Source organism: Bufo gargarizans, unplaced genomic scaffold (genome assembly GCF_014858855.1).
Source record: "Bufo gargarizans isolate SCDJY-AF-19 unplaced genomic scaffold, ASM1485885v1 original_scaffold_1771_pilon, whole genome shotgun sequence".
Taxonomy (NCBI): Eukaryota; Metazoa; Chordata; class Amphibia; order Anura; family Bufonidae; genus Bufo; species Bufo gargarizans.
In genome coordinates, this window is record NW_025334507.1 from 38,817 (window position 1) to 110,905 (window position 72,089).

The 72,089-nt window shown below is 50.5% G+C and overlaps 1 protein-coding gene across 1 annotated transcript; it reads right to left on the minus strand.

Moving 5' to 3' along the window:
- Positions 1 to 18,087: 18,087 nt before the first annotated feature.
- On the minus strand, positions 18,088 to 57,102 carry LOC122923596 (protein mono-ADP-ribosyltransferase PARP14-like). The gene is made up of 17 exons (XM_044274456.1): positions 56,866 to 57,102; positions 53,313 to 53,437; positions 51,066 to 51,099; positions 37,267 to 37,476; positions 34,868 to 35,104; positions 31,306 to 33,560; positions 30,060 to 30,290; positions 29,022 to 29,243; positions 28,225 to 28,333; positions 27,565 to 27,714; positions 26,801 to 26,863; positions 25,481 to 25,660; positions 25,091 to 25,300; positions 22,425 to 23,030; positions 20,916 to 21,052; positions 19,587 to 19,764; positions 18,088 to 19,023 (listed from the first exon to the last, which is right to left on the minus strand). Exons 1-17 carry the CDS (start codon positions 57,053 to 57,055, stop codon positions 18,734 to 18,736), a joined length of 5,427 nt encoding a protein of 1,808 aa, XP_044130391.1. The 5' UTR covers positions 57,056 to 57,102; the 3' UTR covers positions 18,088 to 18,733.
- Between the last annotated feature and the right edge of the window lie 14,987 nt (positions 57,103 to 72,089).

Consider the following 72,089-nt stretch of genomic DNA (forward strand, 5'->3'; position numbering starts at 1 on the left):
CCCACCTTGCCTGCGAACAAAACGCCCCACCTCCTTGTTCAATTTTGCCCGAGCCTTGTTAATCCGCTCCACAGACCTGGCAAACCTCCAACTACTTCTCGCCACCACCTCCAACCATACCAACAAAATATCAGGAAAATCCGCCAACAAACGCAACACATCCAGCTTAATATCCCGAATCACATCATGGGACCGACGGACCCCCAAATCATTTCCACCAACATGAAGAACCAAAATATCCGGTGGACGATCCAACCTAACATTCAAATGAAACTCAGGCAAAACCCGCCCCCAAAGAAGCCCCCTCAAACCAATCCACCTAATCTGCATCTCTTCTGCCGAGAAGCCCAATTGGCGTCCGTTCCGCCTGACGCTCGCAAGGCCTCCCAATGAACGTACGAGTGCCTGAATATCCATGCCAAACAAGGCGCCGACCCTGAAACAAAACAAACACAATTAAACCACATCCGCCAAATAACTCACACACACCCCCCTCAGCCCCTCCCCCCGCCATTCACCACAGATGAGGCCTAATATAAGATCGAAAACAATCCGACTCGCAGCGCCCGATACGCTGAATAACCTCCTCCCCTAGGCCCCACCTGGCCGAAACGAGTGAGAGGCATACTCCTTAGCGGGCAAACCCGCAGCCAACAAGCACTTCCTGAAAACAGAGACAAATTGAAAATGAGACCACCGCGAACCATCCTGATGAATCAGCAATGTCCCCACGCCACCGGGCCTCACCTTCAAGAACACAGCGCACAGGACACAGGACAAAGCACTGACCCCCCCCCCCCCCCCCCCCAACGGCCTCAACCACAAAACAACCCCCTTACCCTCCTGATCAGTCTTAGACCTGCGAATGAAACACCGCAAAACACCATCCACCAGTCCCACGTCTTCCCATAACAAACCCCCATCGCCCGTGCCATCGCTGCCACCAACTCTGATATGTGAAATGCTCCGAAAAAGGCCAGTGCAAACGCCGCCCTAAACAGACACACTTCAAATGCTGACACACAAACCGATCCCGCCTCTGTCCACAACATCTGCAAAACCGCAAACGAAACCGGCCTGCGAGTGTCCCTCCACAGCCCACAACGGCGGTAACCCTTCAATGCCTGCCGCATCATAAAACACCGAGACACATCGGCAAACCAAAAGGCGACCGCCGCTACTCTCTTTGACGCCACCGAAAAGGACAAACCTGCAGCATAAAACGTGCCCACCCAAAAAACCAATAACGTTCGAAAATCATCTAACGAGCTACAACCACCCACCTGCTCAATCAATCCTCCCACAAAGACCACACTGAAGAGTAAGCTGACCACGTACCGCTACTGAGCGACCGCCTAATCAGGTCCGCTGAAACCCCAAGGCCACGCTCCAGAGCCACTGGGGACAGGGCAACCCCCGGATTTCGGCTCCCGGCGCCAAGCCGTGGAAACGCTCCCACTGAAAACGAGAAAGGGAATCAGCAAGTGAGTTATCTACTCCCGGGACATGTACCGCAACAAAACATGCATTCAACCGCAACCCCCTCAATACCAGATGCCTCAGTAAATTCAACACCGGCGGCGAGTTGGCAGACTGGCTGTTAATCGCTTGAACAACACCCATATTATCGCAGTAAAAACGCACCCGCCGATTCCTAAGCCAGTCCCCCCACAACTCAGTAGCCAGAACACTAGGAAAAAGCTCCAACAACACCAAATTGGAAAGAAAACCAGCCTGTCTCCACTCCGCCGGCCATGCCTCCGCACTCCATTGCCCCCTACAAAAAACACCGTAACCACACGAACCAGACGCATCCGAAAACAATTCCAAATCCAAATTACTAACCACTGCGTCCATCCACACCGACCGCCCATTATAATCCAACAAAAAAGTCTCCCACACCGCCAAATCGTCCTTTACAGCTGCCGGCAACCGCAAGTAATGAAAAGGTGCAGTAATCCCCGCCGTCGGTAATGCCAAGTGACGACAAAAAGCCCGCCCCATCGGCAAGATGCGACAAGCAAAATTAAATTTACCCAAAACCGATTGAACCCGCTTGAGCTGAACCTTCTTAGCCTTCCTTAAAAACACCACCTCGTGCAAAAGATCAAACACTATCGCCAGGCAGATGACATTCCATAGCCAAACTGTCGATCTCAATACCTAAAAACTTGATGACAGTGGACGGACCTTCCGTCTTATCCACGGCCAACGGAATGCCAAAACGCGCCGCCGCCCTTTCCATCGTATGCAGAAAAACAGCACACACCCTGGATCCAGCGGGACCCAAAAACAAGAAATCATCCAGGTAGTGCAAAACCGAGCTCCATCCCGCCTCCTGCTTCACCACCCATTCGAGAAAACAACTAAACGATTCAAACAAAGAGCACAAGATCGCGCACCCCATAGGCAGACAACAATCAACATAGAAACAACCCTCCCACCGAAAACCAAGTAAATGCAAACTGTCAGGGTGAATGGGCAACAACCGAAAAGCAGCCTCGATATCAGTTTTAGCAAGCAGGGCGCCCTGCCCGAAACGCCGCACCCAACACAGTGCCTCATCAAAAGACGTGTATGACACAGAGCATAACTCGTCTGCTATGCCATCATTCACCGACCCACCCAGCGGATAAGACAAATGATGAATGAGCCTGAACTTATTGGGCTCCTTCTTAGGAACTAAACCCAACGGGGAGACCCACAAATCCGGCAAAGGAGACTCCGCAAAGGGGCCGACCACCCTACCAGCCGCAACTTCCTTCACAATCTTCTCCCTCACCACATCAGGATAGCGCAAAGCCGAAGACAAATTCCAGGACGCCACCCTCGTCCCGACCAAACCACAAGGAATAACAAACCCCACTGTAAACCCCTCTAACAACAACTGAGCCGCCTCCCTATTTGGGTACATCCTTAAATACGGCTCCATCTCCTCCACCCTCACCGGCGTCACCCCTTTTCTACATAACCTCTGGTCCCTTACCCTTCCCTCGCCGGAAGCACCGAGACAGGCTATGGGAACCGCCGCAACTGGAGCACTCATGCTTGTACCTGCAGTCGGACAAGAACGGCAATGTCCCTTGTTGTACTGCCAGCAACAACCTCTTCTGCCCCCCCCTTGAGACTCCGAAGCCGAGGCACCCCCGGCCGCTCCACGAAAGGGCTGAGACCCCCCCCGGGGTGCTGCCATCAACCGCATCCACAGACCAATATCCTTGTGGTCCCAACGAATGCTAGGCCTGACCACCTTCCGGTGCCGGAACTGCTCGTCGTACCTGAGCCACGCCACACCCCATACATCCGATGAGCCTCCCCTATAGCATCCATATAGCAAAAAAGAGCCGAGCAGTGCTCAGGCGCTTTTTCCCCAACAACGCTGGTCAAAATCGCAAAGGCCTGCAGCCAATTCTGAAAAGTGCGCGGAATCAACCTATACCGCCTCCTTTCTTCCTCCTCCTTCTTACTCTCGTCCGGCTTACCCCTATCCAAATTAAATTTCTCCAAAGGCAGCAACGAGAACATTTCCACATATTCATCCTTCAATATCTTCTCCCTGGCCTCCTGCTTCAAATGAGCCCCCAGCGGCCCCTCAAAACACGTAAATCTCACCTTTTGCTGCTTCGGCCAACCTAACACTATCACCCACATCACCTCTAGTCCCCGCTACCAGCCCCGATCCTAAAGCCTGCACACCAGCCACGGCGCCGTCGCCACCCGCCGTGAAACAAACCCTGCACCGCCCCCTGAACCAGCGTCAGCTCCGGAGCAGGAGATCATACAGCCGCCGGGGACCCGGCAGAACCCGAGCCCAACCGCGAGAGCAAAGTGAGCATACCAGACAAGACATCCCGCACCAAAGCCTCAGAACCCCCCCCACCTTGTACTACAGAACCCCCAACTCCCCCAACAGGGATCTGACACAACGTTCTCTCACCTGGCCATCCCCGGGCAGTGTCACCCGCAGCCGCAGGCCTCCCCTCGGGTATCACCAACGGGACGTCAATCCTGGATGGCACGGCGGCGTCCCCCCACGGAGACGTCCATTCCGCCAGCCGCTGTTTCCTCTCCTGGATCCACTTCACCGTTCTCCAGCTGCGACAACTCCCCCTCAGACTCCAGATGCAGAAGACGGACATCCACCGCTCCCCTTGCAGCAGGGGCCACCACACCTGGCCGCGAACTCCTCCTCACAGCAATCCAGGCTCCACAGCCGAGACACTGTGAGCCGCAGTCTCATGCAGCAGTTCAGGGGGCGCAACCACCGCCGCAGTCCCGGACAAGGTGCTATGCCGCTGACCCACCGCTAGGGGCCGCAACGCGCTCTCCCTGCTAGAAACGCCACTCCGCTCCTCAGGCCTAACGCAAAGAAGCCGCCGATCAGAGGAAACTGACCGCAGTGCAGGCAAAACCTCCTCCCCGCCATCCGGAAGTCCCAGGCCGACAAGCGACCCGGCCGCAACACTGCCACGATCCTCAGGTAAGGCGCCCCTGGCTCGCGCCCCCCGCAGAGCCTCCCGCGGGGAGTCAGCCGCACGCACATGATCTCTCCCTCTTGGAGACCGGGAGACGGGACCCGCACCAGACCGTCCCTCTCCCGCCGGCCTACCACGTCTCACTGATGTCCTCCTGCTGCGTCTGGGTGCCAAATCCGAAACGGACAGCGCAGACCGCAGCGGAGGGTGCCTGGGGGGGCTCCGAATTCGCCGGCGCACTCGCGGTGTAGCCTCAGGGCTCAGGAGGGACCGACCTTCTGGCCCTGCAAGGACGCGCAGCCACGGCAGACGCAGGGGGGGGGGGGGGGTTCAGGACTGACTGCATGGACTCCTGCAATCGTGCAGCACCGTGTACCTGCACAGCCGCCCTAACCGCCTCCAATAATTTCTCAAGCGACGACATCTTGGACCTAAACGCACTTGCCTTACTCTATCACTGCCCAAAGCCCCTCCTACTCACAATATATACTGCCCGCCAATCTGCTAATCCTCCCCTTCCCCCCTTAATCCAACCCCTAGCCATGCTTCCAGACATTAACCCTTACTATCCTGCGGTCTTCCCCCTAAGTCAATCCGCACTCCATTATGTCTGCACCTCATTCCGCCGCTTTCAATCTGCACAAAAATGAAACTATTTTAGATACATTCCCCCAAACGTCTGCAGATTCTTGCGCGCAACCACGTGTGCAGCATCAGCCCTTTCCACCGACATCTACTGCATATTGATTCTCAGTCCTTCTATGATAAAAAAAAATGGCGTCTCCCCGTAAGAACTCAGATATTGCTTAAGAGCTGACGCGTTACGTATCTGGGCATGGGATCCGCCACCCACTTCTGACCCTAGTGTATTGCAGTGATATCTGTCTCTGATCCTCGGCTTGTATTACTCTGCAGACTCTTTTACTCAGATCCGTTGTCAGCCGTTTACAAGATTCTTCCACGTGCCGGCCCCGTACCGTCCATATTAAACTCTTCCCACCTTTAATTATAAAACATGGGTGTGAAGTTCAAGGACTCTCCCGGCCGCCGTTTTCATGGTTTTCCTCCGTTATCTCTCCGCAGCGGCTGCGCTTCCAGTGCTGCAGCGATGCCCGTTACCCCTGAGGAAGCCAGAGATACTGGCGAAACATGTCAGGGGGCAGATTTAGGTTTTAACTAGCAGCCATGTTTCCCACTGTTAGAGAGAGACAGTAGCCCGGTTGATATACTGTGACCTGCCTGGCACCACCAGCAGGCCGCTCACTTAGGAGGACAGCAGTGTTACCAGTCCCGCTTGTACCACCGATACCTGCCTGGCACCACCAGCAGGCCGCTCATTTAGGAGGACAGCAGTGTTACCAGTCCCGCTTGTACCACCGATACCTGCCTGGCACCACCAGCAGGCCGCTCATTTAGGAGGACAGCAGTGTTACCAGTCCCGCTTGTACCACCGGTACCTGCCTGGCACCACAAGCAGGCTGTACCTTTAGGAGGTTAGCAGTGTTGCCAGCCCTGAATGCGCCACCACATTCAGGTGGATAACAGTGCAGCCATCGCCTGTATCCAAGTGCTAGTTGCTATTAAGCATTCCCAGTTGTGTAGAGGGTGATGCAACAAATCCCCCCCTTTTTACAAATAAAGGGCAGATACTTGTAAATCAGTTTTTTGCTGATGACCAGCTTGAGTAGGCACTAGTAGCTTCAGACGTGGCAATTCACCCTGATAGTAATAAACAGGGGTTGGGCTGTTTCACTGTCACCTGACTGGTACCATCAATAGTCCACACACTCCAGTCTGCTGCCTACCTGGCAAGTGCGTGGTGTGTCGGAAAACTGTAGGCTGTGAAACAGCTTTTCAATCCATATAGTGGGATGAAGGTATCAGTCTCCCACTATTGATATTGGATAATAATGGATGATAATTCCAGCTGGAATTAGTTGGAACAACACTTGCGGGACGTGGCAGCACAAATTTGTTGTTCTCACGTCTATTGGAGACTGTTGGTAGTCACTTTCAGGAAAGGAGAAGGGGGGTGAGGGAACCATCTAACCCTTGGCCCCAACATGCCCTCCCACCACAAATGACACAGACAACCTTGTCACGTTTATAACTTTTATTTAACAATTTTGTTGGGTGGTAGTCGGCCACAGCTAATTCTTTAAACGGCATAACCATAGCTGAGCCCATGCGATCCGCCAGCCGCTGGGCTCCCAGCGGGCGGATGACGCCAGTTCACCTGCTCAGTAACCAACTTCTGTTTACCAGCCGCCAGCTGTGACTTAATAGGATGCCCCAATTAACAAGACCTACATGACCAAAAACCCACCAACAGAAACCTCGTATCCAAACAATAGGAAGGGAGGGAGGGACACAGCGCTTCTGCAAAGAGGAAGAGGGAGGGGACGCAGAGCCTTATAAAGGGGCACTCAGCAGCACGCCCCTTCCTGCCGGCAGGATGCAACCATTAACCCCCAACGCCCCAGAACCTTAACCCAAACGAATGGGGCCCTATAACAAGGATAGGGGACCTAGGAAAAGGGGAAGGGGGACCCACAGTCCCTGTACACCCTCCCCATATGGTCAGGTGTCCACCAGGAAGCGATGAAGCACATCGCCTCCAACCGGCTATATCCACCATCTCTCACAGTGGGTCCCAGACTGTGTTTAACACCTTAGAAGGTTATTCTGTCTGTCTGTGTCCCATCACATGTGGATCACACCCATCAGTGACACTTTTTAATGAATAATATAATAAAAGTGAAGTATTATTTTGCACTTGGGCCAAGATAGGTTTCTATTGCCCTTATAGGCATTTGTGACTACAGTAGGTGGGCCCGACACGTATGTGCGCTAAGAGCTTCCATTACTCACGGTATTGTACCACTTTTATCTAGAATGACCCCCATTTCTTAGCTCTATTGTTTGTATATCTAATGGTGTGCAGCCCTTTTGTTTTGTAATTATATCTATATATATGTATATAAAGTCCTAACTACAATTTCTTCTTTTTGAACAAGAAAAATGAAAAATTAGCACAAAAATCAACACAGATGTGAAAAAAAAAAAGCGCAAAGAATAATCCCCAGGTGCTGATCAGGCAGGTACGCACTGAACAACACTTGGCGCACCCAGACAAAGTGGTGCGGAACCGGAAAAGGACGGGGCAGGAAGGGACAGGGACGGAGGGTGGTTTAGGGATCTGGAACAGTTTATAGTCAGTGCAGCAATGTCAGATGTTCTTCTTCTTTTCTTCTTTTACCAGGAAAGGGTTAAATGCGCAGTGGTGGTGCACCACAAGTCCCAGCAAGCCAACAGCAGCACAGAAACGCACAGAAGCTCTCTGCACGCAGTCACCAGCTAGAATGGCTGCATGCAGGGAAGTTCTGCCTCTTCCTGTGCAGCTATAGCGCTGCCATTGGCTGGAGCATTGTTCCAGCCATTCGCAGCCCTGCCTCGCCTCGGAGGAGACTGGTGCTGACCAGTTCAGCACTGGTCACCCCCACCCGACCCTCCCCACAGCTGTATACAGCTTCCGGCGCTGCGATGTGCTGGTCTTCATTGACCGGCCAATCGCAGCGCTTGGAGCTGCGGGGGGGGCGGGGGGTGCATGTCTGCTTGCCGGTAAGAGCAGCCATGGTGCCCCGATTCCCCAGCGCCCGGAGTACCTGGTCCTTAAGTCCATTACTGGGTTCATTCGTTCCTGCTCTTCTAACTCCTCTGCAGATCTATCCCAAATTAAGATATCATCTATGTAACGCTGCCAGAGCACCAGCCGTCCCCCAGCTTGGGAAGAAAGGTATATTGCTACCAACAGGCCATGAATAAGTATACCTGGGGTAACCCTCGTGCCCGTGGCGGTGCCTGACACTGTTCAGAATGGTTGTGGATCCAACTAAATTGTTTACTATCAAATATAGTTCTTGTAAATCCCCTTATAATTTATTGTTCGAGGCTGATGCAAATATATAAAAATCCCGAAAATCTAATTTCTCTGACACTTTTGTGTATTGTCCCTTGATTACATTGTCGTATGTTTCACGGATCATTGCAAGAATTTATCAGTGGGGCCTCCTGGATGGGGGTGTCTCCTCAGGATGCGGTAAAGGCCTGGTGTTCTTGCCTTGATACCAGGGCCCCCTTATAGAGGTCTGTGGGATCATGAAAGAGTTTTTGTCTCATTTTTGGTCAGGACTAACCGTCTGTGAAGGCATTTACTTCTGTTTGCTGTGATTTTCTGTAACGTCTTACACAAAAAACTCCATCACATGGTGAGATTCTGCCATTTCTCTTCTGATCTCTTGTCCAAGGAATTTTTACAACTTTATCTCAGGGTTTATAGACTGAAGCATTTCGTGTTCAATCAGATGTAATATGTTTTTCTATCCGCTCACTGGACGAGAGGTTTTGTTGGGGAGGGATTTGTGCTCCTGGGTGAATCGGAGGGATTTGTGCTCCTGGGTGAATCTGAGGGATTTGTGCTCCTGGGTGAATCGGAGGGATTTGTGCTCCTGGGTGAATCGGAGGGATTTGTGCTCCTGGGTGAATCGGAGGGATTTGTGCTCCTGGGTGAACCATTTGGCGCTTCTACCACTGATTGGTGGATTCCTGATTGAGCTGCTATCCCATCTTCTGTTACGTCTGACGTCTATTTTGTGTCTTTGTCATGGAACCATGAACCAGACGTACAACAAGAGATAAGTGGAAATAAGAAGGCTTTATTGAAAATCAAGCTGTAAGCAAAAGTCCAAACGGATGGCTAAACCGAAGCAGGGTCTTGCGTAGACAGAGGTCAGAAACCAGAAGGGTAGTCAGACGAAGCCTGGATCAGGAACCAGCAGGGTAGTCAGACGAAGCCAGGATCAGGAACCAGCAGGGTAGTCAGACGAAGCCAGGATCAGGAACCAGCGGGGTAGTCAGACGAGGCCAGGATCAGGAACCAGAAGCAGCAGCAGTCTTAGAAGCATGTGAACACAGGAGGACCAAGCAAGGAACTGAAGCCACAGACCTCCTATATATATGAGCTAGGCATCCAGCTCCTCCCAGTGGGAAGGAGAAGCCACAGGGTGGGAGGCTACAAGAAACCCAGAAACCAAGATGGCCGCCAGCACATGTCAAACGAAGGAGAACAGTAAGAAGGTAAGACCATGACAGTCTTTCTTAGTTTTTGGCTGTCGGGGGTCGGTTGGTGAATTCTTGGCGCTGTTGTCTTCCGTGGTGACTCTTCCTGTAATGGCGACATGTTGTCCCTATTGTGTTACACTTCATGGTTGTGTAGAGCGTCGTGTCCTGTGTCTTGCTCTTGTGGGCCATGGTCGTGTTGTGTGCATCCCGTGGGATGTCTTCATGTGAATCGGTCTTGTATGGTGTGTTAGGCAATTTAGACCCTTGCTTATGGTATTCCTAATACCAGATTTTCAGTGGTCAGCTTGAATTAAGTATTTTCTGGTACCAGGAGGGTGAATCAGATTTAACACCAAACACGTGCCTCGTTCCAATTCACTCTGTTTATTAAGCAGTTTGTAAGTGCTTGACATAGGGGGGGTTGAACTTCCTTGACATCCAATCATATGTCAGCATTTGTCTTAACCTATAGCATGAATAAGCTTTACATTAACATAATAGATGACTCATAGTAACAGCGATTAACCAGTCAGGTATAGACACATACATGCTGAGTATGCACTAAGCCAGGATGACCTTATAAGGTGTGACTGTGTAAACTAAACAACGTAAGGGTCTCTAGAAACTGTCCATACACAGGAAGTTTCTCAAATTCCACAAAGGGGGAACTTAAAACTTGTGCATAAACTAGATGTAATCGTAATACACATTGTTAAAACAGACAAAATGGAGTTACATGTGTCCCTTCAATCCCCTCTTAGAACCTTATATGTCTTATACTATATGGTTCTTTCTCTGTTCTCCCTTAGTCTGCTTGTAAGCCTTTAGGTATTCCATATACCCTTCAGGAGTATAATCCTCAGGCTTTGTTGAGGTTGTGTTTGCCTCTTCCACCTCTACCAGAGTATAGAGGAATGTTGAGTGTACCCCTCTTTCGGCCACTTTTTGACATATGGTAAGAAGGGAGGGCACACACTGTAGACAACCGCAGAGGCGCACTATTGCAGCGACCACGGCGAGTGCCACTCCTAGGACATACCTTATTTGACCAAAGTCAGGTATCCAGCCAAAAAGCCAGTCCCAACATCCTTGGTCAACATCTTGTTTTATATGTTTGATCATCTCTTCTAGTTGGCCTATTTTATATTTTATTCCACGGGAGTGATCTGATAAATTGAAACATCACATCCCTGCAAACGCTGAGCATCATACACCATGTTGGAGCAATAAATAGTCAATAGTTGCCCTATTCTGCAAGATAGCCTTTTTATATGATTGTATATCCAGCAGCATATCTTGCAAAATTGCACTAGTGGCATTTATCTGTTTTACCCTAAAACCGGCAAGTTTTGATATTGTCCTGAGGTTATATATGGCCAACCCCGGTACCCCTATCAAAGACATCCCTAAACTCATGTGTTCTGCTCTAGAGAGGAGATTCACATTATAGTCACAATTTTCCGGTAGCTGTAGGGAAGTGTCAGGGACTAGTGGTATCATTGCTAATGTCAGCCTAGCTATTGTACAGGGTCCCTCTGTAATATTGGCCGGTATGTACATGTAACTAGTATTTCCACAGGCCAATACCCATCCTGTTGGTAGAGGTACATGTTTATCTAGGGTACTGTTTTTTGTAATATTACATTGCATATTCTTTCCTGATACTATCCTTTTGCAGCTACCTAGATTTCTGTTGCAAATATTTGGCTTAGTCTTGTTCTGTATTTTTGCTTGTATGCAGGGGGGCAATAGTGTCTCATCGCAGGAGAACTTTTAACATATTTCTGCTGCTGTAACAAGACCTGTGAGTATTTCCTATCATATTACTTTGTAGAGTCTCATATGTAGGACAGTCATAAGAAGCATGATAAGGATTTACAAATCCATATTTAACATCATGATCCTCCAAATCTGTGTCATTCCATTGGGAACGTAGGAGCCCCGTCCATACAGCTACTGGGGTGGGGACTGCTACCAGACATGTCTCCAAAATGTTAGATGCAGATAAAGTGGTTCAGAGACAATAATCAGTTAAGTTCAGAGTTTTGGCCAGGTACAGCCAGAAGTTCTCCCTCGTCTTCCACAGATTGTCTTCCCCCCTGCATTCTGTTTTCAGGTATGTCTGAAAAATTATTTTTTTTGCATTAAAAAAATACCTAATTTACAAAAAATTTGGAAAAATTAGCAAATTTCAAAGTTTCAGTTTCTCTACTTCTGTAATACATAGTAATACCCCCAAAAATTGTGATGACTTTACATTCCCTATATGTCTACTTCAGGTTTGAATTATTTTGGGAATGATATTTTATTTTTTGGGGGTGTTACAAGGTTTAGAACTTTAGAAGCAAATATTGAAATTTTTCAGAAATTTACAAAAACCCAATTTTTAGGGACCACTACAGCTCTGAAGTCACTTTGCGAGGCTTATATAATAGAAACCGCCCAAAAATGACCCCATTCTATAAACTACACCCCTCAAGGTATTCAAAACTGATTTTACAAACTTTGTTAACACTTTAGGTGTTCCACAAGAATTATTGGCAAATGGGGATGAAATTTGAGAATTTCATTTTTTTGCCTAATTTTCCATTTTAACACATTTTTTTCCAATAACAAAGCAAGGGTTAACAGCCAAACAAGACTGTATCTTTATTGCCCTGACTCTGCCGTTTACAGAAACACCCCATATGTGGCCATAAACTACTGTACGGCCACACAGCGGGGCGTAGAGTGAAAGGTGCGCCGTTTGGTTTTTGGAAGCCAGATTTTGCTGGACTGTTTTTTTGACACCATGTCCCATTTGAAGCCCCCTGATGCACCCCTAGAGTAGAAACTCCAAAAAAGTGACCCCATTTTAGAAACTACGGGATAAGGTGGCAGTTTTGTTGGTACTAGTTTAGGGGACATATGATTTTTGGTTGCTCTATATTACACTTTTTGTAACAAGAAATAGCTTTTTTGGCACCGCTTATTTTTTTTGTTATTTACAACATTCATCTGAAAGGTTAGATCATGTGGTAATTTTATAGAGCAGGTTGTCACGGACGCGGCGATACCTAATATGTATACTTTTTTTTTTTTATGTAAGTTTTACACAATGATTTCATTTTTAAAACAAAAAAAGTTTTAGTGTCTCCATAGTCTAAGACTAGAGTTGAGCGGACACCTGGATGTTCGGGTTCGAGAAGTTCGGCCGAACTTCCCGAAAATGTTCGGGTTCGGGATCCGAACCCGATCCGAACTTCGTCCCGAACCCGAACCCCATTGAAGTCAATGGGGACCCGAACTTTTCGGCACTAAAAAGGCTGTAAAACAGCCCAGGAAAGGGCTAGAGGGCTGCAAAAGGCAGCAACATGTAGGTAAATCCCCTGCAAAACAAATGTGGATAGGGAAATGAATAAAAATAAAAATTAAATAAATAAAAATTAACCAAAATCAATTGGAGAGAGGTCCCATAGCAGAGAATCTGGCTTCATGTCAGCAGAGAATCAGTCTGCATGTCATAGCAGAGAATCAGGCTTCACGTCAGCCACCACTGCAACAGTCCATTGGCATATATTTAGGCCCAGCACCCAGGCAGAGGAGAGAGGTCCCGTAACAGACAATCTGGCTTCATGTCAGCAGAGAATCAGTCTGCATGTCATAGCAGAGAATGAGGCTTCACGTCACCCACCACTGCAACAGTCCATTGGCATATATTTAGGCCCAGCACCCAGGCAGAGGAGAGAGGTCCCGTAACAGACAATCTGGCTTCATGTCAGCAGAGAATCAGTCTGCATGTCATAGCAGAGAATGAGGCTTCACGTCACCCACCACTGCAACAGTCCATTGGCATATATTTAGGCCCAGCACCCAGGCAGAGGAGAGAGGTCCCGTAACAGAGAATCTGGCTTCATGTCAGCAGAGAATCAGTCTGCATGTCATAGCAGAGAATCAGGCTTCACGTCAGCCACCACTGCAACAGTCCATTGTCAGATATTTAGGCCCAGCACACAGGCAGAGGAGGGAGGTCCCGTAATAGACAATCTGGCTTCATGTCAGCAGAGAATCAGTCTGCATGTCATAGCAGAGAATCAGGCTTCACGTCACCCACCACTGCAACAGTCCATTGGCATATATTTAGGCCTAGCACACAGGCAGAGGAGGGAGGTCCCGTAATAGAGAATCTGGCTTCATGTCAGCAGAGAATTAGTCTGCATGTCATAGCAGAGAATGAGGCTTCACGTCAGCCACCACTGCAACAGTCCATTGTCAGATATTTAGGCCCAGCACCCAGGCAGAGGAGAGAGGTCCCGTAACAGAGACTCTGGCTTCATGTCAGCAGAGAATTAGTCTGCATGTCATAGCAGAGAATCAGGCTTCACGTCACCCAACATTGGAACAGTCCATTGGCATATATTTAGGCCCCGGCACCCAGACAGAGGAGAGGTTCATTCAACTTTGGGTAGCCCCGCAATATAATGGTAAAATGAAAATAAAAATAGGATTGAATGAGGAAGTGCCCTGGAGTCCAATAATATATGGTTATGGGGAGGTAGTTAATGTCTAATCTGGACAAGGGACGGACAGGTCCTGTGGGATCCATGCCTGGTTCATTTTTATGAACGTCAGCTTGTCCACATTGGCTGTAGACAGGCGGCTGCGTTTGTCTGTAATGACGCCCCCTGCCGTGCTGAATACACGTTCAGACAAAACGCTGGCCGCCGGGCAGGCCAGCACCTCCAAGGCATAAAAGGCTAGCTCTGGCCACGTGGACAATTTAGAGACCCAGAAGTTGAATGGGGCCGAACCATCAGTCAGTACGTGGAGGGGTGTGCACACGTACTGTTCCACCATGTTAGTGAAATGTTGCCTCCTGCTAACACGTTGCGTATCAGGTGGTGGTGCAGTTAGCTGTGGCGTGTTGACAAAAGTTTTCCACATCTCTGCCATGCTAACCCTGCCCTCAGAGGAGCTGGCCGTGACACAGCTGCCTTGGCGACCTCTTGCTCCTCCTCTGCCTTGGCCTTGGGCTTCCACTTGTTCCCCTGTGACATTTGGGAATGCTCTCAGTAGCGCGTCTACCAACGTGCGCTTGTACTCGCGCATCTTCCTATCACGCTCCAGTGCAGGAAGTAAGGTGGGCACATTGTCTTTGTAGCGTGGATCCAGCAGGGTGGCAACCCAGTAGTCCGCATAGGTTTATGCAGCAGCTCTGACATGTCGGGGTAGTTGTGAATGAACTTCTGCACCACCAAATTCAGCACATGCGCCAAGCAAGGGATGTGCGTCAAACTGGCTAGTCCCAGAGCTGCAACGAGATTTCGCCCATTATCGCACACCACCAGGCCGGGCTTGAGGCTCACCGGCAGCAACCACTCATCGGTCTGTTGTTCTATACCCCGCCACAACTCCTGCGCGGTGTGGGGCCTGTCCCCCAAACATATAAGTTTCAGAATGGCCTGCTGACGTTTACCCCGGGCTGTGCTGAAGTTGGTGGTGAAGGTGTGTGGCTGACTGGATGAGCAGGTGGAAGAAGAGGAGGAGGAAGCCGAGAAGGACGAGGTGGCAACAGGAGGCAAAGAATGTTGCCCTGCGATCCTTGGCGGTGGAAGGACGTGCGCCAAACAGCTCTCCGCCTGGGGCCCAGCTGCCACTACATTTACCCAGTGTGCAGTTAGGGAGATATAGCGTCCCTGGCCGTGCTTACTGGTCCACGTATCTGTGGTTAGGTGGACCTTGCCACAGATGGCGTTGCGCAGTGCACACTTGATTTTATCGGATACTTGGTTGTGCAGGGAAGGCACGGCTCTCTTGGAGAAGTAGTGGCGGCTGGGAACAACATACTGTGGGACAGCAAGCGACATGAGCTGTTTGAAGCTGTCTGTGTCCACCAGCCTAAATGACAGCATTTCATAGGCCAGTAGTTTAGAAATGCTGGCATTCAGGGCCAGGGATCGAGGGTGGCTAGGTGGGAATTTACGCTTTCTCTCAAATGTTTGTGAGATGGAGAGCTCAACGCTGCCGTGTGACATGGTTGAGACGCTTGGTGACGGAGGTGGTGGTGTTGGTGGTACATCCCCTGTTTGCTGGGCGGCAGGTGCCAACGTTCCTCCAGAGGCGGAGGAAAAGGCCGAGGCGGCGGCAGCAGAAGAGGTAGCAGGGGGAGCCTGAGTGACTTCCTTGGTTTTAAGGTGTTTACTCCACTGCAGTTCATGCTTTGCATGCAGGTGCCTGGTCATGCAGGTTGTGCTCAGGTTCAGAACGTTAATGCCTCGCTTCAGGCTCTGATGGCACAGCGTGCAAACCACTCGGGTCTTGTCGTCAGCACATTGTTTGAAGAAGTGCCATGCCAGGGAACTCCTTGAAGCTGCCTTTGGGGTGCTCGGTCCCAGATGGCGGCGGTCAGTAGCAGGCGGAGTCTCTTGGCGGCGGGTGTTCTGCTTTTGCCCACTGCTCCCTCTTTTGCTACGCTGTTGGCTCGGTCTCACCACTGCCTCTTCCTCCGAACTGTGAAAGTCAGTGGCACGACCTTCATTCCATGTGGGGTCTAGGACCTCATCGTCCCCTGCATCGTCTTCCACCCAGTCTTGATCCCTGACCTCCTGTTCAGTCTGCACACTGCAGAAAGACGCAGCAGTTGGCACCTGTGTTTCGTCATCATCAGAGACATGCTGAGGTGGTAGTCCCATGTCCTCATCATCAGGAAACATAAGTGGTTGTGCGTCAGTGCATTCTATGTCTTCCACCGCTGGGGAAGGGCTAAGTGGATGCCCTTGGGAAACCCTGCCAGCGGAGTCTTCAAACAGCATAAGAGACTGCTGCATAACTTGAGGCTGAGACAGTTTCCCTGGTATGCATGGGGGTGATGTGACAGACTGATGGGCTTGGTTTTCAGGCACCATCTGTGCGCTTTCTGCAGAAGACTGGGTGGGAGATAATGTGAACGTGCTGGATCCACTGTCGGCCACCCAATTGACTAATGCCTGTACCTGCTCAGGCCTTACCATCCTTAGAACGGCATTGGGCCCCACCAAATATCGCTGTAAATTATGGCGGCTACTGGGACCTGAGGTAGTTGGTACACTAGGACGTGTGGCTGTGGCAGAACGGCCACGTCCTCTCCCAGCACCAGAGGGTCCACTAACACCACCACGACCATGTCCACGTCCGCGTCCCTTACTAGATGTTTTCCTCATTGTTATGGTTCACCACAACAACAAAAATATTATTTGGCCCAATGTATTGTATTCAAATTCAGCGGGATATAAATTTGAGGCCTAGTATTTAGGTGCTGGGTGACCGGTATGGATTTACTGACAGAATTAGACTTGGAAATACACAGTAGCGGGTGTGTGTGAAGTTATTCTGAATGACCCAATGTGCACCTTGAATATTATATACCCTTTTAGGGATAGATTTGAAATAGCTCTGATATAGCAGGAACCACTAAATTAGGAAATTGCTAAATTGGGAATTGTATTTCAACCCTGAACAAAAAATGTGCTTTGACGGGCACTAAATAACTTTCCCAGCCACAACAGGACAGCGGTAACGAGAGATTTAGCGGGATATAAATTTGAGGCCTAGTATTTAGGCGCTGGGTGACCGGTATGGATTTACTGACAGAATTAGACTGGGATATTGCCAAAAAACAACCACACTATTGCTGGTTAAATGCACTTGGTGACGGGCGCAGCTTGCCCCTGATGTAGTATATGGCCAAAAAATGAACAGACTATCGCTGGTAAAATGCACTTGGTGTCACAGCTTGACCCTGATGTAGGCTTTAGCCAAAAAACAACCACACCATTGAGGGTTAAATGCACTTGGTCGCAGCTTGTGCTGGCGCACCACAAGACACAAAATGGCCGCCGATCACCCCAGAAAAAAGTGACTGACAAACGGTCTGGGCAGCCTAAAAACAGTGAGCAATTGAGTATCAGCAGCTCAATGACCCACAGCTGCAGATCGATCTCTGAATGAAGTCCTTTGGAGGAGTTAATCTGCCTAATCTCGCCCTACTGTCGCAGCCGCAACCTCTCCCTACGCTGATCAGAGCAGAGTGACGGGCGGCGCTATGTGACTCCAGCTTAAATAGAGGCGGGGTCACATGGTGCTCTGGCCAATCACAGCCATGCCAATAGTCAGGGACCGCGGCGATCAGAAACAGCAGAAATCGCAACAAACCGCAGGTCTGAATTGACCTGCGGTTTGCTGCGATCACCGATAAGGGGGGTCATATGACCCCCCCAGGCGTTGTGACAGGATGCCGGCTGAATGATTTCAGCCGGCATCCTGTGCGGATTAACCCCTGGGGCGCCACAATCTCAATTTAAACTCATGACGTACCGGTACGTCATGGGTCCTTAAGGGGTTAAAATCTGGTTGACTTTGGGGTTCATTTTCATGCTGCACTGTACTCGCTCCACCCAGCACGCTTCTGTGCCGTTACTGCAACCAGAATTTGCTAAATCTGCTTCTAAAAAAACAAAAAACAGATCCTCGCCCGTCCTCTTAATCATGTTTATTAAAGGTTTGATTAGGAGAAAGGCACAATATAATGTACTGCATATAGTGCACATAGAGGAACAGGCCCATTCAGACTGAAAACCTCCCAAGAACTAATTCTGAAGAACCTCCATCTGCCCAACCATTGATCCATGTAAGAGTCTCTCACCTGGTCAAGGTGACATTCCCCTTTCATGGCTGATCATACACATCAGTTACTATGCAGGAAGACAGCATTGAGTTATGCCCGCTCAGTGTGAGGAGAGATACGGCATCTATGTGCTTCCACAGTGTGAGGGATGTGGCCTGAGAAAGCTCCAGAGGAAGCCATGATGGTCAAAGAAGGGCAGTGTTATACGGTTTACAAGGTCCAGCAATCCAAATAACTGATGTATGGGAAGATGAGCATGAGGTATGGAGAAACATGTCCATGCTATATAGAAGGGCAGAAGGAGGAGGAGGAGGACAACCCCCAGCAATGACATTGGGATGAAAGTCCATCGCCTATATGAGGGGAGAACAGAGGAAGGTGCCGTGTGTCACATGGAGCCCTGACGTCTCAGGTAAAGACCCATAACTACAGCCGGACCCTGGAAGACAGTGGCAGCTCTAATGGAAGATAGGAATACATATATCTGGGAGGACAATTATCTGGTGAAGGTGATGAGATACTCTGGGTACGCCTGGATGTCATGGAATATCACAAACATGGAAGGCTTGGCCGGGTTGTCGGTGACGCTGTCGTACAGTTCGGTGGGGTTGGCTGGGTTCTTGGCTGGAGGAGCCACAATTCCCTTCTGTCCAGCACAGTACACGCCGGTGAGGACCCGGGCCAGGTACATGTATTTAAGGCCATTTGGATCTGGTTTGGAGTAGCCGTCATGTGCTGAGTAATTTGCTTCCACTGCGAAATACGTCCCATTTCCATAACAAGCCGCTGTGTATGAGAAATAAGAGGGTCAAGACCTAGGACTAGACACAACATGGGCCCCTGACTGACACATATCACATGTATCCCTCTCTGGGCCCCTGACTGCCATTTACACATGTATCCCTCTTCTGGGGCCCTGTCATACATCCTATATATCCCACTTTGGGCCCCTGTCATACATCCCATGTATCCGTCTCCGGGCCCCTGTCATACATCCCATGTATCCCTCTCCGGGCCCCTGTCATACATCCCATGTATCCCTCTCCGGGCCCCTGTCATACATCCCATGTATCCCTCTCCGGGCCCCTGTCATACATCCCATGTATCCCTCTCCGGGCCCCTGTCATACATCCGATATATCCCACTTTGGGCCCCTGTCATACATCCCATGTATCCCTCTCCGGGCCCCTGTCATACATCTCATGTGTCCCTCTCCGGGCCCCTGTCATACATCCCATGTATCCCTCTCCGGGCCCCTGTCATACATCTCATGTGTCCCTCTCCGGGCCCCTGTCATACATCTCATGTGTCCCTCTCCGGGCCCCTGTCATACATCCCATGTGTCTCACCGTTCCTCCCCGCGTAGCTTCGGTTGAATCCATTGTGGTTGACGGTTTGGATGGTATTGGAGTCGGTCCCATGGAAGAGCTGTTTCTCATTGCTCGTCGTCGTCCCGTTCTTGGTGTCGATCGCTTGTCTCTTTATCTGGTAATTCCTCCACAGATTCTTGTTCTGAATTCTCTCGATCTGCAGAGACAGGAGCGCGAGGTCAGCGCGGCCGCATCCAGCCCTCTACTCTCCTCTCATCCCAAACCTTACCCCTTCTTTCCACCTTAATCTAGATCTTCATCCTGTGGCGTCACCACAAATGACCGGGCCCCACAACCCCCAGTCCTGCAGCTAGTCAGGATCGCGCTCTCAGACCAGGCCCGGCGGCCGCTCTGTCCGTTTCCTACATGTACACACTGTACGTCATGTCAGTGCATATAGTGTCAGTGAGGGGGCCCTGACAAAACCTCCCGAGTTCGGGCCCCGTGGCAGCGGCTTCCTCTATAGCTCTGCCCCTGTCTTCATCCCTCCCCTCACAACATTTCTCACTTTCTTGTAGTTCACACCCCGAGCTCTCACTTAAAGGGCTTCTGTCAGCCCACTAAACCGTTTTGGTTTTTTTTGGTTAATATTAATCCCTACACTGCGAGCTCCCTGTACATGAGCTAAATATTCATTTTTGTTCAGTAGATTTTGTTAAAAATCAAGTTTTATAATATGTAAATTACCTTGCTACCAGCAAGTAGGGCGGCTACTTGCTGGTAGCAGCCGCATCCTCCGATGGTAATGACGCCCCCTCCGCCGTTTGATTGACAGGGCCAGGGAACGGGATCGTTCTCTGCTGGCCCTGTTTGAATTCCTGTCTTTAATCGGCGCAGGCGCACTGAGAGGCGCTCTCTACTGAACAAAAATGAATATTTAGCATATGTACAGGGAGCTTGCAGTGTAGGGATTATTATTAACCAAAAAAAAACAAAAAACGGTTTACTGGGCTGACAGAAGCCCTTTAAGGTCCATTCACACGTCCGCAATTTCGTTCTGCATTTTGCGGAATGGAATTGCAGACCCATTCATTTCTGCCCGGACACGGAATTGCTGACCCGCACTTCCGTTCCCCGAAAAAAATAGAACAGGCATATTCTATTAGTGCCAGCAATTTGCAGTCTGCAAAATGTGGAGCGCACATTGCCGCTGTCGACATTTTTCGAATCCGTAAAACACGTTGCGGACGTGTGAATGGACCCTTATCTGATGGCTACACCATACGAGCCCTTCATGTTGTGGCTCATTGGACCGGTTTGTGGCCCCCCCCCCCCAGTGTAGGAGAAGGTTGGTGGAGGGGCAATTACTTTCACTATTTTCATCTGACACGACTTCTTGAATTGCGTCTCAACGTCGTTGTATTCTTGATTTCCATGCGTTAATTGGACCGTCATCACGTCTTTGTTACTCATCGCCGTCCAGTTGGCAGGAAGCTCGAATTGTCCTAGAAAAGAAATGCTCATTAGTCACTTGACAGTGGTGTGTGCGTCCCGACCCCTGGGGGGGCGCTCTCCGCACTGTGCGTCCCGACCCCTGGGGGGGCGCTCTCCGCACTGTGCGTCCCGACCCCTGGGGGGGGCGCTCTCCGCACTGTGCGTCCCGACCCCTGGGGGGGCGCTCTCCGCACTGTGCGTCCCGACCCCTGGGGGGGCGCTCTCCGCACTGTGCGTCCCGACCCCTGGGGGGGCGCTCTCCGCACTGTGCGTCCCGACCCCTGGGGGGGCGCTCTCCGCACTGTGCGTCCCGACACCTGGGGGGGGCGCTCTCCGCACTGTGCGTCCCGACACCTGGGGGGCGCTCTCCGCACTGTGCGTCCCGACACCTGGGGGGCGCTCTCCGCACTGTGCGTCCCGACACCTGGGGGCGCTCTCCGCACTGTGCGTCCCGACCCCGGGGGGGGCGCTCTCCGCACTGTGCGACCCGACACCTGGGGGGGCGCTCTCCGCACTGTGCGTCCCGACACCTGGGGGGGCGCTCTCCGCACTGTGCGTCCCGACACCTGGGGGGCGCTCTCCGCACTGTGCGTCCCGACACCTGGGGGGCGCTCTCCGCACTGTGCGTCCCGACACCTGGGGGGCGCTCTCCGCACTGTGCGTCCCGACACCTGGGGGGCGCTCTCCGCACTGTGCGTCCCGACACCTGGGGGCGCTCTCCGCACTGTGCGTCCCAACATTTGGGAGCATTGGTAGCTGGGAGGGGAAGGGTCTTTTAGCAGTGAGATTCAAACTTTCGTGAGCTATGGTGGTCCCTAGTTGGGCGTCTGTAGTAGATAAATCTATATCCCTGATGAGCGGAGACCCCTCCTGATGACCTGTGCTCATGTTCGGCAGACGTGGCCGGGAACGTGATGTCTGAGGTTACAGAGAAACCTCTCTGAGAAGACCATGGGACACAAATGTACATAGGCTACAAGGAGAGCCCATCACAGAGACATCTGGTCTAGATCAGTGAGAGTTTTTCTTTGAGGTGGTCTTCTCACATAGGTGGTCCTCTCATTGAGGTGGTCTTCTCACAGTGGTCGACCATCTTATTGCTGTTTATAATAAAGTGACTGCAGCAGCCATTTTAACCAGCACGGGAGGGTCTAATGGTGTGATGGTGATGGGGCGACGCTCAGTGGGATTTTTGCACCATGCACATGACATATGCATATGTGTGAGGCCTTGACAGCAGCACATGGAGGCTGTGCACTCAGTAGTGTGGAACCATTTGTCCTGCCGTAAGCATTGCTTTCTTATATCTCCGCACTAACGAGAGCCCCTTTATAATGTGGCCGTGTGAATGAGGTCTGCCCGGAGGCACAGGGCAGTGATTACCGTGTTTAGGAATTCTCTCAATCTCGGCCTCCTTTCCTCTGGGGTCCCGCATGCAGTTCCGCTCCAGTAGGACGGTGTAGGTCACTCCGGACACGTCGATCTTCAGACTTTGTGTGTTGGTGCTCTTGGCCTTTTCCAGCTCCAGGTTTGTCATTCGATCAAACTGAACAAACTTGGTGCCGTTGTGATATCTCCACTCCACCAGGTTACTGCAGAGCTCGGCCTCCCGCTCCTTGGTCTTATTCTCCCGCACCTTCTTGATCATGAGCTGGATTTTGTTGGTCATCTCTAGGACGTCTCTTGTGAGGCCACTTATTTTAACTGTGGAACCAAGAGATTCGAAGGAAAGCAACACTTGGAGTCTCCTTTGGTCCTGGGACAAGGCGTGATGGTCCTGCTCATCAAACTCCAGGATCCAGTCATCGGTGATCTCGTTCTCGTACTGTTCCTTCAGTATTAGATCCCGCAGCCAGGTGGATGCGTCTGTCACGTCTTTCCTGTTCCCCGCGCACAGGTGGAATATCGCCGGCTCTATGTTCTCCCGTAAGTGAAACACTTTTTGTTTCTTCTCTGCTCCGGGTCTTGATGTGAAATAATTGACGACGGCTGTGACACAGGAAAGAGAACGTTACTGGAGGAGATCAACCTACAGAAGATGCAACGAGCAGTACGGTCATTAGACACACCAGGCCGGGAATTCTTCCATCGAGGGAAGCTTTCCGAGGTGCTGTGTGCACTATAGATCCTTAAAGGGGTTCTCTGACTCCAGAAGATGGCATTTATCCTGTAGGCACTTCCTATTCTCCATGTTGCCTCCTTTGCTGACTTGATTCTTATTTCCAACACATTATACACTGCTCGTTTCCATGGTTACGACCATTCGGTAATCCAGCAGTGGTGGTCGTGCTTGTACATTATAGGAAAACTCTCTGACCTCTCTGGTGGCCTGGACAGTGGTAGAGCACATAGACACGCATGCGCAGCAGGTTCCGTCCCAGTGACCTTGTATCTGTGCGGCATCGGCGGCAGTTACCATGGAAACGAGCCGTGTATATTGTGATGGAAAAATAAATCCAGCCAGCAAAGGAGGCAACATGGAGAATCACTGTACATTAGTAAGTGGTTTGTATTAACTTCCTCTACATGATAAATGCCATCTGCTGAAGCGAGAGGACCCCTTTAACCCCACAGACAGTAATAGAATGGCTGTAAGTTACCAGAGTACAGAGAAAAAGTTATCACAGACGCCCTCTTCTCTGACACCGCTCAGGTCTCTGCCTCACTTCCCGAATTTTTGAATAAATACTGAAGGAGACTGATAAAAAGCAACAGCAGAGCACTCCCTGTATGACCACAGCACGAGCAGAATAATGCAGGAGGCGGCAGAGCAGGAAGTCAGTGAGGGGCAGCTTCAGCCAATAGCAGCAGAGCAGGAAGTCAGTGAGGGGCAGCTTCAGCCAATAGAGGCAGAGCAGGAAGTCAGTGAGGGGCAGCTTCAGCCAATAGAGGCAGAGCAGGAAGTCAGTGAGGGGCAGCTTCAGCCAATAGAGGCAGAGCAGGAAGTCAGTGAGGGGCAGCTTCAGCCAATAGCAGCAGAGCAGGAAGTCAGTGAGGGGCAGCTTCAGCCAATAGCAGCAGAGCAGGAAGTCAGTGAGGGGCAGCTTCAGCCAATAGCAGCAGAGCAGAGTCAGTGAGGGGCAGCTTCAGCCAATAGCTGCAGAGCAGAGTCAGTGAGGGGCAGCTTCAGCCAATAGCAGCAGAGCAGAGTCAGTGAGGGGCAGCTTCAGCCAATAGAGGCAGAGCAGGAAGTCAGTGAGGGGCAGCTTCAGCCAATAGCAGCAGAGCAGGAAGTCAGTGAGGGGCAGCTTCAGCCAATAGAGGCAGAGCAGGAAGTCAGTGAGGGGCAGCTTCAGCCAATAGCTGCAGAGCAGGAAGTCTGTGAGGGGCAGCTTCAGCCAATAGCAGCAGAGCAGGAAGTCAGTGAGGGGCAGCTTCAGCCAATAGCAGAAGAGCAGGAAGTCAGTGAGGGGCAGCTTCAGCCAATAGCAGCAGAGCAGGAAGTCTGTGAGGGGCAGCTTCAGCCAATAGCAGCAGAGCAGGAAGTCAGTGAGGGGCAGCTTCAGCCAATAGCAGCAGAGCAGGAAGTCAGTGAGGGGCAGCTTCAGCCAATAGCAGCAGAGCAGGAAGTCAGTGATGTGATAGAGCCAGAAGCAGGAGAGCAGATGATGTCTGAGAGGAGGTGTCATTTCAGCAGCTCCTCCCATACAACCCAGTATGCAGCAGCCATTTTGTTAGCGTCACCAGTTTGTTACGGTTTATGACATATACTGGGGTCAGCACCTTGAGCACTCCAGCTGTTGTGAAGCTACACCTTCCAGCAGGTACAACTGCAACAGCAGCTACTCTCCAACTCCTACAGATGTGAATGGAGCATGCTGGGAGTTGTAGTTTCACAACAGCTGGAGCGGCGGAGGCAGCTGACCGATGGTATACGCTCTTGTGGACATCAGCTTCCTCATCCTCTGTTCTAAGAGGGCTGGACGGACTGGTGCCCCCATGACTGTTCATCAGCGGCCATGTTGTCAGGCTGCAGGGTGAGTTATGGTTCTCAGAGATACGCCATTGTTATATGATGCTCCCATTCACTGACAGCAAGCAGGACTCACAGTTGGTTATTCTGGAGAGCAGTGAGGTGCTCTTGGGCAGGTCGGAGCCTTCCTTCTTCTTCATACTGTTGTAGAAGTCATCTAACATTTGCTGCTGGAAGACGACCACTTTCACCATCTGCAGACACGGCGCCGCCTTGGACTTGGCGAATTCCGTTACAGCTTCTAGTATGATGTCCGCCACCACGGCCGAGGACACTTTGCCCAAACCTGTGGCAGGAAATAATATTAGCGGAATTAATGGTGGAGGCATCAAGAGCGGGTGGAGAATAATTCAGCAGCACAATCCTGAAAATGGCGCAGGTGGCTTATAGTGCGATATCGCCAGTGATTACTGGGCACGGTTCACACTACAGAGCACGGCACGAGCAGATATGGAGGGAGGCAGACCTGTGCCTATGGCCGGGAAGGCGACGGACGAGGCCTGGAGGTTCCCGCACTCCTGGAGGGACTCTGCCACAAAGTCTCCGATTCCTTCTGCTGAATTCCTGCCCACGACGTGAAGGATCTGCTTGCAGAGGAGATTTCCGCTCTGAGTGGTAATATGGCTGCTCTTCTTGTTTAGGGATGCTGCGGAGACAATCATTGCTGACATGAGCTGCAAAGTCGTTACAATGTGAATACCTACAAAGAACTACCGGAGCGCATGGAATCAGGATTATATTTCATTACAAAATCACAATAAAACAAGTGCAGGGAAAAGGCGACCACAACCAGAGGGGGCACAATGGGGCCGATTCACACTGCGCCGACAGTTAATCAAAAATAAAGTGCAAATACCAATAATAAAATGTCCATATAAAGAAAAACGCAGTCGGCACTGCCTAATGTGGCTAATGTCCCACAGGATCCACACCTGCACCATAAACATGCCTCGGTTCGGCGGGGCTCTGCCAAGTAGACATATATTCAAATAGTTGAAAGAAGAAAAAACGCGGCACTCGCCATCAACTTCCTTTTTGAAGCTTCCTTGATGGCGAGTGCCGCGTTTTTTCTTCTTTCAACTATTTGAATACCAATAATGTTACAAATTACAAAGGCAGAATCAATTACCCATAATGTGCCTCCTCCTTCGAACGTTCACCGATACGTCGGGTTGGCGCCGCCCTGGAGGAGGCACATTATGGGCAATTGATTCTGCCTTTGTAATATTATTGGTATTTGCACTTTATTTTTTATTCACTGTCGGCGCAGTGAGAATCGGCCCCGTTGTGTCCCCCTCTGATTGAGGTCGCCTTTTCCCTGCACTTGTTTTATTGGGATTTTTCTATGAATTTTGTAATTAAATATAATCCGGATTCCATGCGCTCTGGTAGTTCTTTGTAGGTATTTGTACTTGTTTTGATACCGTAGGCATGCGAGTACGTGGCAATACATGGCAGTTACATTGCGGAGTTGAGCTTTTTTTGTTTTTGGTATTGTTACAATGTAGCAGAATCAATCTCTGTCTGTGGAGACAATGTAACAGTCAGGGATAGCCCGCTGCTGCCCGAAAAAATGCATTCACATTGCGGTTTATCCCTCCGTCAGGTATGTGAAACGGGGTTCAGAGGATTCATCTTCGGACTCTGTCCGGCCTTCCGTTCCTTTACAGCTTTTACTCCGGACAGAATGGCGCCATCTGCCATGCGGTATACATCCGATACCCCGACAGAAAGCCCTGCGCAGGACTAAAGCACAATGTAAATGCAGCCAGAAGGGGTGTCTTACCGAGCTGAGCGCACTCCGCCTGCACACCGGGCCCCGCCGCCTCCAGGATGGATTTAGAGACCCCTGACGAAAAGGAGGATTGTGGATGAACACAGCGGATCGCAGAAAACACATGTGACCCCCAGCCCCGTCCCTGCTCCTTGTCATGGGGGCCCCCCAGCCCCGTCCCTGCTCCTTGTCATGGGGCCCCCCAGCCCCATCCCTGCTCCTTGTCATGGGGCCCCCCAGCCCCATCCCTGCTCCTTGTCATGGGGCCCCCCAGCCCCATCCCTGCTCCTTGTCATGGGGCCCCCAAGTCCCGTCCCTGCTCCTTGTCATGGGGCCCCCCAGCCCCGTCCCTGCTCCTTGTCATGGGGCCCCCCAGCCCCGTCCCTGCTCCCTGTCATGGGGCCCCCCAGCCCCGTCCCTGCTCTTTGTCATGGGGCCCCCCAGCCCCGTCCCTGCTCCTTGTCATGGGGCCCCCCAGCCCTGTCCCTGCTCCTTGTCATGGGGCCCCCCAGCCCCGTCCCTGCTCCTTGTCATGGGGCCCCCCAGCCCCGTCCCTGCTCCCTGTCATGGGGCCCCCCAGCCCCGTCCCTTCTCTTTGTCATGTGACCCCCAAGTCCCGTCCCTGCTCTTTGTCATGTGACCCCCAAGTCCCTGCTCCTTGTCATGGGGCCCCCCAGCCCCATCCCTGCTCCTTGTCATGGGGCCCCCCAGCCCCATCCCTGCTCCTTGTCATGGGGCCCCCTGTACCTGTCGTATCAGGCCAGTTGGGTAAATACCTGATCTGAGGTTAAACTGTTGATCTGTTGAGTTGACAATGACATCTGTGTCCTCCTTGGTTATGTCGCCCGTCTTCACCTGATAGGTGATGGATCCGACCCTCATTTCATAAACTCCCAGATTCAGGGTATTCGCTGCCCCATAGAAAGCTGCAAAGAATGAGGAACACAACATGAGATTAGGGGACGGAAGACCTAATGACGACCAGCAGGACGGTCACTGGGAAATGACAAATGTATGGAAGCCAAAACCACGGGAGGCCATTACTGTGAAGCCACCTTCCTCACAGGGACTGATACGGAGCAGCAGTCAACGGCCTCACACATATGTCGTATGGTGGGTGATTAAAGAAAGACACGAAACGTAAGGCTTATTCCCATCCACCAGTAATGAATAGGAGGATGGACAGAGCTGCCCCCGGCCATGACCCCACAGACTATGCTCCCAGTCCCTGTAGCTAGGATCTGTCACCACAGGGGCCCTGAGCTTCCATCCGATCTCCGGGCACATCATCTTCCATTTCCTAAGCATGAAGACCCCCTCCCCGTGGAGATTCTTACCACCCATTATAGTGGGGAAGAGCCTGCCTCTATGGTACGGATGCCCTTGGCTTTATAATGAGCCGGACTAATATAACCAGGTATCGTGGAGTCTCTTACCCGTGTCTGAGCGCGGCGGGGGCGGCAGCTCGGCTTCGGAGGCTGGTGTGGACACCCGATTGCTCAGCGCAGGATTCGTCTTTCTTGCATTTTGTTCTTTGTAAAATTCCTAAATATAATAATATAATAATGGTGAGTCCTGCTTTATTACGGGTGAGGCGATTATAACATGTAAAATATGTAGAACATATAGCCCGAGGGTGGGCAAGTGCCAATAGGAGGCTGACTGCCACCGATGAGAAAGCGGGAGACGCGTCCCCCCTCTGTGGGACAAAAGGGCCCCCCCCCTCTGCGGGACAAAGGGGCCCCCCCCTCTCTGCGGGACAAAGGGGCCCCCCCTCTCTGCGGGACAAAGGGGCCCCCCCCTCTCTGCGGGACAAAGGGGCCCCCCCCTCTCTGCGGGACAAAAGGGCCCCCAACCTCTGCGGGACAAAGGGCCCCCCCCCCTCTCTGCGGGACAAAAGGGCCCCCAACCTCTGCGGGACAAAGGGCCCCCCCCCCTCTGCGGGATAAAAGGGCCCCCCCCCCTCTGCGGGATAAAAGGGCCCCCCCCCTCTGCGGGATAAAAGGGCCCCCCCCCCTCTGCGGGATAAAAGGGCCCCCCCCCCTCTGCGGGATAAAAGGGCCCCCCCCCTCTGCGGGATAAAAGGGCCCCCCCCCCTCTGCGGGATAAAAGGGCCCCCCCCCCTCTGCGGGATAAAAGGGCCCCCCCCCCTCTGCGGGATAAAAGGGCCCCCCCATGTAGCTCCCGGCCCACGTTGATGCCCTCTCGGCAGACATCGCCATTATACCGCCACCTTAATCGTCTCCTTGTCATTTGGATGCAGCATGAAGGTCACTTTTTGAAGGAAGCGATTTCCGGACGAGGAGCTGAATTTGAAAACTTCGTCAAACATGAACGCCGCCACAAGGTGCTTAGGAAAGCCCAGATTTCCAGTTCCAATGGCGGGAAACGTTATGGAGCGGAGCCGTCTCTCCTCGGCTGTGTTCAGGCAGGTCTGGATTGTCTGTCTGAAGATCTGAAGCGAGAGACGGTGTATAATAATGTTATAATGATTCCCGGAGGAAGAAGGTGAGAACATGTGGAGACCTTCCATAAATGTACCACCTCGGAGCGCTTTGCGAGATCGCTATACGTGATGAGAACGTGAAACCTGCGATGCCCGACTCCCATATATCTGCTGTGGTGTGAAAAGCTGCGGCTGAACCCTGGAGACCACCATGAGGTACCAGACCACCGGTCACATGGCTGCCCTCTTCCTGCCTTCCAGGTACATTGGGGATGGCTGCAGATTTGCCGCCTATTTCACCCTTTATGCTGCAAAAATCTGCTATAAAAATCCACAACAAAATTTGCCAAGCTGCAGATGAATAACTGGAGGTCACGGCCTGCAGGGTCCGGATGGAACCTCAGTGGCGTATCCGCCTCATGGGACAGATACCCTGCGGACCTTCTGCGGTAGAACTGCGTGAAAACCACAGAAGGATAAAAGAGCAGCAAAGTGGATGAGACTTACAAAGATTTCCACACTGGATCCGCACATAACTTGACCTGCGGTGCGGATTTTAGGAGTTGTGGATTTTCCTTGTAAATCTCAACCTTTACAGGAAATCTGCGGCAAATCGGCGACATTTCTGCCATGAATTCTGCAACATTTGGTTCATGTGGGATTCCAGCAGATACTCTTCCCGTGTGGACATCCACTAAGCATGGTGGGCTCTGTGACGTCGGAATATCAGAGGAGCGCTGACCTCTATATACTGACGCCACCTTATAGAAGACGCCATGACTGTACACACGAGTGAGAATGGCCACTTCCGTGCGGAGCACTTACCTGTTCGGAGAAGCCTTTTCCTCCATCCCAGAAAGGAACGACCACATGGATGACAATGTCACAGGACAAATTGTAGCCCCGAGTGACAAAGACGTGGGCATTAGCCGCTCTGGATGCCTCATTCTGTAGGGACACTTGTAGCTGGTGTCCTGCCTTCTCATAAAGCGCTTTGGATGCTGCACCGCTGTCCAGCCGGAGGTCCTTCCCCACACTGTTCACAATGACACCTGTCTGATGACACAGAGACACCATCATCTACACTTCTCTGCTCATACATCATCATCTTCTGATATTTTATAGCACGTTCCTATAGTGTAGCGTTCTGAGTTAGGGGCCCCCAGTCCCCTCAATAATCTGCAGGTGGAGCAGTTACTACTTTCTGGAGGACCTGTCTGCACAGTGGCCAATAGGTTTCAGCAGGTGCCGAGTACTTCTCCAGGGGGCGAGGATGGCAAAGTGCACCAGGTTCCTCCTCAGATTGGTGCTGATGGGTCCCCGCTGCAGGAAAACCTGTGATTAGCTTGTTTGGCGGTCGTTGTAACAGAAAAGGAGGAGTGTAAAAAGCGGATCGCCCCTGAATAGTGATGAGCGAACTTCTGTTTTAAGTTTGGCGTCTAAAGTTCGGCTTCCGGTTAGCGGAGAATCCCGATATGGTTCCCGATATGGATTCCGACTTCCGTTGTGGTCCGTGGTAGCGGAATCAATAATCGTCCATTATTGATTCCGCTACCACGGACCACAACGGAAGTCGGAATCCATATCGGGAACCATATCGGGATTCTCCGCTAACCGGAAGCCGAACTTTAGACGCCGAACTTAAAACAGAAGTTCGCTCATCACTACCCCTGAACTCAGATTTGGGCAATGAATGTACAGAGAAAATGGCGCAGCGGCTACGTTACACAATATGTGTGGCCATGCTGGGAATTGATGCCTGCAGGTGCTCTGCTGCAATGTGTCAGCGTCTGCTGTGTCCCGCTCTCGTCATAGGGACACGTGTTGTCCTAACATGCAGAGTGTAGCACCTAACAGGTGACTGTGGCCCCGGTGTCCACATCAATGCTCTCTTCCTGTCTAGCAGACAATGTGTGGGGTGGTGACCTGACGACACACTGTCATGTAGACCTCTGTGCGTCCACTTACATACAGAAGTCCACTTACAGATGTGGAAATGTCAGCCATTCTACAATCTGGTCCCCACGCTCCAATGGCCGCTTAACTTAAAGGGTTAAAGAAAGTAACTTACTGTGGCATCTTGAAAGAGTCCTTCCTTGACTTGGACGACCAGGGTTACGTTGCCTATCGATTGGCTTGCAGCTGCTCCTTGCTCTCTGCTGGATGGTGCCATCACCTCCATCGCTAAGTTTCTTGGCGAGTTCTGGGCTCCGAAATGTTCCTTGAGAGACTTGGTGAAGGCGGCGATGGTTTCATCTTTGGTGTCCACCAGATTGATATTAGTCACTGAGCTAGATCTGCCTTTACCTTCCATATAGTCTTTGATGGCCTCTACAATATTTTGTGCACTTACAGGTATAGGAAATCCGAAGATACCAGAGCTGACAGCCGGAATGGCTATGGACCTGTGACTGTACTTGGCAGCCAGTTCTAAACTGCTGGTGATCGCTGTCCGAAGAAGATTCTTACATCGTTGTGATGAACTGGGATTCCATCGTGGCCCCACAGTATGTATGACCTGCTTACAGGGCAGGTTCCCTGCAGCGGTTATCACGGATTCTCCCGGGACCAAGCGACCCTGCTTACGGACTATACGATCACTTTCATCTTGGAGTTGGCGTCCTGCTGCGTTCAGTAACGCCAGCGCCAGACCCCCACTGTGCTTCAGGTCTTCATTGGCTGCATTAACAATGACATCGGCGTGGTGCGAGCACAGGTCTCCTCTGTACACGGAGATGGTCACCCCACGGGGCAGTTGTACTTGGTATTGAGGTGCAGCCCCAGTTGTTTCATTAGGTATCTCATCGTCCTCCTCGTCTTTCTGTAAATGGATGATACATTTGTAATTACTCCTCACCAGTGGCACGTACATCTTCTCATTGGTCAAATAATGTTTCTTGGCTCCTGGTTTATCAATGTGTAAGGTGTCATGAAATATGGAGGACAGGGTCGTCTGCACATGGGAAGCCGCTTCCTCCACGTAACTCTTGGCCCCCGCCAAGTGAATGTGTCTATGCTTCGTTACAACCTTCACATGAATCTGTTTCAGAACTTCCATAAGGTGTCTCTCCTCCATAATGAACTGCATGACTGCAACTGACTTGACCGGGATGTTCTTCTGCACTGGAGTGTTTTTCTCCACAAATTCATGGATTTCTTTGTAGCTCTTGTGTACACTGGAGGCCAATCCTGCGACCACCACATCGTTCTCTGCTCCGGGAGGGAACTCCTCGATCATGACCGTGCACATCTCAGAACACTGGGACTGGAGAAGATGGGATCGGAGACTTTTCCATTCTGGACTTTGTAGAACATTTTTGTCCTCAATTAGAATTCGCTGACAAATTAATTCTTGGCCAATTTGCTCTTCTGCGTCGGTCAAGTCTTTCTTTGTGTGACCGGTCAGTTTGATTGAGTTTTCTTCCATCTCGATCACAGCATTGATGTTGTGACGTATAAAGAGGAGACAAGAGATCTCATCGTTGTCAGCGAACTTCAAGTACTGGAGGACGTGCGGGTTCAGCTGGATGGATTTGGATTTCAGATGCTGTACAACACTGAGTATTTCACACTTGGCTTCAAGAACTTCATCCCGCAGCCCGGTGAGCCGGACGTTGTGTGTGGACGGGTCATACTCCATCTTCATCTCTGGGGCCTCTGCCAGTATCTTCTTCTCCAGACCGCTGCTACATATCACATGATAGAGAGCAGCAGACATCGGTTCTGTCTTTGTCGTTTGTTTACTTCTTCTCTCGGCTTTTCTGCTGTTTTCTTCCACCAGTTTCTTGAACGTCTGCTCAATCTTATTAACATCCCTAATCGCACCTGCCAGGAAGACCTTCTCAGCGTCAGCGGTGGGTTTGACCAATACTCCATCATAAGCAGCAGTGGAGATCTGTACCTTGATGTCCTCCCACGCTGAAGGATGCATTTTACATTCTATGACTTTATACCTTGAGATAACAACTGAGTACGCTGCAGAGACCTTCTCAGTCCACGTGTGGCCAACCTTCGCCATAGTCCTGAGATGTGATGACAGAGAGTTGGGAAAACACAAAGTGATGACAGGGTCTGAGCATTTTAGATCTGGCCATATGATCTCACACATTTTATTGGACAAGTCCTCCTCTATGCTTTGCTTCAGTCTTGTGTCTTTCCATATAAACTCCAATAAGTAAGGACTGATCTGGATCTGGATCGGCAGTGGTTTTGTTACTTGAGGTGTTTTCCTCCCATATAGGATTGTACCCAAGGTGGGGTAGTATCGATACACCGAGATGGCCTTCTTACCAAGGATGTGTTCAGTTTCCACTATGACCTTCACAACTGTAACAGAAAGACATGGCAATTGTATTAGGTAGATGAGACGGACAGGAGGCTCTTCCATAGACCTGTCTGGGTTTTATCACAAACATGAGATGTTATGGCTGACCAAAATTGGATTCTTATTTCTTCAGGTACATGCTGGGGCCAGTAGTGCGCCGTCTAGCTCGGAGTCCTTAGTATCTTTAAGCCTCTGATGAGAGTCGGAGGATTCTGTAGACGAGGTTTAGCTGGAGGGAGAATGTGAGCTACTGGGGATTCTAGAGCTCAGATCTGTTATAGCTGGATCTACCAGAGAGGAGGCCGCAGTGTGTGCAGAGAGGAGGAGGAGGCCGCAGTGTGTGCAGAGAGGAAGAGGAGGAGGCCGCAGTGTGTGCAGAGAGGAAGAGGAGGAGGCCGCAGTGTGTGCAGAGAGGAAGAGGAGGAGGCCGCAGTGTGTGCAGAGAGGAAGAGGAGGAGGCCGCAGTGTGTGCAGAGAGGAAGAGGAGGAGGCCGCAGTGTGTGCAGAGAGGAAGAGGAGGAGGCCGCAGTGTGTGCAGAGAGGAAGAGGAGGAGGCCGCAGTGTGTGCAGAGAGGAAGAGGAGGAGGCCGCAGTGTGTGCAGAGAGGAAGAGGAGGAGGCCGCAGTGTGTGCAGAGAGGAGGACTATGATTGACTCTGAGTGGACTGAGACAAGGTACTCTGTTTTTGCAACCAGTGGCTGCTGTTGGGGCGATCAATGGCTTTTCGTTTCCTCTTCCAAGTAACACCATTGATAAATAAGAAGTGTAGTTCTGCTGTGAGGTGAGTAAAGAAAGTTCTGCACTAAACCCTTCACCTCCCTACAAGCAAGGCAGCTCTGAAGTTGTCAGGCTTCATTAGTGAGGTGAAGTACAAGTACTGAGGTGGCCTCCTCTTCCTCAAGGTTACGCGTATCCTCTGACCTACATCTATGTGACATCCTCATGGGATGAACATAATAATCAGTGCAAAGGAAAATCTGATCTGCTGGAACCAACGGGAGACCTAACGGAGACTAGGGAAACAATGGGGGAATATGAATAGGGTGATAGATGGGATGTTTGGGGGTGGACTCATGGGGTGGGCAGCAGGTGATGGTGTGCACTTGGAGTATGACATCGTATTGTGGACCTTGTGCACCAGAAGTTCTCCTGTACATCCTGAACTCCACTAAACTGCATGTGACAGAGTATGACTGCAGAGAGGTGACCCTGGAAATCCCATCTGGCAGGTGAGAAGATTTCTCTTATACAACAGATGGTGGGGTCCTGCACACCACATGTGTATCAGCTGCTCGGAGGGGTCACTTACCGTGTGCATCATAGAAGGTGACCAGCGCCGCCTCCTCCTCAGGGATCATCACTGCCTCTTCTACCTGACCTCCCCCAATCTTTGGGTTCTCGAAGTAGAGGATGATCAGGTCTTCTTCTGTTCTTGGGGGTAACCCTTCAGCCCTGATGCTTCTCGTCTCCTCTAGAGGCTTCGCTCTCAGGTTTTTCTGAATTACTTTGTGGTTTGCGCAGAATTTTTGGATAAAACTCAAGACGTCTGATGGAACAGAAACAACAGATTGTGGCTCGGTAATTACCAATTCTGGAAAATGAGATGACCCTGGGCCCCTGGCGTCAACTGTGTGCAGCGCAATAAAATGTGTGGGGCCACATCCTAAGATAACACATGGATACCAGTAAATGAGAAATAAAGTGGACAACTAATGTGACAAAACAGGTGGTGGGGTGAGTAGTTAAAAAAACTTTTGGAAGTTGATAATACATTAAATATATTTAAGACTTCCATGAAGACCAAAGGACCCCAGTCTGGAAAAGAGGAGTCATTTTTTTTTCTTTTGAGGGGATGATGATTAGAGCAGATTTATGGGGCCACCCTTAAATCTGACCAATGATGGAATGGCACCGGCTGTTGGACATCAGAACCTCCTTGCATGACTCTAGGACATCGTCTATGGAGGCATCTCCTCATCTTCCCCAACACAAGAGGAGACAATGAGATCCAATACTTATTCCATCAATATCTGCAGGAGGCAGCGCCTTCCAGAGGAGAATGATATCATAGTACAGGAGTGTGGAGGCCTGGAGCCCAAGGAAGCTTGTGTGGATAAAATGGAGGCCATGGACTGGAGGAGGAAGCAAAACAGACAGTAATAAAGACTCAGGGATAATGATGGACAGGGACTCTGTACTGTAAGAGCAGTGAGACTATGGACTCTCTACTGTAAGAGCAGTGAGACTATGGACTCTTTACTGTAACAGCAGTGAGACTATGGACTCTATACTGTAAGAGCAGTGACACTATGGACTCTTTACTGTAAGAGCAGTGAGACTATGGACTGTACTGTAAGAGCAGTGAGACTATGGACTCTATACTGTAAGAGCAGCGAGACTATGGACTCTATACTGTAAGAGCGGTGAGACTATGAACTCTATACTGTAAGAGCAGTGAGACTATGGACTCTATACTGTAAGAGCAGTGAGACTATGGACTCTATACTGTAAGAGCAGTGAGACTATGGACTCTATACTGTAAGAGCAGTGAGACTATGGACTCTTTATTGTAAGAGCAGTGAGACTATGGACTCTGTACTGTAAGAGCAGTGAGACTATGGACTCTATACTGTAAGAGCAGTGAGACTATGGACTCTATACTGTAAGAGCAGTGAGACTATGGACTCTATACTGTAAGAGCAGTGAGACTATGGACTCTTTACTGTAAGAGCAGTGAGACTATGGACTCTATACTGTAAGAGCAGTGATACTATGGACTCTATACTGTAAGAGCAGTGAGACTATGGACTCTATACTGTAAGAGCAGTGAGACTATGGACTCTATACTGTAAGAGCAGTGAGACTATGGACTCTATACTGTAAGAGCAGTGAGACTATGGACTCTTTACTGTAAGAGCAGTGAGACTATGGACTCTATACTGTAAGAGCAGTGATACTATGGACTCTATACTGTAAGAGCAGTGAGACTATGGACTCTATACTGTAAGAGCAGTGAGACTATGGACTCTATACTGTAAGAGCAGTGAGACTATGGACTCTATACTGTAAGAGCAGTGAGACTATGGACTCTATACTGTAAGAGCGGTGAGACTATGGAGGGCTCTGCCAGAGAAGTTCTAGAGCGGACAGGATGTCTGGATTATAACAATATCACATTATGGGCACAGGATTTATGGAGATAGGACATTGATCCAGAGATTTATTCTGATTGCCAGATTCAGGAAGGCAATTTTCCTTTAATATGGGGTAATTGGTGACCACCTCACAGGGTTTTTTGTCACCGATGGTAGGGATGTAGGTTGAACCTGTGTCTTTCATCAATCTTATTGACTATAATAAACAAATATTTATAAGAGATCCAGACAATTTTGGCGGACCGTGCATCATCCTACGTCTTCCTGTCCTCATTTTCTGCTAATCAATTCTCATCTTGATGCTTCTTGAAGACCACGATGACTTGATGAATAATGGGGACCTGTCAATAGCCTGGACTGGATTACAATAACCAGATCTGGAGGTCTTAGAGTCATCTCCAGTGAGGAGCTGTGTAGACTCCACATGATATGGCCGATGACCCAATGGATTTACTACACACACTATATGAGCTCAGGGCTCCCAATGACCTGGACCCACTATGTATTATATACGAGGAGGTGCGAGGTCTACCAGATACAGTCTGAACATTACCAATGTCGCTGGTGAAGGTGATGGCGGCTGAATGGATTTCAGGTATTGTCTCCAAGTAAAATTTGGTGTCATCATTCCGGTCTCTACTGTTCTCTATAAGCAGAGTCAGCATCTCAGCGGAGCAGGAGTCCTGGACGTTCTCAATCAGAACCACATTGGAGAGGAGCTGCTGGGCCTGACCTCCCGCTTCATGCTGTGAGACGTCTGCAGCTGTTAGAAAAACACATAACATCCATAGGTGACCGCACTTCATATATAATGTACCTCTCACATGAGCTCAGGTCCTGCAGGGGGGCACACACCCTACCACTAAACATCATTATTGGTGGGAAGGTGGAAAGTGGTGGCAGAAACATGAAAATTATATTCATCATACTCCAGATTAAGCCCCACTGCTCCATCAGGCCCGGGCCCCACTGCTCCATCGGGCCCGGGCCCCACTGCTCCATCGGGCCCGGGCCCCACTGCTCCATCGGGCCCGGGCCCCACTGCTCCATCGGGCCCGGGCCCCACTGCTCCATCGGGCCCGGGCCCCACTGCTCCATCGGGCCCGGGCCCCACTGCTCCATCGGGCCCGGGCCCCACTGCTCCATCGGGCACGGGCCCCACTGCTCCATCAGGCACGGGCCCCACTGCTCCATCAGGCACAGCTTTCTTTTTTATGTTAATAAGCAACAGATATACCGTATTGTATAAAAACCTCAGTAGTAATTTCTCATGCATTCATATACTGCAGAAGTATCAGTTCATATTTTTTTTTGTAATTACAAATGTATTTTGTACCGTAATTCCGCTATATATGGGAAACTCCTACTGAGGTTTTTAGCCAGAATATATCTATTACCTATTAACGTTGAGCTCTAGAGCTCATTGGTTGAGGATTTTGCCTTTAATGGAACTGGTTGTTCGAATCCCAGCAGAAAAAATTGAGGCTAAATAAAATTTAAATACACAGAGTGTCCCTAAGCAATACTGAAACCGAGCAGGGACTCCCAGAAGCACCGGCTCCATATATGGACATACAGCAGGGACTCCCAGAAGCACCGGCTCCATATATGGACATACAGCAGGGACTCCTAAGCCATATATGGAGTCAGAGCAGGGACTCCCAGAAGCACTGACTCCATATATGGCAGGGACTCCTAAGCCATATATGGAGTCAGAGCAGGGACTCCCAGAAGCACTGACTCCATATATGGACACAGCAGGGACTCCCAGAAGCACTGACTCCATATATGGACACCGAGCAGGGACTCCTAAGCCATATATGGAGAGCAGGGACTCCCAGAAGCACCGACTCCATATATGGACACAGCAGGGACTCCCAGAAGCACCGACTCCATATATGGACACAGCAGGGACTCCTTAGCCATATATGGAGTCAGAGAAGAGACTCCCAGAAGCACTGACTCCATATATGGACACAGCAGGGACTCCCAGAAGCACCGACTCCATATATGGACACAGCAGGGACTCCTTAGCCATATATGGAGTCAGAGAAGAGACTCCCAGAAGCACTGACTCCATATATGGACACACAGCAGGGACTCCTTAGCCATATATGGAGTCAGAGCAGGGACTCCCAGAAGCACTGACTCCATATATGGACATACAGCAGGGACTCCTTAGCCATATATGGACACAGCAGGGACTCCCAGAAGCACTGACTCCATACATGGACACACAGCAGGGACTCCTTAGCCATATATGGAGTCAGAGCAGGGACTCCCAGAAGCACTGACTCCATATATGGACACAGCAGGGACTCCTTAGCCATATATGGAGTCAGAGCAGAGACTCCCAGAAGCACTGACTCCATATATGGACATACAGCAGGGACTCCTTAGCCATATATGGACACAGCAGGGACTCCCAGAAGCACTGACTCCATATATGGACATACAGCAGGGACTCCTTAGCCATATATGGACACAGCAGGGACTCCCAGAAGCACTGACTCCATATATGGACATACAGCAGGGACTCCTTAGCCATATATGGAGTCAGAGCAGGGACTCCCAGAAGCACTGACTCCATACATGGACACACAGCAGGGACTCCTTAGCCATATATGGAGTCAGAGCAGGGACTCCCAGAAGCACTGACTCCATATATGGACACACAGCAGGGACTCCTAAGCCATATATGGAGTCAGAGCAGGGACTCCCAGAAGCACTGACTCCATATATGGACACACAGCAGGGACTCCTTAGCCATATATGGACACAGCAGGGACTCCCAGAAGCACTGACTCCATACATGGACACACAGCAGGGACTCCTTAGCCATATATGGACACAGCAGGGACTCCCAGAAGCACTGACTCCATATATGGACACACAGCAGGGACTCCTTAGCCATATATGGAGTCAGAGCAGGGACTCCCAGAAGCACTGACTCCATATATGGACACAGCAGGGACTCCTTAGCCATATATGGAGTCAGAGCAGAGACTCCCAGAAGCACTGACTCCATATATGGACATACAGCAGGGACTCCTTAGCCATATATGGACACAGCAGGGACTCCCAGAAGCACTGACTCCATACATGGACACACAGCAGGGACTCCTTAGCCATATATGGAGTCAGATCAGGGACTCCCAGAAGCACTGACTCCATATATGGACACAGCAGGGACTCCTTAGCCATATATGGACACAGCAGGGACTCCCAGAAGCACTGACTCCATACATGGACACACAGCAGGGACTCCTTAGCCATATATGGAGTCAGAGCAGGGACTCCCAGAAGCACTGACTCCATATATGGACACAGCAGGGACTCCTTAGCCATATATGGAGTCAGGGCAGGGACTCCCAGAAGCACTGACTCCATATATGGACATACAGCAGGGACTCCTTAGCCATATATGGACACAGCAGGGACTCCCAGAAGCACTGACTCCATATATGGACACACAGCAGGGACTCCTTAGCCATATATGGAGTCAGAGCAGGGACTCCCAGAAGCACTGACTCCATATATGGACACACAGCAGGCACTCCTAAGCCATATATGGAGTCAGAGCAGGGACTCCCAGAAGCACTGACTCCATATATGGACACAGCAGGGACTCCTTAGCCATATATGGAGTCAGAGCAGGGACTCCCAGAAGCACTGACTCCATATATGGACATACAGCAGGGACTCCTTAGCCATATATGGAGTCAGAGCAGGGACTCCCAGAAGCACTGACTCCATATATGGACACAGCAGGGACTCCTTAGCCATATATGGAGTCAGAGCAGAGACTCCCAGAATCACTGACTCCATATATGGACATACAGCAGGGACTCCTTAGCCATATATGGAGTCAGAGCAGGGACTCCCAGAAGCACTGACTCCATATATGGACATACAGCAGGGACTCCTTAGCCATATATGGAGTCAGAGCAGGGACTCCCAGAAGCACTGACTCCATATATGGACATACAGCAGGGACTCCTTAGCCATATATGGAGTCAGAGCAGGGACTCCCAGAAGCACTGACTCCATATATGGACACAGCAGGGACTCCTTAGCCATATATGGAGTCAGAGCAGGGACTCCCAGAAGCACTGACTCCATATATGGACATACAGCAGGGACTCCTTAGCCATATATGGAGTCAGAGCAGAGACTCCCAGAAGCACTGACTCCATATATGGACATACAGCAGGGACTCCTTAGCCATATATGGAGTCAGAGCAGGGACTCCCAGAAGCACTGACTCCATATATGGACACAGCAGGGACTCCTTAGCCATATATGGAGTCAGAGCAGGGACTCCCAGAAGCACTGACTCCATATATGGACATACAGCAGGGACTCCTTAGCCATATATGGAGTCAGAGCAGGGACTCCCAGAAGCACTGACTCCATATATGGACACAGCAGGGACTCCTTAGCCATATATGGAGTCAGAGCAGGGACTCCCAGAAGCACTGACTCCATATATGGACATACAGCAGGGACTCCTTAGCCATATAAGGAGTTGAGCAGGGACTCCCAGAAGCACTGACTCCATATATGGACACAGCAGGGACTCCTTAGCCATATATGGAGTCAGAGCAGAGACTCCCAGAAGCACTGACTCCATATATGGACACAGCAGGGACTCCTTAGCCATATAAGGAGTTGAGCAGGGACTCCCAGAAGCACTGACTCCATATATGGACACACAGCAGGGACTCCTTAGCCATATATGGAGTCAGAGAAGAGACTCCCAGAAGCACTGACTCCATATATGGACATACAGCAGGGACTCCTTAGCCATATATGGAGTCAGAGCAGGGACTCCCAGAAGCACTGACTCCATATATGGACATACAGCAGGGACTCCTTAGCCATATATGGAGTCAGAGCAGGGACTCCCAGAAGCACTGACTCCATATATGGACACAGCAGGGACTCCTTAGCCATATATGGAGTCAGAGCAGGGACTCCCAGAAGCACTGACTCCATATCTTGACACAGCAGGGACTCCTTAGCCATATATGGAGTCAGAGCAGGGACTCCCAGAAGCACTGACTCCATATATGGACACAGCAGGGACTCCTAGGCCATATATGGAGTCAGAGCAGGGACTCCCAGAAGCACTGACTCCATATATGGACACCGAGCAGGGACTCCTAAGCCATATATGGAGTCAGAGCAGAGACTCCCAGAAGCACTGACTCCATATATGGCAGGGACTCCTAAGCCATATATGGAGTCAGAGCAGAGACTCCCAGAAGCACCGATTCCATATATGGACATACAGCAGGGACTCCTTAGCCATATTTGGAGTCAGAGCAGGGACTCCCAGAAGCACCGGCTCCATATATGGACACCGAGCAGGGACTCCTTAGCCATATATGGAGTCATTGCTGGGACTCCCAGAAGCACTGGCTCCATATATGGACACCGAGCAGGGACTCCTAAGCCATATATGGAGTCAGAGAAGAGACTCCCAGAAGCACTGACTCCATATATGGACATAGCAGGGACTCCTAAGCCATATATGGAGTCAGAGCAGGGACTCCCAGAAGCACTGACTCCATATATGGACATAGCAGGGACTCCTTAGCCATATATGGAGTCAGAGCAGGGACTCCCAGAAGCACTGACTCCATATATGGACATACAGCAGGGACTCCTTAGCCATATATGGAGTCATTGCTGGGACTTCCAGAAGCACTGACTCCATATATCGAGTCAGTGAGGCATCAGCTTGTACGATGAACTGACGGGAGAAGTCGGGAGCTTGAAGGACAGGAGCACTAGCCAGCGCTTCCTTCAAGGCCCGAAACGCCTCTTCTAGTTCTGGGTTCCACGTGACCTTGTTGGGTTGTTTTTTACCAGTTGCATCGGTCAGTGGTTTAGCCAGAGTACTATAGGACGGAACAAACTTCCTATAGTATCCTGCCGTTCCCAGAAAAGTATTTGTTTTTTGGTGGTAGGCTGCGGCCATGCCACAATGGCATCGACCTTCCCCATCTGAGGTTTCAGGGTCTGGCTGCTACTCTGTGTCCGAGGTACTGAACCTCTGTCATGGCTACCTGACATTTGTTGGGCTTAACGGTCAGATTGGCAGCGGACAGTCTTCCCAATACCTGTGACAAATGGTCAAGGTGACCTTCCCAGGTTGGACTGAATACCGCAATGTCATCCAGGTAGGCTACTGCGTTCATTCATGGCCCGCTGAAAGGTGGCGGGCGCATTCTTCATCCCAAAGGGCATACGAGTAAACTCAGAGGCTAAAAGGGGTGATGAATGCGGACTTCGCTCTCGCCTCTGGCGCAAGCGGAATCTGCCAGTACCCACGGCTCAAGTCCATGATTCATCAATTCGAGGCATGGGATACGCATCGGTTGTGGTAATGTCATTCTGTCTCCGAGAGTGGACACAGAACCGGGTCGTTTTGTCCTTTTTGGGGACTAAAACAACCAGAGCGGCCCATGGGCTAGCGGATTTCTGGATGACTCCTAACTGCAGCATTTCCTTGCTTGATCTCAGCCGGGTGAGGTGCGATGGGGCCCTGCCGTAAGGGCTGCTGGGTCCCTGTGTCAACTCTGTGAGCTGCTAGGTTGGTTTGGCCCGGGAGTCCTGAGAAGGTGGCGCTGTGCGCACTCAGTTGCTGGGGGTACGAGAGGTGGGGGTTGATGTTCCAATCCTCCGCCACGTCTCGTAGCTCTGCTGGCAGGTCTATCAGTGGATCTGGCTCTTCGGGTTCTAGCTGGCTGCACACTGCTAACACATACTGCTCTCTCTCCTCATGTGCTTTTAACATGTTCACGTGGAACAGTTTCTGTCACTTACCCCCCAGACTCACGAGGTAAGTGACTGGGTTCACCTGTTTCAGAATGGCGTATGGCCCTTCCCAGGCGGCCTGCAATTTGTTCTGCCTGACAGAGTAGGGGGGTGTATACCTTCTGACCTGCTTGGTCGACCGGTCTCTGACGTGTTGGTCATACCAGGCCTTCTGCTTGGCCTGTGCCTTTGAGAGGTTTTTCGTCATCATGGCCATGAGGGACTCCATCATGTCATGAAATTTTAGGACATATTGAACCACAGAGACTTCTGAGCTTTTCCCTCCCAGGTCTCCAGAATCAGTTTTAAGGCCCTCGGACGTCTCGTCCATATAGGAGTTCAAAGGGTGAGAACCCAGTGGACTCCTGTGGCACTTCTCTAAGCAAACAGCAAATGAGGCAGGTGCCGTTCCCAGTCCTTTCCCTGCGATTCCACGAACGTTGCCAGCATTTGCTTTAACGTTCCGTTGAATCGTTCACACAAACCATTGGTTTGGGGGTCATACGCACTGGAAGTGGTGTGCTTGATTTGCATCCTCTCACAGAGGGCTTCCATTAGCTCAGACATGAAGCAGGAGCCCTGATCAGAGATCATCTCGGCGAGGAACCCCACACGAGAGAAAATCCTGATTAAGGCGTCTGCCACCGTGGCCGACCTAAGGGAAGACAGTGCTACCGCCTCTGGATAACGGGTGGCATAGTCCACGACTGTTAAGATGTAGCGCTTGCCAGAACTGCTAGGAATGGGAAGGGGACCAATTATATCCACTGCCACCCTCTGGAAGGGCTCTGTGATCACCGACGGTGGCTGCAAAGGAGCTTTGTGGGTACTCCCAGCCTTCTTAACCCTCTGGCAAGTGGTACACGATCGGCAGTAAATGGTTATGTCCTTTCCCATCGTGGGCCAGTAAAAATGGTTCTGAACACATTTGTGGGTCTTTTTGATACCTAAATGTCCTGCTAGTGGAATGTCGTGGGCTGCTTTGAGCACCTGTGCCCGAAATTCCCTAGGGACTACCAGCTGTCTCGTGTTCTCACCTGCGTCACCTTTTGCCGGCTGTACAGCTTCACAGTACAGTCGGTCATTCTCCCAATAGACTTTATATGGAGTGCCCTCGTCTGGAGGCTGGCCGGCTCAAGCCCTAAGCGTCTTCAGACTGGGGTCACTCCTCAAGGCCTGCACGAATGCAGCGCCACCGGTCTCCTCCAGCTGACCGGTGACGTATGAAGTCAGCTGTGGAGAGTTACCTTCAATGCTGGGGTCAGATGCGGCTAGACGGACGGTTGGTTCTGTCCCCGCAGCCCCATCTGAGCCCAGGTTACTGGCGACACTGGAAGCGTCTGCCAGCGCAGTTACACAATACATGACAGGGTATTTCTTGCATCATTGTCATCCGCCTGAAGGTCAGAATCGCCCGAGGGGGTCTCTTCGGTCGGCTCTGAGTTCAGGCGGCTGGCCATGGAACGTGTAATGGCCAGAACAGGTACAGCATCATGTATATCACCATGGTTAGCACTGACACACGCATTTGGATCAGCAATGACAGGTGCAGAAATAGGCAGATTACATTCGGTTGCTTGTACACTTAAATCTGATACCTCCCGGCTCGATGCGTTGGGTACGGTAGAAATAGCAGGTAAAGTGTCCCCGTCTCCCTGTTTCCCCAAAGGGTTGTACAGTACCTGGTTTTGGTCAGGAAGTCCTGCTAGATCTCCTGTGTGTTCGCAGGGTACTTGTAACGGCAAACAAGGGTGCCCAAATCAGTGCCAAGCACTGTGGCGACAGGAATATCATCCAGGACCCCAACAACTCACTTTTGATGTCCCATTCCCCAATCATGGGGACTTGGGCTTGGGCCACATGAGTGCGAGTGCCCCCAACTCCGGTCAGAGTGAGGTACTTTCCTGGAAGGATATCCTTTGCTGTAACAAGATGTGAACGGACCAAGGTGACATCTGCACCGGTGTCGCGGAATTCGATGACAGTCTGGCCATTCACAGTGACGGGCTGGTGGTTCTGGGATCCGCCTTGCACATTGGATCCTCCGACCAGCAATACAGCAGATGAGGCAGGGGTGGAGGCATTGGCCCCCTTAGGGCTTGGCATCGTCGCGGTGCTAGCTGCCTGGCTTCCCTGCATAGCACCAGGGCCTGGTTGTCTCACGGTTCACAGGACCAGCGGGCCTGCCTTCTCTCCAGTTCTGGGACATGGCTCTGTCCTTGTCAGATACTGGAGTTCTGCAGCTATCAGGGTTTTGCGGATGTCTGGTACCATAGGCCTGTGAGCGTCCGCCACCACAGGTTTGCGAATTGCGAATGTCCGGCACCCGAGTTGCGACAAACATGTCTGCCAACTCAGCGGCTTTTTTGGTAGACTGGGGCTGGCACTTCAGCACAAACTGTCTCACAACCGTAGAGCATACAGCGAGGAGCTGGTCATGGATGAAATCCTCGAGGTTAGCACAAGTCTTTTCCTTAGGGGTTCGAGTCCATTGGCGGAATGTGGTGCATAAGTGGCTAGCCACATCCACGTAGGAGTCTGTGGACACTTGCTGGATGGCACAGAACCTTCTCTGGTAAACCTCAGGGGTTAACTGGAACTTAGCGATTATGGCCTCCTTGATAGTCTGATAATCGCAGTCTTGGTCTGTGGGTAGCTCTGCAAAAGCATCCAGCGCTTTACCAGTCAGCTGAGGCGTCAGGTGTAGAGCCCACCGATCCTCAGGGATGCAGAACTGGCGGCACGCGCTCTCAAATGAGCGTAAATATAAATCAATGTCCCCGTTTTTCTCCATAACTGGAAACCCTGCTTTGGGGACCACGGGTAGAGGTGTGCCTCCTGCAGAAGGAGTGTTAGGAGAGGACGAGCGCTCGGCCATTTGGAACTGAATCAGACATTGAGAAGAGTAAAAGAATAGGATATAGCAAAGAAAAGGTGGGGAAATGTATATCAATGTGCACCGTTTTTGCGCCCAGAACTCAGGTTCCGCAGGACAAGATACTAAGTAGCCGCTGTCCTATTGTTCTGATTGCACAAAAAACTGCACTTGTAAACTCTTTGTGCTCTGATTTGGGTTCTGCTATCCCACACGCTGCCAACCAATGCGACAACCCCCCGCCAATCCCGTCGCACTAAGCCACAGTTGCCATCCAGGTCTCGTCCACTAGAGACTTCTGGAGGCGAATCCACTGTGAGCACAGCAGACGCTTAAGATTGGTTGTTGTGCCCACACATGGTACAATCGCGACTGTATGTACAATCGGTAAAATAAGATGATTGATTTTGCGCGGAAAACAAACTTAATTTGCTGCCACCACTCTTCGTAGTGAATCGCAGCGAAGAGACCGCGGCTAGCTATTCCTAAAGGGAAGGAACGGTTATTTGCAGCCTAGCTAACCAATCAGCAATGTATAGAAATAAGACGGTGGAATGTCTCCTCTGAGGGCAGCGCTCTGAGCATAGACCAGATCATCGGGGAACAAGGGCAGAACTGGAACCATGAAATCGTTAGTTTTATTATAAAAACTACGCACAGAAATCTACATTATAACTGACAGATAAATCTACCGGCCGAGCAGATTGGTCGGATAGAAATAAGTAAGAGGTGGAAGGGAACAGAATGTCTGTAAGGTCAGAATTACCGCGGTAGAGTCCAGTAAAAGAGAAAGTCTTTGTAAGGAGTAATCCAAGATGGCGGGTGCCCGTGTCCAGCCGACGGTCGTGATGTTAGTCGACGTCAGATGGCAGATGACGGACCCGGAGCTGAGTGGGTCGCTGTGTTTTACCCCCTCTGGAGCTGGTGGTGGCTGTGACACGCACAAGTCCAGCCTTGGGTAATTGGAACAGGGGGCAGTTCTGGCCCCAGAGAGGGAGACAATCGGCCAGAATCCTTGCTTTGCCAGTTTCTCTGTACCCGGAGGTCAAATCAAGAAATACAATTCATATTTATAATCAGTAGAACTTTACACATCATCTGATACCAAATATGACTGGAAGACAATACCGTGCGTTAGGCCCCTTTCACACGGGCAAGTTTTCCGCGCGGGCGCAATGCGTGATGTGAACGCATTGCACCCGCACTGAATCCAGACCCATTCAATTCTATGGGGCTGTGCACACGAGCAGTTTTTTTTTTTTTTATGCATCACTTGAGCGTTGCATGAAAATCGCAGCATGCTCTATATTCTGCAGTGCGGATGCGGTGCGATTTTCACGCATGGTTCCTAGGAGACGATCGGGCTGGGGACCCGATCTGTATTATTTTCCCTTATAACATGGTTATAAGGGAAAATAATAGCATTCTGAATATAAAATGCAAAGTAAAATAGTGATGGAGGGGTTAAAAAAATAAAAAGTCCACTTGATCGCGTAGTTGCGGATCTCTGTCTTCTTCTGTAATGTTGAGCTGCCGGCTAAGCACCTGTGGTGACGTCACATCACATGGTCCAATCACATGGCCACTCACCATGGTGACGAACCATGTGATTGGACCATGTGATGAGCACAGTGACATCACCACAGGTCTTTTGCCAGGTCCTGAAGATAGAACAGAGTGGCAGCTATGGAGCAGGTAAGTTAACTTACGTACCAACCGGCCGTGTGATAAGGATCTGTCATTCTTCTCTGACGTCTCTGACCAGGCTTAGGGTGTTAGGACCCCTGCTGTGCTGGGGCCGCTCAGACTAGAGAGAGGGCACTTTTATGGGTTTTGTCAAGACAATATCAGATTAATGGATGTATAACCCGGCATGGGGTCAGGAAGAATCTTTGGCAAAGGATTTGCTAATTTTCCTCTGCATTGTGAGCTGTAACTGAGAGTTTTAACTCTTTGTGTGAATGAGAGGGCTCTTGTGATTTTTGTAAATTTAAAACAGGATGCATTTGCGATTTATTCGTATTGCTGAGATCACGAAGCATCACAACTCCTAAGCCATATATGGAGAGCAGGGACTCCCAGAAGCACTGACTCCATATATGGACACAGCAGGGACTCCCAGAAGCACTGACTCCATATATGGACACCGAGCAGGGACTCCTAAGCCATATATGGAGTCAGAGAAGAGACTCCCAGAAGCACTGGCTCCATATATGGACACAGCAGGGACTCCTAAGCCATATATGGAGTCAGAGAAGAGACTTCCAGAAGCACTGGCTCCATATATGGACACACAGCAGGGACTCCTAAGCCATATATGGAGTCAGAGAAGAGACTTCCAGAAGCACTGGCTCCATATATGGACACACAGCAGGGACTCCTTAGCCATATATGGAGTCAGAGCAGGGACTCCCAGAAGCACTGACTCCATATATGGACACAGCAGGGACTCCTCAGCCATATATGGAGTCAGAGAAGAGACTTCCAGAAGCACCGGCTCCATATATGGACATACAGCAGGGACTTCTAAGCCATATATGGAGTCAGAGCAGGGACTCCCAGAAGCACTGACTCCATATATGGACACAGCAGCGACTCCTAAGCCATATATGGAGTCAGAGCAGGGACTCCCAGAAGCACTGGCTCCATATATGGACACACAGCAGGGACTCCTCAGCCATATATGGAGTCAGAGAAGAGACTTCCAGAAGCACCGGCTCCATATATGGACATACAGCAGGGACTTCTAAGCCATATATGGAGTCAGAGCAGGGACTCCCAGAAGCACTGACTCCATATATGGACATACAGCAGGGACTCCTAAGCCATATATGGACACCGAGCAGGGACTCCTTAGCCATATATGGAGTCAGAGAAGAGACTCCCAGAAGCACTGACTCCATATATGGACACACAGCAGGGACTCCTAGGCCATATATGGAGTCAGAGCAGAGACTCCCAGAAGCACCGACTCCATATATGGACACCGAGCAGGGACTCCTTAGCCATATATGGACATACAGCAGGGACTCCTAGGCCATATATGGACACAGCAGGGACTCCCAGAAGCACTGACTCCATATATGGACACACAGCAGGGACTCCTTAGCCATATATGGAGTCAGAGAAGAGACTCCCAGAAGCACTGACTCCATATATGGACACAGCAGGGACTCCCAGAAGCACTGGCTCCATATATGGACATACAGCAGGGACTCCTAAGCCATATATGGACACAGCAGGGACTCCCAGAAGCACTGACTCCATATATGGACACCGAGCAGGGACTCCTTAGCCATATATGGAGTCAGAGAAGAGACTCCCAGAAGCACTGACTCCATATATGGACACAGCAGGGACTCCTAAGCCATATATGGACACAGCAGGGACTCCCAGAAGCACTGACTCCATATATGGACACAGCAGGGACTCCTTAGCCATATATGGAGTCAGAGAAGAGACTCCCAGAAGCACTGACTCCATATATGGACATACAGCAGGGACTCCTTAGCCATATATGGAGTCAGAGCAGAGACTCCCTGAAGCACTGACTCCATATATGGACACCGAGCAGGGACTCCTAGGCCATATATGGACACCGAGCAGGGACTCCTGAGGTTCTCCAATGCGCTGCTGTGCTCTGTTCCTTCCACTTTCTCATTCTGCTGCTTAGAAGCTCGAAGTTGTCTGACAAAATTACCGGCAATTATTATTATTGTCAGTAGAGAAAAAAAATGGTTCCAGCAATCTAAGGGCTCTTTCACACCTGCGTTCTTGTCTTCCGGCATAGAGTTCTGTCGTCGGGGCTCTATGCCGGAAGAATCCTGATCAGTTTTATCCTAATGCATTCTGAATGGAGTGAAATCCGTTCAGGATGCATCAGGATGTCTTCAGTTCCGGAACGGAACGTTTTTTGGCCGGAGAAAATACCGCAGCATGCTGTACTTTTTGCTCCGGCCAAAAATCCTGAAGACTTGCCGCAAGGCCGGATCCGGAATTAATGCCCATTGAAAGGCATTGATCCGGATCCGGCCTTAAGCTAAACGTCGTTTCGGCGCATTGCCGGATCCGACGTTTAGCTTTTTCTGAATGGTTACCATGGCTGCCAGGACGCTAAAGTCCTGGCAGCCATGGTAAAGTGTAGCGGGGAGCGGGGGAGCAGTATACTTACCGTCCGTGCGGCTCCCGGGGCGCTCCAGATTGACGTCAGGGCGCCCCAAGCGCATGGATCACGTGATCACATGGCACGTCATCCATGCGCATGGGGCGCTCTGACGTCACTCTGGAGCGCCCCGGGAGCCGCACGGACTGTAAGTATACTGCTCCCCCGCTCCTACTATGGCAACCAGGACTTTAATAGCGTCCTGGCTGCCATAGTAACACTGAACGCATTTTGAAGACGGATCCGTCTTCAAATGCTTTCAGTTCACTTGCGTTTTTCCGGATCCGGCGTGTAATTCCGGCAAATGGAGTACACGCCGGATCCGGACAACGCAAGTGTGAAAGAGCCTTAAGAAAAATACCGTCCTGGCCTGTGAAATACCGGCCAGGGGGCAACCCTAGCCGGGGGCCCCACTGCTACATCAGGCCAGAACCCCATGGTTACATCAGTCCGGGGCCCCACATCTGCAGCCGCTGCAGTAATGGATTACCTGGATTTGGGATCGGCTCACTCCTTCCTGGTTTCTGAAAAAAAAGAAAAAAAAGAGGGGACAGTGATGATGAGAGCGCAGGAGATAGTCACCAGGGTCAGTTACAGTAAAGGGTTAATAAAGACGCCATCATAACTATAATTAACTGTGTCCTGTCCAGGAATACCTGCGTTATAGAAACGATGGTGGCAGTCAGTGGTGTAACTAGAACTGACTGGGCCCCACAGTAAATTTTAGAACGGGTCCCATCCCAGCAACCCTCAGTTCTGCGACTAAGTAAGAAGGCTCTCAGACCGGGCCCGGCAGCCGCTCCGTCCAGTTCCTACACATATAAACTGCATACACCGTCACCGCGCACACCGTCACCGCGCACACCGTCACCGCGCACACCGTCACCGCGCACACTATTTAAAGGGTTGAACATTGACTTATCGAATAGCTGCCTTACATCCGGTGGCATTAGAGGCGGAGCTTAAGAGCTCATTTGCATCCCTTTCTTCGCTGTATATACTGTCACTAGAGAGGAGCGAATTTTGATATTTTGAAAATTCGTTAACGCTTCGTTTGGTGGTAAAAGCAGAATTACGTTATGGATTCTGTTACCACGGACCATAACGCAATTCTATGACGGATTGCCTTTAGAGGCTTTCCGTTATTCATTCCATCATAATAGAAGTCTATGGGCTGCAAAACGGAGAGCCCTCCCCTGATCCAGAGACCTCCCCTGATCCAGAGACCTCCCCTGACCCAGAGACCTCCCCTGACCCAGAGACCTCCCCTGACCCAGAGACCTCCCCTGACCCAGAGACCTCCCCTGACCCAGAGACCTCCCCTGACCCAGAGACCTCCCCTGACCCAGAGCCCTCCCCTGACCCAGAGCCCTCCCCTGACCCAGAGCCCTCCCCTGATCCAGAGACCTCCCCTGATCCAGAGACCTCCCCTGATCCAGAGACCTCCCCTGACCCAGAGACCTCCCCTGACCCAGAGACCTCCCCTGACCCAGAGACCTCCCCTGACCCAGAGACCTCCCCTGACCCAGAGACCTCCCCTGATCCAGAGACCTCCCCTGACCCAGAGCCCTCCCCTGATCCAGAGACCTCCCCTGACCCAGAGACCTCCCCTGATCCAGAGACCTCCCCTGATCCAGAGACCTCCCCTGACCCAGAGATGTCTCTAAAGGAAATTCACTCAACTCTAACAGTCACTGCTTATATAAGGAGATGAGAGAAGGGTAAATCACTCTCCCCCTCCGGACCCCTCCGTCCCACCCCCCCGGACCCTCTGTTAAAAGGACCTTAACATGTAAAGCTTGGAAGAAAGACGAGACAGAGGGGAGATGAGAGAGACGGCTAAATACATAAAGGGAATCAACAAGGGAAAAGAGGAGAGAAGATTTACAAGAAGGAAAACTGCTACAAGAGGACATAGTGTTACATCAGAGGGGCAAAGGGTTAACAGTAATATCAGGAAGTATTACTTTACTGAGAGAGTAGTGGATGCATGGAATAGCCTTCCTGCAGAAGTGGCAGCTGCAAATACAGTGGAGGAGGTTAAGCATGCATGGGATAGGCAGAAGGCCATCCTCCATATAAGATAGGGCCGGGGCTATCCATAGGATTCAGTGTATGGGGCAGACGAGATGGGCCAAATACAGTGGAGGAGGTTAAGCATGCATGGGATAGGCATAAGGCCATCCTTCATATAAGATAGGGCCGGGGCTATCCATAGTATTCAGTATATTGGGCAGACGAGATGGGCCACATGGTCCTTATCTGCCGACACATTCTAGGTTCTATGTTACTGTCCACATAACAGTGTCATATACTGGTTAAATAAGAATGCTGCACGGTGCTGCCCCGCCATATACTGCAAAAGTAATACTACACAGTATAGCGCCTTACTTGCAGCACCGCACAATGCAAGTATAACTGTGCTATGCTCAAATGATACCCCCATACAGTGCTCTAGTAATATTATCATACAGTAATACAGATACCAGAGGCAGCAGACACTGAGGGAAGGGACACATTGGGGGGGGTTGACATAGCAGCAAATACCAGGGGGAAGCTGACATGGGGTGGGATACTAGGGGCGCTATACACCAGGCGACAGCAGATATTGGGGGGGGGGGGGTAGCAGATACCAGGGGCAGCTGTCACTGGAGGGGAGTCTGTCCCTGGAGCCTGTTATTGAGGGTCTGTCACTGAATGGGGGGCTTTGACTGGAGGAGGGGTCTGCTGCACTCACTTCTGAGGGGACGTCCTGCACCGGACCACCGCTCAGCGCCTCCACAGACGTCACATCCAGCTTTAGCGTCTTGTTCCCCGGTAACTGCAGCTCCTGAGACGTCTTCTGGAGAACCCGATCCCGCACTGGAAACAAACACAGCGCCATCAGAGTCACCAATAACAAACACAGCGCCATCAGAGTCACCAATAACAAACACAGCGCCATCAGAGTCACCAATAACAAACACAGCGCCATCAGAGTCACCAATAACAAACACAGCGCCATCAGAGTCACCAATAACAAACGCAGCGCCATCAGAGTCACCAATAACAAACGCAGCGCCATCAGAGTCACCAATAACAAACGCAGCGCCATCAGAGTCACCAATAACAAACGCAGCGCCATCAGAGTCACCAATAACAAACGCAGCGCCATCAGAGTCACCAATAACAAACGCAGCGCCATCAGAGTCACCAATAACAAACGCAGCGCCATCAGAGTCACCAATAACAAACGCAGCGCCATCAGAGTCACCAATAACAAACGCAGCGCCATCAGAGTCACCAATAACAAACGCAGCGCCATCAGAGTCACCAATAACAAACGCAGCGCCATCAGAGCCACCAATAACAAACACAGCGCCATCAGAGCCACCAATAACAAACACAGCGCCATCAGAGCCACCAATAACAAACACAGCGCCATCAGAGTCACCAATAACAAACACAGCGCCATCAGAGCCACCAATAACAAACACAGCGCCATCAGAGCCACCAATAACAAACACAGCGCCATCAGAGCCACCAATAACAAACACAGCGCCATCAGAGCCACCAATAACAAACACAGCGCCATCAGAGCCACCAATAACAAACACAGCGCCATCAGAGCCACCAATAACAAACACAGCGCCATCAGAGTCACCAATAACAAACACAGCGCCATCAGAGTCACCAATAACAAACACAGCGCCATCAGAGCCACCAATAACAAACACAGCGCCATCAGAGTCACCAATAACAAACACAGCGCCATCAGAGTCACCAATAACAAACACAGCGCCATCAGAGTCACCAATAACAAACACAGCGCCATCAGAGTCACCAATAACAAACACAGCGCCATCAGAGCCACCAATAACAAACACAGCGCCATCAGAGCCACCAATAACAAACACAGCGCCATCAGAGTCACCAATAACAAACACAGCGCCATCAGAGTCACCAATAACAAACACAGCGCCATCAGAGTCACCAATAACAAACACAGCGCCATCAGAGTCACCAATAACAAACACAGCGCCATCAGAGTCACCAATAACAAACACAGCGCCATCAGAGCCACCAATAACAAACACAGCGCCATCAGAGTCACCAATAACAAACACAGCGCCATCAGAGTCACCAATAACAAACACAGCGCCATCAGAGCCACCAATAACAAACACAGCGCCATCAGAGCCACCAATAACAAACACAGCGCCATCAGAGTCACCAATAACAAACACAGCGCCATCAGAGTCACCAATAACAAACACAGCGCCATCAGAGTCACCAATAACAAACACAGCGCCATCAGAGTCACCAATAACAAACACAGCGCCATCAGAGCCACCAATAACAAACACAGCGCCATCAGAGTCACCAATAACAAACACAGCGCCATCAGAGTCAATAGTAACATAATAACTGCACCATGGGGTCTCCGGGTACTTACCCCCCTCATCTCTGCAGTATACCAGGAGGTGCCCCTCCCCCGGTACTTACCCCCCTAATCTCTGCAGTATATCAGGAGGTGCCCCTCCCCCGGTACTTACCCCCCTCATCTCTGCAGTATACCAGGAGGTGCCCCTCCCCCGGTACTTACCCCCCTCATCTCTGCAGTATACCAGGAGGTGCCCCTCCCCCGGTACTTACCCCCCTCATCTCTGCAGTATACCAGGAGGTGTCCCTCCCCCGGTACTTACCCCCCCTCATCTCTGAAGTATATCAGGAGGTGCCCCTCCCCCGGTACTTACCCCCCTCATCTCTGCAGAATATCAAGAGGTGCCCCTCTCCCGGTACTTACCCCCCTCATCTCTGAAGTATATCAGGAGGTGCCCCTCCCCCGGTACTTACCCCCCTCATCTCTGAAGTATATCAGGAGGTGCCCCTCCCCCAGTACTTACCCCCCTCATCTCTGAAGTATATCAGGAGGTGCCTCTCCCCGGTACTTACCCCCCTCATCTCTGAAGTATATCAGGAGGTGCCCCTCCCCCGGTACTTACCCCCCTCATCTCTGCAGTATATCAGGAGGTGTCCCTCCCCCGGTACTTACCCCCCTCATCTCTGAAGTATATCAGGAGGTGCCCCTCCACCGGTACTTACCCCCCTCATCTCTGAAGTATATCAGGAGGTGCCCCTCCCCCGGTACTTACCCCCCTCATCTCTGAAGTATATCAGGAGGTGCCTCTCCCCGGTACTTACCCCCCTCATCTCTGAAGTATATCAGGAGGTGCCCCTCCCCCGGTACTTACCCCCCTCATCTCTGCAGTATATCAGGAGGTGTCCCTCCCCCAGTACTTACCCCCCTCATCTCTGAAGTATATCAGGAGGTGCCCCTCCCCCGGTACTTACCCCCCTCATCTCTGAAGTATATCAGGAGGTGCCCCTCCCCCGGTACTTACCCCCCTCATCTCTGCAGTATATCAGGAGGTGTCCCTCCCCCAGTACTTACCCCCCTCATCTCTGAAGTATATCAGGAGGTGCCCCTCCCCCGGTACTTACCCCCCTCATCTCTGAAGTATATCAGGAGGTGCCCCTCCCCCGGTACTTACCCCCCTCATCTCTGCAGTATATCAGGAGGTGCCCCCCTCCCCCGGTACTTACCCCCCTCATCTCTGAAGTATATCAGGAGGTGCCCCTCCCCCGGTACTTACCCCCCTCATCTCTGCAGTATATCAGGAGGTGCCCCCCTCCCCCGGTACTTACCCCCCTCATCTCTGAAGTATATCAGGAGGTGCCCCTCCCCCGGTACTTACCCCCCTCATCTCTGAAGTATATCAGGAGGTGCCCCTCCCCCGGTACTTACCCCCCTCATCTCTGAAGTGTATCAGGAGGTGCCCCTCCCCCAGTACTTACCCCCCTCATCTCTGAAGTGTATCAGGAGGTGCCCCTCCCCCGGTACTTACCCCCCTCATCTCTGCAGTATATCAGGAGGTGCCCCTCCCCCAGTACTTACCCCCCTCATCTCTGAAGTGTATCAGGAGGTGCCCCTCCCCCAGTACTTACCCCCCTCATCTCTGAAGTATATCAGGAGGTGCCCCTCCCCCGGTACTTACCCCCCTCATCTCTGAAGTGTATCAGGTGGTGCCCCTCCCCCAGTACTTACCCCCCTCATCTCTGAAGTATATCAGGAGGTGCCCCTCCCCCGGTACTTACCCCCCTCATCTCTGCAGTATATCAGGAGGTGCCCCCCTCCCCCGGTACTTACCCCCCTCATCTCTGAAGTATATCAGGAGGTGCCCCTCCCCCGGTACTTACCCCCCTCATCTCTGAAGTATATCAGGAGGTGCCCCTCCCCCGGTACTTACCCCCCTCATCTCTGAAGTGTATCAGGAGGTGCCCCCGGCTGCAGTCCAGATCTCGGATCTCACATTCTCCTCCATTAGACAGTTTCCTTTTCTGGAAATGCAGCAGCAGTTTGTTTTTCACTTGTTTCAGGGCTTCGGGGCCCTCGTCCCACCTCAGGGCCACAGGGTAGAGGTAGCAGCTGTCCCCCATGGTGCTGCAGAGTGGAAGCCCGTGATCTGGTCACAGCTCGGGGGGTAGAGTTTTCTGGAGAAGTTTCACTTTCATTTCTTGTTGGACTCCACCCTGTGAAGTCAGAGGCGTCCCTGCCCTCCAGGCCTTGTGCTCACACCCTCCATGATAACAACGTCCTGGACTTCTGACTCTCACCATCCACTGCAGCTTCAGACCTGAGACTCCCATCATCCTGCAGACAATCCTCTCGGCTATCTCGGGCGGCTCACGTCAGCGTTATGGGTTCTGTTTGTGTTTTCCGTTATAATAGAAAATAACGGAATCCATAAGATGGAAGTCACAACGGAAGCTTTAGAGGCATTCCCCTCGGATCCTTCTTAATACAAGTCTATGGGCGGCAGAACGGATCCGTTATTCAGGAGTCCAGGCCCGCATAGCAGAAACCAGGACGGATCCGTTATTCAGGAGTCCAGGCCTGCATAGCAGAAACCAGGACGGATCCGTTATTCAGGAGTCCAGGCCCGCATAGCAGAAACCAGGACGGATCCGTTATTCAGGAGTCCAGGCCCGCATAGCAGAAACCAGGACGGATCCGTTATTCAGGAGTCCAGGCCTGCATAGCAGAAACCAGGACGGATCCGTTATTCAGGAGTCCAGGCCCGCATAGCAGAAACCAGGACGGATCCGTTATTCAGGAGTCCAGGCCCGCATAGCAGAAACCAGGACGGATCCGTTATTCAGGAGACCAGGCCCGCATAGCAGAAACCAGGACGGATCCGTTATTCAGGAGTCCAGGCCCGCATAGCAGAAACCAGGACGGATCCGTTATTCAGGAGTCCATGCCCGCATAGCGGAAACCAGGACGGAGCCGTTATTCAGGAGTCCAGGCCCGGATAGCAGACACCAGGACGGATCCGTTATTCAGGAGTCCAGGCCCGCATAGCAGAAACCAGGACGGATCCGTTATTCAGGAGTCCAGGCCCGCATAGCAGAAACCAGGACGGATCCGTTATTCAGGAGTCCAGGCCCGCATAACAGACACCAGGACGGATCCGTTATTCAGGAGTCCAGGCCCGCATAGCAGAAACCAGGACGGATCCGTTATTCAGGAGTCCAGGCCCGCATAGCAGAAACCAGGACGGATCCGTTATTCAGGAGACCAGGCCCGCATAGCAGAAACCAGGACGGATCCGTTATTCAGGAGTCCAGGCCTGCATAGCAGAAACCAGGACGGATCCGTTATTCAGGAGTCCAGGCCTGCATAGCAGAAACCAGGACGGATCCGTTATTCAGGAGTCCAGGCCCGCATAGCAGAAACCAGGACGGATCCGTTATTCAGGAGTCCAGGCCTGCATAGCAGAAACCAGGACGGATCCGTTATTCAGGAGTCCAAGCCTGCATAGCAGACACCAGGACGGATCCGTTATTCAGGAGTCCAAGCCTGCATAACAGACACCAGGACGGATCCGTTATTCAGGAGTCCAGGCCTGCATAGCAGACACCAGGACGGATCCGTTATTCTGGAGTCCAGGCCTGCATAGCAGACACCAGGACGGATCCGTTATTCAGGAGTCCAGGCCTGCATAGCAGACACCAGGACGGATCCGTTATTCAGGAGTCCAGGCCCGCATAGCAGAAACCAGGACGGATCCGTTATTCAGGAGTCCAGGCCCGCATAGCAGACACCAGGACAGATCCGTTATTCAGGAGTCCAGGCCCGCATAGCAGAAACCAGGACGGATCCGTTATTCAGGAGTCCAGGCCCGCATAGCAGAAACCAGGACGGATCCGTTATTCAGGAGTCCAGGCCCGCATAGCAGAAACCAGGACGGATCCGTTATTCAGGAGACCAGGCCCGCATAGCAGAAACCAGGACGGATCCGTTATTCAGGAGACCAGGCCCGCATAGCAGAAACCAGGACGGACCCGTTATTCAGGAGACCAGGCCCGCATAGCGGAAACCAGGACGGATCCGTTATTCAGGAGACCAGGCCCGCATAGCAGAAACCAGGACGGATCCATTATTCAGGAGTCCAGGCCCGCATAGCAGAAACCAGGACGGATCCGTTATTCAGGAGTCCAGGCCCGCATAGCAGAAACCAGGACGGATCCGTTATTCAGGAGTCCAGGCCCGCATAGCAGAAACCAGGACGGATCCGTTATTCAGGAGACCAGGCCCGCATAGCAGAAACCAGGACGGATCCATTATTCAGGAGTCCAGGCCCGCATAGCAGAAACCAGGACGGATCCGTTATTCAGGAGTCCAGGCCCGCATAGCAGAAACCAGGACGGATCCGTTATTCAGGAGTCCAGGCCCGCATAACAGAAACCAGGACGGATCCGTTATTCAGGAGTCCAGGCCCGCATAGCAGAAACCAGGACGGATCCGTTATTCAGGAGTCCAGGCCTGCATAGCAGAAACCAGGACGGATCCGTTATTCAGGAGTCCAGGCCTGCATAGCGGAAACCAGGACGGAGCCGTTATTCAGGAGTCCAGGCCTGCATAGCGGAAACCAGGATGGATCCGTTATTCAGGAGTCCAGGCCTGCATAGCGGACACCAGGACGGATCCGTTATTCAGGAGTCCAGGCCCGCATAGCAGAAACCAGGACGGATCCGTTATTCAGGAGTCCAGGCCCGCATAGCAGAAACCAGGACGGATCCGTTATTCAGGAGTCCAGGCCCGCATAGCAGAAACCAGGACGGATCCGTTATTCAGGAGTCCAGGCCCGCATAGCAGAAACCAGGACGGATCCGTTATTCAGGAGTCCAGGCCTGCATAGCAGAAACCAGGACGGATCCGTTATTCAGGAGTCCAGGCCTGCATAGCAGAAACCAGGACGGATCCGTTATTCAGGAGTCCAGGCCTGCATAAAGGAATTCAGGACGGATCCGTTACGGTACTTTCACACTTGCGTTAAACTTTTCCGGTATTGAGTTCCGTCCTCGGGGCTCAATATCGGAAAAAAACAGATCAGTTTTATCCTAATACATTCTGAATGGCGAGCGATCCGTTCAGTCACTGTACAGTTTTCTCCGTCCAAAATTCCGGAACATTATTTTCCATTGAAATGCATTAATGCCAGATCCGGCCCCAAGTGTTCTGGAAAACGGATCTGATTTTGCAGTCCGCACTTGACCTTTAAAAATGTGAAAAAGATAAATACCGGATCCGTTTTTCCAGATGACAACAGGAGAGACGAATCCGGTATTGCAATGTATTTGTGAGACGGATCCGGCGGATCCAACAACGCAAGTGTGAAAGTGCGCTTCTGCTGCCCATAGACTGTATTATGAAGGATGAAACGGAATGACACACGTAGGCTACTTTCGCACTGGCGTTTCTGGCTCCGCCTGTGAGATCCGTTTCAGGGATCCTCTCACAAGCGGCACAGAACGGATCCGTTCAGCCCCAATGTATTCTGAATGGATAAGGATCCACTCAGAATGGATCAATTTGGCTGCGTTTGGTCTCCGTTGCGTTTTTTTAGACGGTCACTAAAAAGCAGCTTGCATCGTTTTTTTGTGACCGTCTGACGATGCGGAGCCAAGCGGATCCGTCCTGATTTACAATGTACGTCAATCAGGACGGATCCGTTTTTCACTGACACAATATGGTGCAATTGAAAACGGATCCGTCCCCCATTGACTTTCAGTGTAAGTCAAGATGGATCCATTTTGACTTACACTTTTTTTGAATGAATAATGCAAACGGATCCGTTATTAACGGATACAAGCGTTTGCGTTATTCGTGCGGATCCGTCTGTGCAGATACAAAACGGATCCGCACCAAACGCGAGTGTGAAAGTAGCCTTAAAGCCTTTGACTTCCGTCTTATGGATTCCGTTATTTTCAGTTCTAACGCTGTGAACCGCCCTCGTACGTACATTGGACGCGCCGCTGTTCTGCACATTCTTCTCCTGTATCTGCGTTGTGACGGTTCTGCTCCTAAAATTCTACATTTTAATTTTTGTTAGTATTTTGTAAATCCGCCTTTGGCTTTCAGCGCGGCCTGAGTCCTTCTGGGCATGCTCCCCATCAGCTTCAGGCAGGTCTCGACCGAAATCTGCTCCCAGGCAGCGGCGGACTGCCCATCCGGCCCTCGGGCATGGACCGGCCCGCTCGCTCCTGCAGCCAGAGTTCGCAATAACCTTTACTCAGTGGCGTACTAAGGGGAGGCGGTTCTGTCACTCACCGCTCCGCTCCCCGCGCTCCTCGCCCTCCGCTCTCAATGGTAGAGCAGGAAGACTTCTCCCCGCTCCACCATTCAGCCTGCAGGCACGGATCGCGCTGCTGGCCTGTGTGGGCGGAGCCTGCAGCCTGGGAATCTGTATAAGCTCCGCCCACACCGTGCTGCTGAGCGATCCGTGCCTGCGCGGGAGAGAGGACTGGGAGCTTCAGGAGCGGGACAAGGGGAGGAGTTTTTTTTTTTTAAACACAGAAGGGCCACAATGGTAATTGCTAATGTGAAGGGGCCACAATGGACATTTCTACTCTGGAAGGGGCACAATGGGCATTATTACTATTAAGGGGGCACAATGGGCATTATTACTGTGAAGGGAGACAATGGGCATTACTGCTATTAAGGGGCATTATTACTGTAAAGGAGGCACAATGGGTATTATTACTGTGAGGGGGGCACAAAGAGGGCATTACAGCTGTGAAGGGGCACAGAGAGGGCATAACTACTGTGAGAGAGGCACAATGAGGGCATAGCTACTATGAAGGGGGCACAATGTGGGCATAACTACTGTACTGGGTATTGGCAATACAGATTGGGTCAGGCAGGGGCAGCCTGGAAGGAGGAGGGGCCGGACCCTGGGGAGCCGCGGACTCATGTAACTGGACTGGTCTGAGAGAAAAGCGGACCCTGGGCCTGTGACCCCCTCCCCGGCCGTGTTGTTGTGACAGTGAAAAGCTCGGCCTGTCAGTCTTCAAGCACTGAGACCACCATCGATCCTGGTCAGGTATCTAACCCCATCTCATCAGGCTTCCTCCACCGAACTTGACAGTTCCTTCCGTTTCTCGATCCGTTTGCCCCCTTTTCCCTTGTTTCTTCCAGACCCGTTTGCCCCATCGGAGCCCAGTCTATTGAGTTTCATCTCATCGCTCCGAATCACCCGTTTCCGATCTTCTATTGTCCAATGTTCGCACTTCTCTGCAAACTCGAGCGGACGCTTCTTATGACGATATTGAAGCTTCTTCGCCTTTTTTCGGGCCACCCTTCCAGACTTGTGTAATGCGTGTCGCACGGTGCTCGCATGGACGTCTGTGATGTCACTATTACGAAGCAGACGAGCCGCCTCCACTGCTGTGTTTGTCGCACCAGAACTGATAGACCTTGTGATGAGCCGACTAGTTGACTCTGATATTTTGCCTGGACGTCCACCTCTTGACTTTGGAATAGATGGACGGACCCTCACATGATGTAGTTTGGCGGTTTTCTTGGCCGAGATACCGCTATCGATGAGCTGGATGACGCTGCTTCTCTCTTCTTGGGAGATCTTCTCCATGGCGGCTCTTGGATTCCAGCCCCTGACCTTTCACTTGGGAATCAACCTGATAGCGCACCGCGCTCTTAGGGAATGTGAGGACAGGCTGGCGTGTGCGGTAAACAGGAAGAGATTCACCAGGGGCAGAACAGTAACGCCCCCTGCAGACGAGCGGGTGCGGATTAGGTCCGGGTGCGTCGCGGATGCGTTCAGAGAAAAATGCGCGATTTCACTAGCAAGTTCAGTCAGTTTTGTCTGGGATTGCGTTCAGTAGTTCAGTTTTTATGCGCATTGATGCGTTTTACACGCGCGTGATAGAAAACGTAATGTTAACAAACAACATCTCTTAGCAACCATCAGTGAAAAACGCATCGCACCCGCACTTTCTTGCCCCATTCACTTCTATGGGGCCAGCGTTGAGTGAAAAATGCAGAATATAGAACAAGCTGCGATTTTCACGCAACGCCCAAGTGATGCGTGAAAACCAATGCTCATGTGCACAGACCCATTGCAATGAATGGGTCCGGATTCTGTGCGGGCGCAATGCATTCGCATCACGCATTACACCCGTGCGGAAATCACGCTCATGTGAAAGGGGCCTAACAATGCAGATACATAAGAAGAATCGGCAGAACTAATAACATGCTGGATAGAGATGTCGCGAACAGAACATTTTCCGTTCGCAAACGTGAATTTCTGCAAAGGTTCGTAAACGGGCGAACCGCCATAGACTTCAATGGACAGGCGAATTTTAAAACCCACAGGGACTCTTTTCGGCCACAATAGTGATGGAAAAGTTGTTTCAAGGGGACTAACTCCTGGACTGTGGCCGGAGGGGGCCCATGGCAAAACTCCCACGGAAAATTACGTAGTTGACGCAGAGTCGGGTTTTAATCCATAAAGGGCACAAATCACCTAACATTACTAAATTGTTTGGAATAACATGCTTTAAAACATCAGGTATGATCAGGCAGTGTAAGGGTTACGCCCGCTTCACAGACAGTGACAGACCAAACTCCCCGTTTAACGCACCGCAAACAACCGCAAACTCCCCATTTGCACAAGGCTGGATACCAAGCTAGCCATGTCCGGTTCCTTGTCCTCACTGACGCCATTGAAGGTCTCTTCCTCCACCCAGCCACGTACAACACCAAGGGTCCCCGAAAAGTGACAACAAGCCCCCTGGGACGCCTGCTGTGGTTGGTCCGTATCGACCGGCTCTATAAACATATCACATGACCTAACCCATATGACGATGAACACCGTAAAAAATTAAAAATAAAAACTGTGCTAAATAAACAATTTTTTTGTCAACTTACATCCGAAAAAGTACAACAGCGAGCTATCAAAAAGGCATATGCCCACCAAAATAGTGCCAATCAAACCGTCATCTCATCCCGCAAAAAATGAGACCCTACCTAAGATAATCACCCAAAAACTGAAAAAACTATGGCTCTCAGAATATGGAGACACTAAAACATGATTTTTTCAGTTTAAAAAATGAAATCATTGTGTAAAACTTACATAAATAAAAAAATTGTATACATATTAGGTATCGACGCGTCCGTGACAACCTGCTCTATAAAAATACCACATAATCTAACCTGTCAGATGAATGTTGTAAATAATGCAGCGTCCCACTCCGTGTGTTTTTGGTCTTAACACTGTATTGTACAGTATGGTATGACTTTGTGCTAATGTATCTGTAAATCCCCGTTACCAGGCAGATTAGGTGTAATTTATACATCCCACCACTAGATGGGGATATAACTTAGGTCTTATATATACCTAGTTCAGGCCTAGTTAGACAGATCAGTGGAGATGAGTGATTAGAAGGCCGATGCTGAGAGAGTGAAAGGTGCCGATCCAGCCCTTCAGCTCTGAGGAAAGGTTTTAGTCCAGCAAGAGGCAAAAGAGCAGAGACTTATATACATCCAAAGGGTAAAAGCCGCAAACCAGGCATAGAGGACCTCTGGGATATTCAGGTGAAGTCTCCGGCAACCTCACCGAAAAAATAACCCACTGCTCCAAACTAAAAACCTGAAAAGCCTAGAAACAGTGGATTTGCAGAATTAACTCTGTACCATCAATAAAAAACAGTATTTTTGTGCTGCTGCAACCAAAGTCATCAACAGTAAAAGCTGTGAGCTGCATCCTACCACTGTCTACCTCATTATTACCACTACTGGTTGTACCACCATTACCGGTACTGGCTTCACGACAAAAACCATCAAGGGACTCAGCCGCAACAAGCACCCCTAATATCAAGAGCACCTCAACCACCATCTTGGCTGATGCTTCCTACCACAGAGCGTGCCCCGGAGGATTTTGTGCCGTCCACCTCACACTGCGCTGCCGGCCCCGGGAGGCTTCTGCTAACCGTGTGTAACTGATAGACTGTGTTATTACTGGTCCCTCATCGGCCCACCGTGCACCTCACGTGTTCCCCCTGGGACTGGCTGCATAACTTTTATTGGCGTCACGAACAGGATAATAACCCTTGCACCATATTTGAGACTGTCGCATGTGAATAAGCCCCTTTATTTGATTGAGAGACTTTTGCTTATTGTGCGCTGTTTTGAGCTACAGAACTGTTCAAACTGATTGCAAAGTGTATGGAGGCGCTATACTAGTCCCCAGCATCAAACCGCAGTGTCAAAAGTGAGAAAATTCTACATTTGTGTGTCACTATAACTGCTTGCTATCAGCAAATAGACGGTTTCTATGCAATTAAGATGGCCGCCGGAGCTCTTGTTTAAAAATAAATATTGCGCCATCACTGTGTACAAGTTGGCGACACCCCCTGAAGAGCGGGAAATCAGTGTGCCGCCCCTTTATGCTAAATTGTCTGTTCAAAGCCCATCCTACCTCTGCTTGTGACCACATCAAAGGGAGACACCGCGCACGGGAGGAGAGTGTGAGGTGCGTCCATCCCCAAAGGTATCGCGAGATTTACACCGGCAGGCTGCCGGAGCGGATCACATTGCCTGCCGCCCCCCAAATAAGAGTGTACCATCTGTGAGTACTCCGAGTAGCCTCCACTAAGCCTAAGGAAGTACCGCTAGCCAGGAGCGCTACCAGAAGCTTAGGGAAGCGCTGCCTGAGAATTGTATTCAGCCGGTATCGAACATTTAAAGGGCCATACACCACAAAGTAGCTGTCGCCCATAGCAACGCTACATAAAAAGTATTGACAGCCACAATTAACCTACCTAACTGTAATCTACCTATTGTCAGCATGTCTGTGCAGGAAGATAGCGTGCAGCCTGACCTCCGCGGACCCCCTAAGGCAGCCGCAGCAGGTCCCAGCGCAATGCCAACTGCTGCAGCACCTAGTTTCATGCCTTTAACTATGCCTTATTATTTTGGGGCCCCCTGGTTCCCCCGGTATTTTGGAGAGGTTCACACTTTAAGGGACTTTAAAGAGAAAATTCTTGCTGTGTTCAGGTTGTACCCGGTACCCCCCGAACAGCAGATGGAGATTCTTCTTGCACAATTGGAAGGAGCTGCCCTCAGAGAAGTGAAGACCTGGCCAAGCTCAGGAAGGAGGACACTGGAGCAGATATGTGAACGTCTCTGCACCACCTTTGAACCCAGAACCGTGTCAGAGGTCATGATGAGGTTCTTCAGTAAGAAATAGCAGTCGGGTGAGTCACTCAGAGACTTTGCATTATCTTTGCAGGAAGCCCTTAGAGCTGTTGTCCAAGTAGACCCCGTGAGGCCGAGAATCAGGACAAAACCCTGAAAGAGCAGTTTATTGAAGGAGTCAACACAGACAATCTAAAGAGCCAGCTAAGAATGTTAGCCGCCCAGCATCCAAGTGCTGCCTTCTTAGACTTCAAAGAACTAGCGATCAGTATACTGGGAAAAAGTCCACCGACAGAACCAGTTGGATCCGCTGTAGTGCCAGCAACACAGCCGGTCACCCCTGTCAAACCTTTACCTGTCGTCAGTCAGGCAACCCAAGCCCCAGTTCCTGACACAATTGCTGCCCTCACTGAGCAAGTCCAATTCCTGACTAAAAGTCTGGAGAAAGTCCACCAAAAATTGGAAAAACCACTATTACTAGAGGATGAGAAATCTGTGTCCAGAAGACTCTTCTCTCCTGATTATACAGAGACTTATTCTAGGAATTCGGGTGGACGCCCACCTGACCGCACTAGTAGCGGCCTATCTGCACATACTGTCACAAGCCAGGCCATACTGAAGCAACCTGCTGGCAGTTAAATGGGCGACCCCCAAGGTCAGGGACCACCCCTCGGGAGGTAGATTAATAGGTCCAGAAGATCCCTATTGGATGCCAAGATATTGTCACGGCCTTGCCTATGACCGTGACTCCTGCACCGCATGCGGTTGTCAGCGATTTTGGTTTCGTTGTCAATCACAGGTGAGGGCCTTGGTTTTTGCCTCACCTGTGGTTGCCGCTGGCAACAGTTTTTATGTGGCAGCATTGCAGCCTGAGTTGTTTCGTGGCTGCTTGCTGTGTGGTGCGTGCGGTTGCATCTGGCAACTTGTGTGTTTGGTGTGCACTTCCCATGTCTGGTGTGCACGGGGTTTATTTGCCGGTATTCCCCTTTTAGTTGCTGTCTTCCCTTCCCTGGTGGTGGAAGGGTTAATTCCCTTCCCAGTGTGTGTGTGTGTGTGTGTCTCACTGGGTGTGTCCGACTGTGGGGTGTGGCCTCTCGGCCCTATAAAGTCTCACTGTTTTCTCAGGTCTGGAGGTTGCTTCAGCCATGCTTTGCTGGAGCAGCCTCCTGTGTTTTCCACCTGCCAGTGAGAGCCACCCCTGTGGTCATACTGTCAAGGCTGAGGATGGGGAAAAATCCTCAGCCGTGCGATGCCGGATGATGTTATGGCTGCTCGGCCAGGACAACAGGATAGGGAGCAGGTCACCTCCTACAGCGTCCCTAACCTGACCCTAACTCCTATCTGCATGGGCCGACCTTAAAGGTAGGAGGACCCATGCGCAGGAACCTAGGAGCCCTGACTTACCCTCCGTCCGGTCCCTAGCTAGGTTGTCTTACCCTGACTCCGATACCGATACCGAAAATTTGTGAACTTTCAGGCCGATAGCCGATAATTTATACCGATATTCTGGGAATTTCATTTTTATTTTTTTTAAAAAACAAAAACATTCCTACACAAATCTGCTGAAAATTAATGTTTATTGTTAATGTGTAGTTTTTTGGGGTTTTTTGTAAATCTTTTTTTCATTTATACTTAATATTTTGGTGTTTTATTTTTATTTTTTTTAACTTTTTTTTTTTTTTTTTTTTTTTTTCTAACTTTTAGCCCCCTTAGGGACTAGAACCCTTGTCCTATTCACCCTGATAAATCTCTATCAGGGTGAATAGGAGCTCTCACTGTCCCTGCTGCCCTGTGCTTTGTGCACACGGCAGCATGGAGCTTACCATGGCAGCCAGGGCTTCAATAGCGTCCTGGCTGCCATGGTAACTGATCGGAGCCCCAGGATTACACTGCTGGGGCTCCGATCGGAGGAGAAGGGGAGAGGGGATCCTGTGGCCACTGCCACCAATGATTAATACTGGGGGGCACACTGCGCCACCAATGAAGTTAAATCTCTCATTTATTCATATACAGGAGGCGGGAGCTGCAGGATCACATAGCCGGCTCCCGACCTCTATAACAAGTAGCTGCGATCCGCGGCACCTGAGGAGTTAACTACCGCAGATCGCAGCTACAGCTCATAGAGGTCGGGAGCCGACTATGTGATCCTGCAGCTCCCGCCTCCTGTATATGAATAAATGAGAGATTAATCTTCATTGGTGGCGCAGTGGCCACAGCCCCTCCCCTTCTCTTGTCCCCTGTCCTCCCATTGGCTGCAGCGGCAGCAGCAGCACAGGGGGAGGAGACACTGCTTCCTTCTCCCCTGTGCTGCTGCTGAGGGAACACGGAGAGCGCTGTCAGCAGCGCGATCTGTGCTCCCCATAAGCTATCAGAATATCGGCAAAATAAATGCCGATACCGATAACAGTCAATATCCTCAATATCGGCCGATAATATCGGTAAAACCGATAATCGGTCGATCCCTAATACTGGGACCAAAATCAGCTAGTAACGGCAAACCTGTACCAATACTGGGTTACTGGGAACTTACTATTCAAGTAGGAGGAACTATTCTATCCCAACAAGGTATTATTGTTGTACAAGTTAAAGAAAACAACAATAACCCTCCAATAGTCCCAGGTATGAATGTCCTCAGGAACTGTTATGTTGAAATGTTGGAAGCCTCACACCAGTCAGTGCCTACTGCTTCTTTTGCTTCTAAGAAGGTAATCCAACAGACCATTCGTGTGCTGAGTGCACAACAGAAATTCACCAATGAAAAAGAAGAAATTTGCTGTGTCCGCATCCGAGACAATCAACCGGTGATACTCAAGCCCAACACCAAAACTCTCCTGTGGTGCCGAGCTGTAGTCGGAATTCAAGGTCAAAACTACCAAGCCTTGGTAGAGCTCGTCGTCTTGGAGGACTATCCTTTCGTAATGGTAACCGTCTCTGAAGGTAAAGTGCCTATTCGTCTCCTCAACTTGAGTGATCACAGTGTAACGTTAACAAAATACCGTTCCGTTGCACAGCTGATCCAAGTTACCTTTCAAGATGTCATCAGCGTGACTACAGATCTCAAGAAACAACACCCACAGAGCCAAAATTTAAACACTCCCTGGTGGAAAGAACTTCATGTGGGAGATGCTTCAACACCCAAACACCAATTGGAAGGAGTACTGCAAGTCGTGAAAGAACATCACTGTGCCTTCAGTAAACATTCTACAGACTATGGGGAAGTGGCTATCATAAAACACTCCATCCCTACAGGTTCACACCCACCGATCAAGGAAAGGTATCGGCCTATACCACCTACTATGTACCAATCCGTAAAACAAATGATCCAAGAGATGAAAGACTCAAACATCATCAAAGACAGCCATAGTTCATGGGCTGCACGACTAGTCCTAGTCCGGAAAAAATACTGCAACATCAGATTCTGTGTGGACTACAGAAAACTCAACCAAATTTCTCACAAAGATGCTTACCCTTTACCACACATAGAGGAATCTTTGACAGCTTTAGGATCTTCAGCCTACTTCTCTACTCTTGATTTAACCAGTGAATACTGGCAAGTACCAATGGCACCAGAAGATCGTGAGAAGACTGCATTTACCACCACTATGGGCCTATTTGAGTTCAACTGCATGCCCTTTGGACTTTGCAATGCGTCTGGAACTTTCCAGAGATTAATGGAGCATTGTCTGGGCCACAAAATTTTTAGACTGTCCTGTTGTACTTAGATGATGCCATCATCTACTCCAAATCTTATGAAGATCACTTGAAACATCTGGCCGAAGTTTTTCAAGTTCTCATTAAGCATGGACTTAAAGTCAAACCGTCTAAGTGTCATCTACTGAAGCCAGAAGTTAAATACTTAGGGCATATCATCAGCTCTGAAGGTGTTAAACCAGATCCAGAGAAGATAGCCGCAGTCCGTAATTGGCCTACTCCTACTACGGTGAAAGAAGTGAGAAGTTTCCTCAGTTTCGCAGGATATTACAGACTCTTTATTCCTCACTTTGCCCAAATTGCAGAGCCAATATTGGAACTTTTGAGAGGGCATCCTAAAAGATATCCGAAAACTCCAATACCAGTGGAGTGGAACAATGAAAGAGAAATTGCCTTCTAGCTCCTGAAAAAGAAGTTAACAGAACCACCAATCTTAGGTTACCCGGATTATCAACAGCCATTTCATCTTTGCACAGATGCAAGTAAGAAAGGCCTGGGAGCTGTTTTGTCACAAATACAAGAAGGAAAAGAAAGAGTAATTTCCTACGCTAGTAGATCTCTTAGAGGTGCTGAGAGGAACGACCAAAATTACAGTTCCTTCAAATTGGAATTTCTCGCACTCGTACCTTGCCGCAACACCCTTCGTGGCCTTCACAGATAACAACCCACTAGTACATCTTAACACCACCAAGTTAGGAGCGTTGGAACAAAGATGAAGCCTTGCTAACTACAATTTTACCGTAAAGTACAGAACAGGAAAAGCAAAACGAAAATGCAGATGCATTATCCCGTCTACCGACCAAAGAAGACCCTACTTCACAAGAAGATGTTTGGGAAGAGGTAGAAATGCCATCCTTCTACAACAACTTTGCCCACCAAGACATCATCACTGTCAAAGGGAAAAAGGTTTTCAACCTTTAACGACAAGTGGATCCAAAATCCCAAGTTGACAAAGAAAGCTGGATCAAGTTACAAAATGAAAGTAGAGTGTTAGGAGAACTGCAAGATTTCTTCACCAGTGGAAGAACCCAAGAAAGAATCCACAGGAAGAATGCTGATCTAGAGTTGTCCAAACTATGGAGACACAGAAAACACCTCTTTCTACAAAAGGGCCTACTATTAAGAAGAACTTTAGACCCAATTACATGGGATCGTCTATATCAAATCCTAATACCACGCCGTAATGCAAGAATAATTCTTGAGATGTACTATGATCAATCAGGACACTTTGGCGTGCAGAAAACAGAAGCCACCATCCGTAGAAGATTCTATTGGATTGGGATGAGGGTAGACATTGAAAAATGGTGTCGAGAATGTTCCACCTGTGCTGTTGGAAGACATGAGAAACATGACCAAAGAGTACCCTTACATTCCATTTTAAGCAGAACACCATTAGAAATAGTAGCAATTGATCATGTGAAGTTGGAACCAAGTAGCTCAGGTTATACCTACGCTATGACCATCATTGACAACTGCACAAAATTTGTTGTAGCCGTGCCTGTGAAAGACTTGACCGCAAAAACAACGCAGATGCTTTCTGGAAACATTTCTTGTTGCCATATGGATGCCCAGAGAAAATCCTCACAGATCAAGGATCTGCCTTTGAATCACAACTCTTTAAAGAACTGTGTACCTTTCACAACTGTCAGAAAATCAGGACCACAGCATACCATCCCCAAGGTAATGGCCTTTGTGAGAAGATGAACCAAACCCTAATTGAAATGTAAAGAGCAGTCCCACCTGCTACAAGAAATGATTGGCCTACTTTATTGCCTCAGCTGATTTATACCTACAACAACACTATTCATTGTTCTACTGGGTATACACCCTACTACCTTATGTTTGGCCGACAAGGTACATTACCTGCTGACCACACTTTGAGCGTACAAGTGCCTGATGCAATCAACCCCCTACCAAAGACTGATTGGGTGACTGAACACCAAAGGCGTTTGATTGATGCACAAGAGATTATCCAACAACGCATGGGACATGCCCATGAAAAATAATAGAAGGACTACAACCAATCTGCCAAGGCAGAACCACTCAAAATTGGTGATAGTGTCTGGTTAAAAAATAACCACCGAACCAGCAAACTAGATAGCAAATGGGAAAGAGAACTTTACACCATTACTGCTATTCTTAATCCAGAAACTGACACGTATGAGATTACCCAAGAGGATAAATCCCGGGTAGTACATAGAAATTGCCTAAAATTGTGCCTTAAAGAAGTCACTTCAGTAGAAACTTCTCAAGAAGAAGCTG

Bases quoted from the DNA above. Each gene is read 5' to 3' on its own strand.
- LOC122923596 (XM_044274456.1), bottom strand. From the start codon at position 57,055: ATGGGGGACAGCTGCTACCTCTACCCTGTGGCCCTGAGGTGGGACGAG. The intron at 25,661-26,800 runs GTAAGACACCCC...TTGTCTCCGCAG, and splicing joins GGCGGAGTGCGCTCAGCTCG to CATCCCTAAACAAGAAGAGC. The intron at 19,765-20,915 runs GTAATTGCCCCT...CTGTCTCTGCAG, and splicing joins GTCAGATGAAAATAGTGAAA to ATCGAGAGAATTCAGAACAA.